Source organism: Diabrotica virgifera, chromosome 3, assembly GCF_917563875.1.
Source record: "Diabrotica virgifera virgifera chromosome 3, PGI_DIABVI_V3a".
Classification (NCBI taxonomy): domain Eukaryota; kingdom Metazoa; phylum Arthropoda; class Insecta; order Coleoptera; family Chrysomelidae; genus Diabrotica; species Diabrotica virgifera.
Window position 1 is genome coordinate 34,367,508 of NC_065445.1, and position 72,089 is coordinate 34,439,596.

A 72,089-nucleotide genomic window follows, 5' to 3' on the forward strand; every position below is an offset into this window, starting at 1 on the left:
GACTGAAGGTGCGCGAGATAGCTGAGACAGTAGGGCTGTTTCACATTATAAGAATTTTGAAGGTGCGAGGGTTTTCTCGTGCGGTAGTTTTGACGCACTGTCCTTTTCACACAATAAGAATTGAGTCGCACGAAGATATTTTACTGTGTTGTTTGGTATATTATTTTTATTTACACTTTGTGGCTGAGGTAGGTACATAATACGATGTCTGATATGTATCATTACGATGTATCATTACAAATGGGTATTTTTTGTCCATACTTTTGTCCTAATGTACTGTAATGCGAATTTAATTCATTTGCAATTTCTATTTTGTCAGTTATTATTTCTTATGTTTTTAATTAAAAGTCGTAATTTGTTTTTATAATCATTGTTGTACTAAGTTATTTGTGGGATCTTAGATTATCTCATCTGAATGGGAAGTTAACCACAATTGAACTAAAAAAGAATGTGTGTGTACTTTGTACGCACGTAAGAAGTTATTCTTCTATTATATAATTTCAACGAAGTAAATATACTTAACAGGTTATTTGTATTTTATTTAAATATTAAAATAACTTTCTTATCTACCACTTTCAAAAAATTTTTATTAAAACAACCAAAAATTAAAAAAAAATTTGAATCGTCCAGGATTGGAACCCGCAACGTTCCAATCATTGGCCCAACTCTCTACCAACAACGCCACCGAGCTTCTTTAAGTGACACGTAAGTTTCGGATATAATTACACAAAACGGTGACAAATAGACATATAAAAATGTTATACGTACATACATAATATTTTATTATCTTAATACAGAGAAAGACAAATCCAAAAATTATAATAAATAATACAGTTACTAAAAACACTAATATATTCTTTAAATGACTTATTTGCGCTGATACAGATACATACATACCTATCTTGAAAGATTAGCAACGAACTATTACTGTCTGTGTGTGCATGCGCGCAGATTTATGAAATTTTACTCTCAATCGCGCCTAAAGAAGAATAACTTCAAAAATGATTTTATTAACGTTTCGACATCCGATGTGGGCGTCGGAATGTTAATAAAATTATTTTTTTAGTTAAACTGTGGCTTATTTTTCATTTTAAATAGTTTATTACAAAAATTCCACAAGGAAACAACTTCAGAACAACATTACAATCTATGTTTTTCATGTATATAATTTAAAAGGCCCTCTGTCATCCACTTATTTTTAAATGTTGTTCCCTTCATTTTAAATGTTGTTTTTAGATAATTTCACACAAGACGTGACCGCCGCTATACTTCAGTCTTCACCGAGTCGTTTACCCTATAAAACTAAATATATAATTTCGTAGATAAAAGGTATAGTTATATTATATGGAGCGAAATCAAATTATATAGTGTTGTGGTTACTTTATCGTCGAAGAAAGAGAAATAATAGAAACCCAATTCATTGGGTCCATCCTATTAATGCAAAAAGATATAATTTATATATCTTTATATTCACACATATTGATGAAACACTCTCTATACTCAACGTTAATTGCAACTATGTAAAATAAAGTTTATTGTAATATACTTAGCAGTTTTAATTATTGTTGTTATCAGTAACATATAAATAATTTTGCTGTACTTACCAAATGTGTTTTTTTTCTTTATCACCTAATTCGTCAAATTCACTGTTAAGTGCATGGCATACACAATTTCAAGCATTTCTCGTCAAGTTTCTATCTTTATATATTTCTATTGTTTTGTCCCAAAGAACAGGTCTCGCTTCAATTAATGTTATTAATATTTCACTGTCAATCTGAGACATCATATGATAAAATATATGCACCTACTTCAAACAGCCACAAAGTGTAAATGATAATAATGTACCAAACAACCAAGAAAACTACCTTCGTGCGACTGAACGACAGTATCATATGAAAGGATGCATTAAGTCCCGGATGCTACTGGGTGCGTAAAGACGGCACGGCTGCCGTCTGTTGTTGTCATCAAGGGGCGGCATAAACACGGCGACTTCACCGAACGTTCCAACCACCGTCTAGTGAGAAAGGCTCCATATTATGATTACAAGAGCCACCATTGGCATGTTGTCGTGCGTTCTAACCCTCGTACGTTTAAATTCTTATAATGTAAAACAGCGCGTAGACATCTTAAAATATCGCACGAGTTATATGCTGCATGAAATTTTAGATACGAAAAAGCTGTGGGCGCGAGGGTGCCACATTTGCTCCCTCAGGACAACAAGGGCAAACATGAGACCACTTCAGAGCAGTGTTTGAGGCTGTGTAAGTTGTGGCTGTATTTGCGTAATCCGAAGGAGTTTCTATATTGTTTCATAACCGTTGACGAAACATGGATCTACTGGTACACACCAGAGACCAAGGAACATGTAACATTTGACGTTACCCCGCACACTTGTTCCGAAGAATGCGAACAGTGTTCTATCGGCCGCAAAAGGTGATGCCCACCATTTTCTGATATTCAGAATGTGTGATTTATATCGACTTTCTGGAAGTGGACAAAATGATTACTATGTCAAATTATTGGCCGATTCGACGCCGAATGGCAGAAAAAACAGCACCAATTGCTCTGCAATCATGACAATACCCTGGCTCACACGGAATTTACGTTAAAAGTTATCGAGACAGTTAGACATCTGTCAGAGTTATCTTAACTTAACGCAACATGTTAAAAATAACTTCGGTGATACATCACAGGGCTTATTATCAGTTGTATAGTTTTCAATCGCTTGAAAACAGTAATGTTTATAGAAAAAAACTTTGCTAAATTGCATTAGACGACAATCACATGTACAGGTATTCGGTTAAATGTAAGACTTTGAGTCACAACAAGATTATCTATTTTTCTTATTTTTCGCTACATTTCATCTAATTCAGTTGGACTACAGAGTAGACAAATCGCCCCACTAGTTGACACTTCGCAGCAACCGGCGTGTATAAATGTAATAACCTAAAACGGTACTTACCGATTTACAGCCCCTTTGGGAAATATTGCTTTTTCAGATTTTAAATTAAAGCTCTGACATTTCTTTAAATATTCTCGATAACATTGTAGTGTAGGAAACAGAAATTTAACCTCGAAAAATAGACACAAGTCCGGTTTTATTTTTTTTTCTGTTATATCAAGGGGTGCTTATTATGAGACTAACTTTTTCTTAAAAAATTTTGCCCCGTAACCCCCCTTTTCATCCCGTTAAGGGAAGTAATTTGTGGTTTTTGCGAAACGTAGCACTTCCTGTACGTTTTGCAAAAAATTTCCTTAATATAAATATGAAGAGGACTATAGTTCCTACTATTTATTTCCCGAAAGCATATGTCTATCACCCACCGTTTAGCGGTGGTGGAGCCCCAAAGTTGACAAGTTTTTAAAAAAGATGTTTTAAAAAAAATTATTTTTCTCTAACTGTAACGGAAATCAAGAAGAAACCCTACAGCAATTTATCGCAAATAAGTGGCTGATTTTCTGATATAGGTTTAATTTAAGGGCAATTACCCATTTTTTAATTACAGGGTGTAACATTTTAAAAAAAACCCTTTTTATACCATCTGAACCGCCTATGCTAAAGTAAAAAACTTTCAGCAATTGCCCATGTACAAGTATTATTTACAAATTAATGCACCCCCATATTTTTCCCGGAATAACCCCAAAAAAAAGAAGAATTGATAAAAAAAGTGATTTTCTTGGAATCCTTCACACACCATGCCATTTATTAAAATTCTTCATATATCATTTTGTGTAAGTTCTTATTACCCATGCATGGACACCAAATGCAATTTCTTGATGTAACCCCTGTAGCCAAGAAAAATAAATAAAATAAGGGGTTAAAAAACATTTTTCTTTTGCTTTTTAACCCGTATGGGCATATGCTCCATCAATAGGGTTTTTCATAAATATATATGGTTATTGCAACATCCCTGCGGAAACTACCCCTATACCTGAAAATAAACTGCGGAAACTACCCCTATCCCTTGGCGAGCATGTTTTTACGATTTTCTCATTACCTATTCATTTTTTTGAAACAAAACTTCTACAGAATTAAAGACCACTATTTTCTCTACAAATAATACAAATCAGGTCCTATGCATTTTTTTCGTGTAAGCAACCGTTACGGCACAGTAGCGCCGTAAACTTTAGAAATGCTTTGGAGGGCTCCAGTTTTCGTTTTTTTTTTTTCGTCACCTATTTTTCGTCAAAATCAATTTTTGAATATTTTCTTTATTAATTCTCCTTTTTTTTTGGTGATTCCGGGGGAAATATGGGGGTGCATTATACAAATTTCTAATAATACTTGTGCATGGGTAATTGTTGAAAGTTTTTTACTCTAGCATAAGCGGTTCAGATGCTATAAAAAGAGGTACACTTCGAGTCATAAAAACTGGTACAACTCTTATAACCCAAATTCGTGTTTTTCAAGTTGTGTAAGTTGGTCTTGTCAAATGTGTCATTCTAATTTCTAAGGCATTGCTGCCAGTTCAACGAAAATATTATTGAACTATTGAGCCAGTTGTCGGACAGACCAACCATCCTCTACTTTAGAAATTATTCTCGTATGACACTTACTTAATTGACGTAGCATCGTTAAAAATTTACTTTGACCAACTTGTCAAATCTGACTGATGTTAAGTAATTAAATAAGTCATCGAGGACTGGACCTATTGCTTTTTATTATGTTTAATCGTTTCATTTTTCAGTTAAAAGTGGATTTCTTAAGATTAACTTAACCCTCTCTGGAGTAAATAAATTTATTGGATAAGGTTATTTGATGATAAAAATAATACCTATCTAAAAACTTTATACATTTTTGAACGTTATATTTTTTATTTAGATTTAGTGCAATTCCGTTATCTGTAATGGCATCGATAGTGGCAACGAAGTGATTCACGAACCATCGTGTCAAGTCTGAACACAGGTTTACATCATGGTTATTAGACTTTATTGCGGTTGTCTTGACCGACGGTGGTGGGGAGACTTATATTTTTGACTTTACATCACAAGAATACACAATCCCATATTTTTAAATGATTTTCGATCATTGAATGTGTGTTAATGTGTATATATGTGTATTATTTGTGTTATTATTAAATAGTAAGACAGATAATACACATTTTATAATACACATTTTATCTTATACCGGGTGGTGAATCGTAAAACGGGCCATAGGAAACTCAATGTAAAATTCTAAATTGTTGAATTCCTGCTTCCCCAATTATTATACATCAAAAGTCATGAAAGAATACTTGTAGAGAATTAAAATCTGTATTAAAATCAAAAGTTAAAATTGTTCTACGATTTAAATGTATTCCAAAATTTTGAAAAATATGATACATTTGCCACAGTAGGTATGCGTATAAAAGTTAGGCCACACGTTACTATTTAACTGACAGTGCTCACACCATTGACTGAATAAAAAATCTTTAGATATTATTAATACTTTCTCCGCAACTGAGGGTATCTTATCAATTATATTGTTTTTAAACAATAAATGATACAATAAAAATATTGACAGTTCAAAAATGTGAAAATAATTAACTTCATTGTGACATTTGCAAGTGATTATTGCACTGTGTGTGGCCTAATTTTGGGCTGAAAAACTTAAATGTATTACAATTTTACAAAATTTTGGAATATGTTTAATTCGTAGACCAATTTTAACAGTTGTTTTCAATACAGATTTCAATCCCCTACAAATATTTTCTAATGTCTGTTGATGTAAAATAATTAGGGAAGCTGAAATTCAACAGTTTAGAATTTTGCATTGAGTTTCCTATGGCCCGTTTTCCAAATCACAACCCGGTATTCCTAGTTTACTTTGTATTTTGTATTTTTAATGTTGGTGTTGTTTCCCGTAAAAACTTATTTTGAATTATTCATGAAAGTTGTAGATCGTACCTATTGTAGGAGTTTAAAAAAGAATATATATTTATAAGGTAGGTTAAAACGTTAAAAGTTCATTAAGTATTAACATAATAATAATGTTGATGTCATTTTAGAATGCCAGGTACAGGCTGTAGTGTGGCCAAATTTATTAGGTACCTATTATTTAAATTCTTACAATAAATGATACAAGTAATTCACATAATCCTAGTTGACCTCTAAGGATAGTATGTATTCAATAGTTAATCCAGTATTAATGGAAAATCATCGACAAATTTTCAGTGTAGAATGGAGATTGATGTCCTAGATTTCCGTAAATATTGCATGGATAAATATCAACAGTTTTCCATAATTAGGTATTATAATCCACTAACATCTTTTTTTTTTCTTTGTGGCCTTTGGGAACTGCGCCCATTTAGCCAACAACCCTTCTTGAAGTCGACGCCTCACCATACACCAAGACCATTACGAATCCATCTCCGAATCCCTTACAAAAACAACCCAGGGTAGGTAAGGGAAAAAAACCTTTCGCGCCCAGATCGTACAGGGTGAGTAACCACATATTAAGTAGGGATACGGGGTATTATTAATTTACACGACTACTTTTATAATCTAAAGTTTCAGTTTACACGACTTAACATAATTTAGAAGAATCCTAAAGATTGACGGTTTGTTCAAAGCTAGTAAGTTCATCAGATTATATGGGGGATAAACATCTTTATTTCTTAAGTATCTTGACTATTTTCCATACATCAAAGACATAAAAATATCGATTAAGAGGACGGAGCAAAATGCAAAATTTTGACGCATGTCAAAATTCTCAATGTGTTTTAATTGTATTCATTTTTTTTCGAATCCTGAGAAAACTAGTAAATATTTTTGACAAATTTAAACTCAGAATGAAAGACTACATTATTACCGAGAGCAGAAAGTCCCTGAAAACTTCTATAATGTTTATTTTAATAAGTTACAGGGCTGAAAATAAAAGAGAAGTGTGATATTTAATTTCAAATATTGCATTCAATAGAAAGTGCTTGTTTATTCCAATGAGCTTTCCGCCCTAGGTAATAATGTAATCTTTCATTCTACGTTTAAATTTTTCTAAAATACTTATTAGTTTTCTCAAGATTCGAAAAAAATCATATTACGATTCAAATGACAGTACACTCGTGACGTAATCGCACCCTTAATGTTCATTGGTTAGTCGATCTGGGCAACCGTAGTAATGTCTAATAACCGTGGGTTTACATTGGGAAAAAAAGTGTACCAGTTTTTTATGACGGAAGTGTACCTATCAGTGCTTTTCTGATGTTTATACCATAAAAAGTCTTTCATTGTAAACGGGTGAGTTCCTGCAGGGCGCAGGTTAAAATGACACAACATATTGTTTTATCATTAAACAAATTGATTACTAAAATTTTGAATTTAAATTGTTTAGGCACTTGTGCAATTTTCATATTATATTTAGTTGTATACAAGTGGAGTTACGCATAGCTAGTTTTTTGTCTATCTTGTAAAATCAGGTATTTTGGACTTATGCATTTTTTACATTAGTCCGACGATATTTCATACTATAAATTATACCAGTGAGCATATTTTTAGTTGGGGTATTGATTTAATGTAATACAGTAGACTCCCGTAAGTTCGGCCACCTCGGGACCGGACCCTAGGCCGAACTTAAAAGTGGCCGAACTAACCGATGCTTATCTAAAAAATGTCCATTTATTGTTTGTATGGATCTAGCAAAAACAAAACACTTGTACATTAAGTAGAAGACAACACAGAGGAATACTCTGACATATATTTAACAAAAAATAAATTTTTTCTATTTATATATTTAACATCTTCTTCTTCTTCGTCTAGACATTCACGTCCACATTTGAACATAAGCCTCTTCAAGTCTTCCTTTCCATTGTTTTTTGTTGTACGCTACTTGTAGCCAATTTTTCCCGGCAGTTCGTTTCAGATCATCTGCCATCTCATAGGAGGTCTGCCTCTGGGTCTTTTGTGTTCGTATGGTCTCCAGGTTAGAATTGTTCTGTGCCATTTGTTAAGATCGCTCCTAGCTACATGTCCAGCGTATTCCCATTTCAATTTTGGTGATTTTTGTACCACATCGGTGACTTTGGTTTTCTGTCTTATCCATGTGTTTGTTTTTCTGTCCTTAAGTGATATGCCAAGCATTGCTCTTTTCATCGCGTGTTGAGTGACCCTGAGTATGTTCATATTCTTTTTTGTGATTGTCCATGTTTGTGCCCCATATGTTAATATCGGAATAATGCATGCATCAAAGACTTTAGATCTAAGATGTAGTTGAATTTGCTGATTTCTGAGTATATAGTTCAGTTTGCCGAATGCTGCCCATGCTAACTTTCTTCTTCTTATTTAACATATATATTAAAAAATAGACCGTTACAAAAATACTATGAAACAAGACTTACAGAACTCTAGGCCTAATAAAATTTAAAAATATTATTGCACATTGGTGGTTTGGCTTCTTAAACACTTAAAAGTCATTTTTTTTGTCTGAATTTTCTTCTCTAATAGTAATTTGTGATGTGCAAAGTGTGTGACTAATGCTTAGAGAGCCGGCCGGACTAAGCGGAGACCGAACTAACCGAGGCCGAACTTACGGGAGTCTACTGTAGGTTTAAGAGTAAAAAATTTGTTAACGGATCTTAAATAGTAAATAAATTATTTATTTATTTTTTGATAATAAAATCATTGAATAAATTCTTAAAATTTTATATTTTACGATTCACGTAGGATTAGGATCAGGATCATTATTTCGAAACGAATCAATAAATAAAATTGTTTTGTCTGACCTTATTCGAATACGGCTTCGAAAATTGACGGCTGAAGCGAAATAATGTTCATAGATACGAGAAAACTTTGAGCTGAGAAGAGAAAATGTCACACGTGAATCATTTACTCAGGATAAATAAATCCAAAACTCGCTTTCGTTTCTTACCTTCCCTGTGTGTATCTCTCGGCTGGCAGACGTCAACTCTGATTGAAATAATAAAGACCTTCTCCCTTATGTTTTCCCCGACCGACTGCTACAAAAGTTTCCTCCAACGTTTTTTTGGAGGAGAAGAGAAAATTACTCGGGAAATATTTTTCCGTGATTGCTTTTGTTACGGAAAGTACTTAGGACGAAATATGCAACTTCGATAAGGATGTTTTCTTAATATTGAACAGCTGGAGTGACAAAACAAAACAAAAGGCAAGGTATTGTTATTAAAAGTATATATGTTTTTTATATGTGTAAAGCTGTTTTTTATATGTGTGATTAATAAGAACACATTAAAATACCATCATCTAGGCAGACGTCAACAAACCAGTACTACCAGGATATATGCAAAGAAATTGAGAGACATGATCAGAATAATCAGCCGAGATATCTATTTAGAAAAATATGCTACTTAACAAGAGACTTTATAGCCAGAACTTGGGCCATTGAAGACAACACGGGAAACTCTGAGAACAAACAGAGAAGATATAGCAGAGACATGGAGATCGTATTGCAGGGACCTATATAAAGATGATCAACGCCAAGAACCTGTTAACCAAATCTCTGACGAGGTGGAAGAAGAAACTGTTATACTTGAAAATGAAGTAACACTTGCGATCAGTAAGCTCAAATATAATAAAGCACCAGGTCCACATATGATAACAGCAGAAATGCTCAAAGCCACAGAAGAAACTGGCGTAAAATTACTTCATCTACTCTGTAAACAAATATGGCATTCAAATCAATGGCCTGAAGACTGGGCAAAATCTACAATAACCACAATTCATAAAAAAGGCAGCTTCCATAAATGCGACAATTATAGAACTATTTCTCTTATATCACATGCCAGTAAAATAATGCTACATATAATCAACGAGAGACTAAAAACATTCCTTCAAAGAGAAATTCCACAAGAGCAAACTGGATTTACCAAAGGTAGAGATACTAGAGAACACCTGTTAAATATAAGACAGATAACCGAAAAATCTAGGGAATTCAATATTCCACTGTACATATGCTTTATAGATTATCGTAAGGCGTTCGACAGGGTCAAGTGGAGACACTTATGGCAAATACTAAAAGAAGTGGGCGTACCTTAACACCTTATTTCGCTTATAACTGAACTATACGAACACACTACTAGATCAGTTAAAGTGCTGGACACAATTTCAAACGAATTTCATCCAGAACGGGGTGTCAAAGATCATGATAGTGGATAACAATCATCCACATATAACCACAATTGATCGGTTTGAGGTTGTGAGCTCATACTTATATCTGGGGTCATTAATCACAAACACAGGGTCACTACAGGAAGAAATAAAACGTAGATGTGATCTAGCAAAAGTCGCCACAGCAAAAATGACCACAATATGGAAGGACTGTCAAATTTGGAATGCTTGGACCGACCATATAACAAATAATTCGATTTTAAAAGAGCTAAAAGTTAGCCAACGGCTCTCAAGTAAAGTCCAACTCCAACAATTAAAATACTTTGGACATGTTATGAGAGCCAACACAGAAAACATGGAAAGACTCATTATGCAAGGAAACGTGGAAGGCCAAAGATCACGAGGAAGATCCCCAACAAGATGGATCGATCAGATTACAGGAATATGCAAAAGACCTATGCATGAATTAAAAGAAATGACCAGAGACAGAGATCTTTTTAGACGGACAATACACGATATTACGTCGACCACTACACTCCCTCCGGGGGGTCAGGATTGAAGATAGAGAGAGAATTAATAAGAACACATTAAAATATCATCATCTAGGCAGACGCCAACTGTGATTGAAATAATAAAGACCTTCTCCCTTATGTTTTCCCCGACCGACTGCTACAAAATTTTCCTCCAACGTTTTTTGGAGGAGAAGAGAAAATTACTCGGGAAATATTTTTCCGTGATTGCTTTTGTTAGGGAAAGTACTCAGGACGAAATATGCAACTTCGATAAGGATGTTTTCTTAATATTGAACAGCTGGAGTGACAAAACAAAACAAAAGGCTGTATATTGTGATTAAAAGTAGGATTAAAATTTTATTAACTCTACGTTCTGTGAAGAACCTGTTTTTTGTATGTGTAATTAATAAGAACACATTAAAATATCATCATCTAGGCCGACGTTAACTCTGATTGAAATAACAAAGACCTTCTCAATTATGTTTTCCCCGACAGACTGCTGCAAAAGTTTCCTCCAACGTTTTTTGGAGGAGAAGACAAAATTACTCGGGAAATATTTTTCCGTGATTACTTTTGTTACGGAAAGTACTCAGGACGAAATATGCAACTTCGATAAGGATGTTTTCCTAATATTGACCAGCTGGAGTGACAAAAGAAAACAGAAGGTTGTATATTGTGATTAAAAGTATGATTAAAATTTTGATTAACTCTACGTTCTCTGAAGAACCTGTTTTTTGTATGTGTAATTAATAAGAATACATTAAAATATCATCATCTAGGCAGACGTCAACTCTGATTGAAATAATAAAGACCTTCTCCCTTACGTTTTCCCCGATCGACTGCTACAAAAGTTTCCTCCAACGTTTTTTGGAGGAGAAGAGAAAATTACTCGGGAAATATTTTTCCGTGATTGCTTTTGTTACGGAAAGTACTCAGGACGAAATATGCAACTTCGATAAGGATGTTTTCTTAATATTGACCAGCTGGAGTGACAAAACAAAACAAAAGGCTGTATATTGTGTAGGATTAAAATTTTTATTAACAACTGTACGTTCTGTGAAGAACCTCTTTTTGAAGTTATACTTCTTTAGGCGCGATTGAGAGTGGATTTTTATTATTCTGCGCGCATGCGCACACAGACAGTATGCTGTTAGTCGCTAAAAGTTATGTAGTGCAAATAAGGTGTACGTGAAAAGAATGGATTAGTGGTTTTAGTAAATATGTTTATTATAATTTTTGTGTCTTTGGATTTGTCTTCCTCGATAAGTATTATTATCACAGCGACTAAGATGGGCAGGCCACGTGCACAGACTTCATAACGAGAGACTTGTAAGACTGGTATGGGAGGAGATTCCTACAGGCAAAAGACCACTCGGACGTCCCAGAATGCGATGGAGAGATAACATTCAAGCAGATCTCCGAAAAATAAACATCCCATTTGACCCTAGGTTGATGGAAGACCGAACAAATTGGATGAAAGTTGTACAGTCAGCCAGGACCCACCCAGGGTTGTAGCGCTACGTGATGATGATAAGTATTATTGAAAATGTTTATTCAATAATAACTTGATCTATTTGTCACCGTGATTGTAATTATGTCCGAGAAATGATCGTATGTAAATAGAACGGTGGTAGCTCATCGGTAGAGCATTCGCCTACCGATCGAGATGTCCCGCGTTGAAATTCGGACAATTCATATTTTTTTTAATTTTTGGTATTCTTTTAGTTCTTTCTAAAATAAGTTTAATATTTAAATACAATACAAAAAAATGTTTAAAGTAGATAATTAATTTCGTTGAAATCATATAATAAAAGTATAACTTCTTACGTGCGTACAAAGTACATACACATTCTTTTTTTGTATGTGTAATTAATAAGAACACATTAAAATATCATCATCTAGGCAGACGTCAACTCTGATTGAAATAATAAAGATCTTTTCCCTTATGTTTTCCCCGACCGACTGCTACAAAAGTTTCCTCCAACGTTTTTTGGAGGAGAAGAGAAAATTACCATTTTTCAGTGATTGCTTTTGTTACGGAAAGTACTCAGGACGAAATATGCAACTTCGATAAGGATGTTTTCTTAATATTGAACAGCTGGAGTAACAAAACAAAACAAAAAGATGTATATTGTAGTCTAAAGAAGGATTGACATTTTTATAAACTCTATATTATGGGATTTACCTGAATTTTGTAAGTGTACTTGATAAGAATAAATGAAATATCAATATCTAGAGTTTTTTAGCGCACAAACACAACATAAAAAAGACGAAATAATGCACCATACAGCAGAACAATACTTCAAAAATCCGAAAATTCTAGAAATACTGTGACGTACAGACACTTGTACGCATCTAAACATTCCGTATATGTATTTGGCACCTAGGAGTTTTCTATTGGTTCTTTGCAGCACGCGGTCATATTTCAACCAATAGGCGGCGAGGTGCCAAATGCATATACGGAATGTTATTCGGTGCGAAATTCATATACGGAATGTTAAATATTCGTAGACGGAAAAAGATAACTTTTTATTTCTTCTTCTTCATGTGCCGTGCTCGATTATCGAACGTTGGCTATCAAATTGGCTATAGTAATTTTGTTAACGGCAGCTCGGAAAAGGGATGCAGAGGATCTGTTATACTATTCTCTCAGGTTTTTAAGCCATGACGTTCTTCTTCGACCTGGCCCTCTTCTTCCGTCTACCTTGCCTTGTATTATTAAACGGAGTATATTATATCTCTCTGGGTGTCGCATAACATGGCCAAAATATTCAAGTTTTCGATTTTTAACTGTTCTGACGACTTCTGTGACTTTTCCCATTCGGTGCAAAATAACTTCGTTACGAACTCTTAAACTTTTTATTAGTCAGTTAAAAAGAGATTGATTTTAAAATACTTGTTAATGTATTATTAAATAAAAATAAATCAATTATAGTATTTGGAATGTTCTTTGGTGCGAAATTCATATGCGGAATGTTAAATATTCGTTGAGTAAAAATGACGACTATTTATTAAGTCGGTTAAAGAAGACTGATTTTAAAATATTTTGTTAATGTGTATTAAAGAAAATAAAACAATTATTACCTATATGGAATGTTATTTGATGCGAAATTTATAAATGGAATGGTATGGTATAGATTTGAGAGACTTTATTATTTCTTTAATTTATTATTTCGCTTTCGCAGAATTTTTAGTGACTTGCACGTGTTGTATAGTATGTTTAGATTTATGTTTCAGCTATTCAATTCTGTTGTTACTGTTGAAGTTTAGGGCTGTGTGCTACTTTTTTATCTACGAACATTTAACATTCCGTATATAGATAGATAGATACACAAAACAAAAACATTGCACTCCACACCTGTACAAATTACATAAGAATTGTCAAGACAAGGAGCGCTGTATAATTATCATAAAGTATTACAAAAATTAAAAACATGAGACTAAACAAATAAAGAAATAAGCATTGTCAAATTAAATTAATCAGAAACATTCAATATATAAATAAAAAAAGAAAAAATAAAATAAAAATAAAAACACTGGAAGAACAACAAACATTGCCAATTGGTTTCTAGGTCTTAGTTTTAATATAATGGATTAATAATCTCTTAAAGATAGTTGCATTATGGCTATTTTTAATGTGATAAGGTATTTTATTGAACTGTACAATTCCTTTATGAAACAAGCTTTTCATTGAACTGGACTTGTTGGTTGTTCTAACATAAAAATTTATTGAATTTGCAGCTCTAGTGCTATGCTCATGAACATTTTCTATCGGGACCAACTGACTGTTCAAATACTCAGGCAATAAATGGTTTACCATCTTAAATAAGAATGTCATAGATTGGACATACATAAAATGTTCAACTTTTAACCAATTTAAAGTTTTCAGCATATCTTGAATTCGAGTATATCGATTGCATCTCAATATTACTCGCATAGCCTTATTTTGGAGAATTTGAAGCCTGTCATAATTAGAACATCCTGTATAAATCAATGAACAACAATATAAAAAGTGAGGTAATATTAACGAATTATAAATTGTTAATTTAGTTTGAAATGTCAAAAATGGTGATACTCTTCGAAAAAAAACCTATTTTCTTCCCTATCTTTCTGCAAATGTAATCAACATGTTTACTAAAAGTTAGTTCCCTATCCAATATGAATCCCAAATACTTTGTTTCCTGAACCATTTCAATTTTTTCATTATTTAATTTAATGTGAACATCCGAACTTAAGAATTTTCCGAAAAGAGTATTATTACCAATAAACATGTATTTGGATTTTAACTCATTGACTTTCAATTTGTTTAACTTAAATCTTTCAGTTAATAAATGCAATTCACGATTCATCGTGTCCACTACATCAACAAAATCTTCCCCATAAAAATATATGAATTTCACACCGAATAACATTCCGTATGTGCATTTGGCACCTCGCCGCCTATTGGTTGAAATATGACCGCGTGCTGCAAAGAACCAATAGAAAACTCCTAGGTGCCAAATACATATACGGAATGTTTAGATGCCACCCGTACAACTCCGAATCAGAGATGGCGGTAACCGTTCACTTCACGGCTACACGGATCCTGTTCAATTACGAGCGGAGCATCTCTTCACTACAGAGTTCCACCACCCACATTGGCTTACCTGTTCACTACACTGGTTAGCCAGGGAGTCTAGAGCTTGATCGCCGCAAGACTGATTGTTCTTCCTCAGTTCTCTTCTTAAATACACTCTCGGTTGCCCTCCTCGGATGCTTCCCTGAAGTATACATATCGTTATAATACCGCAGATGACGAAAGGGAAAAAACCTCTTCGTCGGCTAATGGAATTAGTACATTCTTTCACGGTTTTTGCTGTAAATTTTAAAGAACCACTTGGATTGACATGAAATTTGGCATACGCATAGCTAACATGTCAAAGAAAAAAAGTGATATCGTGCCGATGTGTGTGCTTTTGCCCTGGGGGTGGATTTCACCCCTTCTCGGGGGTGAAAAAACATACGCCCAAAATAAGTCCGAAAATGGATGAACCGACTAATTTTAAGCAACTTTTGTTCTATAAATTTTTTTCGTTAAGTCAATACTTTTCGAGTAATTTGTGAGTGAATATGATCATTTTTTAACAAAATAACCACGTTTTTAGATGATTTTTCACAAATAACTTAAAAAGTAAGTATTTTGTCGAAAATAATATGCTCAACAAAAATATAGCCTGTAAAAAAGTGAAAAAATGGTGTATGCACGAGGTCTCTAGACCTAGTAGAAGCAGAGTTATAGCTAATGAAATTCGCCAAATTTCAGATAGAATATTTCAACGTGAAATATCCAAAGAATGAAGCCCTTTTTAAAAAAAACTCATTACAACTTTTTTAGTGATTAAAGAAATCTTTATTTCTGTTTTTATAAAAAAAAGGTTTCTAGTATCAAATACAAGCACATTAGGCTCAAACTAAAGTTGCTCAAACTTTTGCTTTGGCAAAAAAATCGGGAAAATCATCCCCTAATTAGCAACTAAAATTAAATTAATCGATATCGCTTCACAAGTGGCTTTGGTTATGTTGTGTTTATTTATGATCTGTAAGTTTCATCCATTCAAAGTGCTTATTTAAGAAAAAATTGGTTTTAAAGTAAAATTTTTAAAATTTTTATTTTGAAAAAAATGCTTTTTTCAAAATGACTTAAAAATTATTCAAAATATCAAAAATCTTAAGTAAAAAAAAAGTCGCAGTTTCTTTTCTAAATATTTTGTATTTTTTTTTTGTTTTTCTGTAAGACAAAAATTGGTTAAGATATGGCTGTTCAAAATGTTGAGTACACTTTTGTTTAGTGACTCCTTCATCCCTTTCATCTACAGCACTTTCAAAAATAAGGACTTTAAACAAAAGAAACTTACAGATCATATAAATAATACATACGCGAGTAAATTAACTTCTGAAGTGGTAACGACTAAGTTCATTTGAGATGGTATTAGGGATTTTTCCGATTTTTTACCAAAGAAAAGGGACCAACTTTATTTTGGGCGTAATTTGTTTACTTTTGACGCTAGAAATTTTTTTAATAAAACAAAAATAAAGCTTTTTTTAAACACTTTTAAAAATTTTAAATGAGTTTTTCCCAAAAAGTGCTTTATGTTTTGATTATGTCACGTTAAAATATTCGATTTGGAATTTGACGAATATGAACCTAGTTTTCATTAGCTATATCTCTGCTTTACAGTTATACAGTTATACAGTTATTTTTATTGTTTTTGGTACCACCTATATTTTTAAATTGTATTATCAATACTTACTAAGTACTACTATTTTAATTTTTCTGTGTTTTTTGTACCACCGCCAATAATGATATGTACATACCACCAGTGGTACATGTACCACAGATTGATAACCTCTGGTCTAGAGAACTAATGTATACAACATTTTTATCACCTTCTTACAGGCTATACTTTTGTTAAGAATGTTTTTTTCGGTAAAGTACTTACTTTTTGAGTTGTTATTTGCGAAAAATCGTCTAAAAACGTAGTTCTTTTGTTGAAAAATGAACATATTCACTCGCAAATAACTCAAAAAGTATTGTCTTAATGAAAAAACTCTATAGAGCAAAAGTTGCTTAAAATTAGTCAGTTTACCCATTTCCGGACTTATTTTGGAAGTATATTTTTCACCCCCAAGAAGAGGTGAAATCCACCCCAGGGCAAAAGCACACATCGGCACATATCACTTTTTTTCTTTGACTTATTAGCTATGTGTATGCCAAATTTCATGTCAATGCAAGTAGTTTTTTAAAATTTAGAGGTTTTGCAATATTTTACCGTTAAAGAACGTACTAAATAATGTTTATCTGGTGGCTAAAATAATGGTGGCTTGTGAGATAAAACTTGGAATTGATGAATTTTTTAGAATTAATTTTGAAAGTATTCCTCGAGTAAACTAAGAGCCCATTGAAGCACAGATGCGACAGAAAACAGCTTGTATCCAGAACAGCGGAATGGCAGTAAGCAGCGACTATTAGTATCTCAAAAATAGATACAACTACTCCAGGGTTGACTATAATTTATAACTCCGAATACTCACATACAGATGTCAATCTTGGACCCTAAGAAAAGATAGATGACACTGATATATACTGTAGGAGAAGAATGTTACGAATTTCGTTGACCTACCATATAACAAATAATTTAAATTTTAAATGAGCTAAAGGTCAGCAAACGGCTTTCCCGAAAAACCCATCTACAAAAAGTAAACTGCTTTGTGGGTGGGGCATTAGTGTGACAAAGTTCAATTACTCGTTTGTCGTAAGAGATACGAAAAAAAGTTATTGATGTAAAAGTTGGGGCACATATAGTGTCATAATTTAAAAATATTTTCAAATATACAGGGATGTCCGTATTGACAGGGTGACACAAACTTATGTTTTTTAAATGGAACACCCTGTATATTTTTACATTTTTGGATTCTCCTCAATGCTTTCTTTCTTAAAATATAGGGTTTTGTAATATTATACGAGGTAGTTTAAAAGATAATTACGTTTTTTAGTTAATTTCGTAGCAATATTTACACCCTGTAGGATTGTCCTGATTCGACATCACATTTTTATTTTATGTTCAAACGATTTTTAATTTAGTCTACTATTATTAAACATTAACAGTATAGCGAAATCTTTAATTTTAGTATACAGGGTGGGTCGAAACTCGGAATGAGTATTTTCTGAGTTTTCTTAAATAGAACACCCTGTATTTAAGTATTGTAATGAAATGATATTTTATGGCAGTTTTTTATTTTTTTAAGCATTTCCTATACCTAAGTGCTTTAATTTGTAAGTTATTCGTGATTCTTTAAGCCAAAAATTAATTGCAACAAAAATTACATGAAATTTTATTAGGTGGCCGTGAAAATATGCAATCAAAAATAAGTTTTCAAAAAAATACAGAATAATCTAGCCTGATTCTTAATTTATTAATATTGGATGAGATATCCAAATACATTCGTAGTTAAGGTTGTTGGTGCTTAAAATATTATCAAACATACAAAATTCTCTCCAGTTGGCTATGGCACAAAATTTGCTTAAACATTTGACATTATAGTATTTATATAATTTCAGTTGATTTGTTACCATTACTAATATTAATTTTTCTAATGAGGAACTGATTAAAATGGCTTTGTGTTAGGAGAGTATAACAAAAATGAGCTACTTGCAATAAAAATTTATCATCAGAAATTTCCTGATAGACGACAACCAAGAAGAGAAACTTTGAAAGTATAGTAAAACGTTCTCAACAGACTAGATACTTAGATTGTAAGAACGGTTGTACTAATATGCAGATCCTGAGTGAGACTAAAGATTAAATTGAATTCCTGTTTTCTTCATTTACAATAATAGTTTTTGTTTTATCAGATTTATCATAATCTAAGTGTCCAGTCCATTGAAACCGTTCTAGTATATTTTCAAACGTTTCTATTCTTGGTTGTCGTCTATCAGGGAATTTCTGATGAAAAATTCTTATTGCTAATAGCACATTTTTGTTATACTCCCTTAGCACAAAAATCTTATTAATCAGTTCCTCATTAGAACAATTCGTATTAGGAATGGTAACAAAGCAACTGGAACTATAAAAATAGTATAATGTCAAATTTTTAACGAAATTTGTCATAGCCGACTAGGTAGAATATTGTATGTTTTTGCTAATATTTTGCGCATGAACAATGTTAACTACGAATTTATTTGGATATCTCATCCAATATTAATAAATTAAGGATCAGGCTAGATTATGATGTATTTTTTTTTTCGAAAAATTATTTTTAATTGGTTATTTTCACGGTCATGTAATAAAATTTCACGTAATTTTTGTTGCAATTAATGTTTGGCTTAAAGAATAACGAATAACTTACAAATTAAAGCACTTGGTATAGGGAATGCTTAAGAAATAAAAAAGTACCATAAAATATTATTTTATTACAATACTAAAACACAGGGAGTTCCATTTAAAAAAAAACTCATTCCGAGTTTTGACCAACCCTGTATACTAAAATTAAACATTTCGCTATACTGTTAATATTAAATAATAGTAGACTATATTAAAAATCGTTTAAACATAAAATAAAAATTTGATGTCAAATCACTACAATTCTACAGGGTGTAAATATTGCTACGAAATTAACAAAAAACGTAATTATCTTTTAAACTACCTTGTATAATATTACTCAACCCTATATTTTGAGAAAGGAACCATTGGGAGAATCCAAAAATGTGAAAATATACAGGGTGTTTAATATTTTTAGATTATGGTCCTATCTGTGCCCCAACTTTTACCTAAATAACTTTATTTGGTATCTCTTACGACAAACGAGTAATTGGACTGTCACATTAATGCCCCACCCTGTATATGTTATGAGAGCAAAAACAGGAAACACGTAAATATTTATTATCCAAGGAAAGGCCGAAGATCACGCGGAAATCTCCAACAAGATGGATCGACAAAATTACAGACACACGCAGAAAACCTATCTTCTTCTTCTTCATGTGCCTTGTCCGTTCCGAACGTTGGCAATCAACATAGCTATTCTGACTTTGTTTATGGCAGATCTGAAAAGTTCGGCCAGATGACAATCCGAACTATGCCGCAAGTTTTGGATTCAGGAGTGTCTCCTATGCATGTGTTAAAAGAAATATCCAGAGACAAAGATCTGTGGAGACGGACACTACAAGTCATCAATATGATCACTACGCTCCCTCTGGGGGTCAGGATTAAATTGGATATTAAAATCGGATGAAATTTCAAAGTAAACGTTTTCTTCAAAATTTAACACTTGACTTTTTGACAATTGAGTGGATTGTCTCCAATATAACAAGCACCTTCGCCATTTTCTACTAATTTAAAAATCCAGCAGTTTCGTTTACATGTTGTGTATCACATTAGCCCAGTCGGGATAGCATTTGACCTTGCATTAGGAGCTGCCCCAAATTTTATTTTTCTAATCTTTAGGGAGGGTCAATATTAGTATAAATTTAAAATTTCGACTGAATTCCACCGTTGCGTTAGCCGCCATCTTGATTTTAAACGAGAACCGTTTTTGCTCAATATCTCCGCCATTTTCAATTTTCTGACAAAAAGTGTAGAAACTGAAATTGTTGAAAATGCGATTTTCTATAATTTCATTTATTATAATTTTTTTCGTGCGGTCGATATTTTCCGAGTTATGAGGGGAAAATAGTGACAGTTGTAGCATAATTATTGAATTATTGAATTATCTCGTTTATTATTAGTTTTACAACAAATATTTACCTATACAAAAATGAAAAGAATTAAATTTTGTAACAATTTTGATGCCGTTAATTTTTTTGATAAAATCAATATTTAAAGTAGTACGTATGTGGTAAAAGTGCGAGCGTAAGACCTGATTGATTTTGTAGCAATTGTTTTTGTTCAATATCTCCGCCATTTTCATCTTTTCGACAAAAAGTGTAAGAACTGAAATTGTTGCACTTACAATTTACTACAATTTTTCGAGAGAACCAGTGGCGCGTCTACAAGGGGGGAAATGGAAAAATTCCCCCAACAGGGTCCAAAATTTAAAAAAAAATTGTTGGAACATCACGATATATTAGCTGACATAAAACTTAAAATATCGACAGACAAATTCAACCAATAATACCCGCTAGTTAATAAAATTAAGTGAACTTAATATATATAATGTCTTTTTGTCATTTATATACTTAGTTTGGTTGATGTTTCATTGGAAATTTCAAAAATTGTATAAAATATAATTCTCTTTATTTTTGTTTATGTACAATTATGTCGTAAAGTTAATAATAAATGAGACAATTCAATAATTATGCTTCCCCTCCGCTTCCATTATTTTCCCCCTTAACTCGGAGAATATTGATCGTATAAAAAAATTGTGCCAAAGAAATTGTATAAAATTGCATTTCCAACAATTTTCTTTCCCACCATTTATGTCGAAAAGTTGAAACTGGCGGAGATATTAAGCAACAACAGTTCTCATTAAAAATCAATATGGCAACTAATGCAACCGCGGAATTCAGTCGAAATTTTAAATTTACACTACTATTGATCTCTCCTAAAGGATATAATTATAAAATTTGGGGCAGCTCGGATACAAAATTCAATTCAATAATTATGCTCCCCCACCACTTTTTACTATTTTCCCATGTAACTCGGAAAATATCAACCGCATGAAAAAAATTGTTAAAAAGAAATTGTAGGAAATTATATTTTGAACAATTTTAGTTAAAAATGGCGTAGATATTGAACAAAAACAATTGCTATAAAGTCAATCCGGTCTTACGCTCGCGCCATTACCGCATACGTACTACCTTAAATATAAATTTTAGCAAAAAAATTAAGGAGATCACAATTGTGTAGAATTTAATTCTCTTCATTTTTGTACAGGTACATATTTGTTGTAAATCTAATAATAAACGAGATAATTCAATAATTCAATAATTATGCTCCAACTGTCACTATTTTACCCTCATAACTCGAAAAATATCGACCGCACGAAAAAAATTATAATAAATGAAATTATAGAAAATCGTATTGTCAACAATATCAGTTTCTACACTTTTTGTCAAAAAATTGAAAATGGCGGAGATATTGAGCAAAAACGGTTCTCGTTTAAAATCAAGATGGCGGCTAACGCAACGGTGGAATTCAGTCGAGATTTTAAATTTATACTAATATTGACCCTCCCTAAAGATTAGAAAAATAAAATTTGGGGCAGCTCCTACTGCAAGGTTAGGCCTGTTATTCGTCTAACCCGACTGGGCTATATTGATTATTTATGTAGGTAAGTTGTAAACCTAGAACTAAGATTTTGTTTATCATTAACGTCTACATCCACACCACCATAAATTTTACAGCTTTTCTCATTGACGAAATGCAAATGATGGTTAATACCGAATTATGAGTTTTAGTTAAAATGGTAATTTATTCATACCGTTCATTACCTAATCCATATAGGACACATACACATTTATACAAACATGAAAATATCCAATGAGTATGAATATTCAACAGCTTCAAACCCATTCATCGTTTATTTGTGAGTATGTACGACACCATTAACTTTCCACTATTGTTTATTAATATTTTTGGGATGTCGATTTTAATTCTTTATGGAAAATATGGGATAACGGAAAATACTTTATGGTAAAATATCTGGAGGCAGTGTAGGAGTTCGGCCATGCCATTACGAGAGACGTGAACGTGTATATCATTATTATGATTCTGAAACTATTTCTTTTGACACATTTTACAATTTCAAATCGAAGATCAAAACTATTGTTTGCCTTTGGTGATAATCTACATGCAGTCGCTCATTCTGCAAGAGACATGAGAGAGGTGTTTGAACAACTCGAGGAGAAACAGGTAGTCTTGATCTTCAAATAAATGAAGAGAAGAAGAAATACATGCTAGTGACCAAAAATTCAAGACCAAGAGTTAGGCAGAATATGACTATTAATGACCACAACTTCCGAAGTAGTAAAAGATGGGTGTGGTTAAACACAGATGACAAACACATAGAGAAATAGGTCTCAGCAAGTAAATCTACTGGGAACAGAGCAATATACTCCCTATCAACTAAGTTAAAACGATACATGTCAATGATTCACCCAGTTTATTATATAATATGGAAGTAAAGCATGGACTCCACACATCAGCGAGAAAAAAATAAGCTGCTGGTATTTGAAAAGAAAATTCCCAGAATATTTGGCCCTCAAAGATATGAATTAACAGGAGAATAGACAAGGCGCAGGCGCCGCAATGCTGAATTGGTGATTTTGTATGGCACTGAAAACATCGTCATATACAGCGATGAGCGCGCTAATAATCGGCAAAATAGCTCAAAAGATGGAAAACATAATATATTGCGAAACAAAAAGAGATGTAACTAGTAGAGATGGAAATTATCGTTATAAACGTGTAAATTAACATTACATTACATAGTTTCCCACCTTTAGACGTATCAAAGGAGTATGACAACTCTCACTGTGACAGTAGAATTTTATCAAATACTCCTATTGTAGGATACAAAAAGTTGTAGGAAATTGTATTTCCAACAATTTTAGGTCATACCGTTTTTGTCGAAAAGTTGAAAATGGCGGCGATGTTAAGCAATAACGGTTCTGCTTTAAAATCAATATGGCGGCTAAAGCAAACGCGGAATTCAGTCGAGATTTTAAATTTACACTACTATCGATCTTCCCTAAAGGATAAAATTATAAAATTTGGGGCAGCTCGGAAACAAGATTCAATTCAATCATTATGCTCTCCCCACCACTTTTTACTATTTTCCTACTTAACTCGGAAAATATCAACCGCATGAAAAAAATTATTAAAAAGAAATTGTAGGAAATCATATTTGGAACAATTTTAGTTAAAAATGGCGTAGATATTGAACAAAAACAGTTGCTATAAAATGAATCGGGAAACGCTCGCGCTATTACCACATACGTACTACCTTAAATATTAATTTTAGCAAAAAAAAGAAACAGATCAAAATTATGTAGAATTTAATTCTCTTTATTTTTGTATAGATACATTTTGTCGTAAAACTAATAATAAACGAGATAATTCAATAATTATGTTCTAACTGTCACTATTATCACAATATGTAATAGAAATTATAGAAAATTAAATATTCAACAATTTTGGTTGTTATACTTTTTGTCGAAAAGTTGAAAATAGCGGAGATATTGAGCAAAAACGGTTCTCGTTTAAAATCAAGATACCGTCTAACGCAACAGCGGAATTCAGTCGAGATTTTAAATTTACACTACTATTGACCCCCTTTTAAAAAATAGAAAAATAAAATTTGGGGCAGCTCCTAATGCAAAGTTAGGCCTGTTATTTGTCTAACCCGACTGGACTAAATAGCACATAGCCAAGTGTGGTGCCACCATTAAGATCAACATACGCATAAAATGGGTATACTGTGGTTCGCTCTGTTTCAATAATAGCGAATTTTATGATTAAGGGAAAACCCCTTCAATTTCATCATCAGAAAATCCTCTCACCAACAGCACATTTTTCTATTTTTAATCCTCATCCAACAATAAAATAATAGATCTGGAACATCCGCATAAAATTTCGAGCGCACCAGGTCATATTTAATAAAAATTTATAAGGTATAATCAGCACAAGCTCAGCGTACTGCTCTATGTAAATGACGTCGGCGAAAGAAAATTTATTTAGATTGAATTATTTTTCAATAACGTCCTCTTTGTAGATAGGCAATTATTTTTTAATTTCGCCAAAGGTTGTTTGTACGTGAATGCCGAGAGGGACTAATTAAAATTAATTAAAATTAAAATGCATCACATAAAGTGCGTCCTCGACCTTTGCGGATTTGTGCAAAGGCGGGTATTTAACAGCAATTAACACGTGTGGAAAGCGAGGGCTTCCACAGCCAGAGACATATATTCAGTAAACCGTTTTTTGGATTTGAAACGTTTTATTTTTGAATTATATTTACAGCTTTTGTATTTATTGTAATTATTTACTAAAGCAAACAATAAATTCAATTATCAGTTCCTGTAGCACAAATTATCAACGTATTTTGATGCAAAATTTAAGAGTAATAGTGCGGCAGATTCGTGCAAATATGAATAATTGTGAATTTAATGAGAGAAGCATAAAATTTGGTCCACATATACTACACATATAAAGGTTCAAATTTAGATATGAGGCCATCTCAGGTTTTGCCTTTTACAAAAATGTCGGGCATTCAAAATGGCGACTATACATATGTTACTAATAGCACGATAACTTCTGAACGAGACGTCAGATTTTAACCAAATTTGGTAAATAGGTTCCTTTTTTGATGTATAAGATAGAGGTTTTGAATGAGAAGAATCGGTTTACCAAAAGTTGTGTTTTTCCTGGTTTTTACGTAAAAATGTATTGTTTTTTTAATTCTTTCATCCTGTATGTATTAATTTATATGTGTAGTACATGTGGTCCAAATTATATAATTCTATCATTAAATGCACAATTGTTTCACATATCGACTGCATTATAACGAAGTAGAAATTAAAGAAGGTATTGTTTTCATGAGATAAAACGACATGTTGATAATCTCAGACACAAATCAAGACAAATCAAAAATAATACAAATAATGTTATTTTAATATATATATATATATATATCATACTAGTGACGTCATCCATCTGGGCGTGATGACGTAATCGACTATTTTTGTAAATGAGAATAGGGGTCGTATGCTAGCTTATTTGAAAGGTTATTCAATTCTCTATTCAGTAATATAAACATTAAAATAACTATTTATATAAGGTGCTCAAAAAATTTTTTAATTAAATTAATTGACGCAAAAAGAGGAATGTATGTAATTTATTTAATTCGAAATATCTTCTGCTGCTGTTAGAAAACAGAAATAAGTTTATTGCACAAATAAACATTGTTTTCTGCTTAAATTCAATGTTCAAACTGCCAAGAGGCAGACGGGTGGCAGCTTGAATATTGAATTCAAGTTAAAAGTAATGTTTATTTGTTCAATAAGCGTTTATTTCTGTTTTCTGACAGCAGTAGAATGTATTTTGAATTAAATAAATAATTACATACATTCTTCTTTTTGCGTCAATTAATTTAATTAAAAATATATTTTGGATACCCTGTATAAATCATCATGTTAATGTTTATATTTCTGAATAGGGGATTGAACAACCATTCAAATGAGCTGGCACACGACCCCTATTCTCATTTAAAAAAATAGTCGATTACGTCATCACGCCAAGATGGATGACGTCACGAGTACGATATATATGTCAATAAATCATAATTTAAAAATCGAATAACTTTTGTATTTTACATTCTTTTCTAATTCTGTAAATAAAGCAGTTTGCAGGCGGGTCAAAATATAGTGAATAACCCTGTATAATATAGGCGAAGCAACGAAGTACCAAAAAGCCCAAAATCTAGGAATTTTGTGCAGTTAGATGAACCGTTATGCAACTTTTTGCATTCCATTCGACAGAGTGTCAGGCAATTTTGTGAACTAAATTGATCTCCGTCAAAAATTTTTGTGCATAAGAAAATGCATTTTCAAAGTGCGAAATTAGTTCAATTTTTATACTTGGAGGTTTTGGAGGTCACTGAACACAAATTTCATGACGGTGATGGTCTCTGAGGTACCTGGTGCCCAGGGTGGAACTCATTGCCTGGTACGATAGAATAATTCGCGGGACGATCGAATAATTCGCGAAATGAAGATTGGATCGAAAAACTGAAAAATACGTGTTCAATATTTTCAAAAATCTATCGAGTGACACTATTTAACTTTAAAATATTAAATAGGAGCCCCCATTTTTTATCGCAGATTTGGAATCCTTACGTAAAAATAAGTAACTTTTATTCAAGACTTTTTTCGAATTATGGATAGATGGCGCTATAATCGGGAAAACACTATTTGTTAGCGCCATCTATCAACAATTCTAAAAGATGTTTCAACTAAATATTACTTATTTTATTATGAGGAATCCAAATCAGCAATAAAACATGGGGATTCCTATTTGATTTTAAAGTTACCCCCACCCCACCTCCAAGGGGTGGAGTGGAGGGTCGTGTTTAATATTGTTCGATAGGTTTGTAAAAAATATAAAACACGTATTTTTTGGTTTTTTATTTGGAAGTAAATTTCTCGAGATATTAGACCGTTTCTATAATTTACCTATGGTATCACGATAAATCGTTTTAGTCATGAAGGTCGTGTTTGGTGTCATTCGATAGTGTTTTGAATAATATTTAACACGTATTTTTCAGTTTTTCGATTAAATCTTCATTTCACGAATTATTCGATCGTCCCGCGAATTATTCGATCGTCCCAGGCGACGAGTTCCACCCTGGGCACCAGGTACCTCGGATACCATCGCCGTCATGAAATTCGTGTTCAGTGACCTCCAAAACCCCCAAGTATAAAAATTAAACTCATTTCCGTCAATATTTCCTGAGTTAGAAATTTTTCATTTTCCATCTCTTCGAGTTGCACTTTGAAAATGCATTTTCTCGTGCACAAACATTTTTGCCGGAGATCAATTTAGTTCACAAAATTGCCTGACACTCTCTCGAATCGAATGCAAAATGTTGCATGACGATTTATCTTACTGCAAAAAAATTCCTAGGTTTAATTCTTCGTTGCCTTGCATAATAGAGGCATGTACATACATAATCGGAGTTGTGTGGACTGTATGTTTTTAGATGTTAGGTTAGCTTAGGTTACGTGAAAGTGGAGATTCAGAGAGGGAAATTATGTTTTACAAGCAATATTATAAGTTTATAAAAAGGGTCACTATGAACTCGCATATCTATCAACGCCACATATGCCGGTTTCACATGCGGTTGTTTTTCGTACGAGGTTTAATTCTTTGCGCGGATTAGCGGTATGTCGATATCGGATTTAATGTCTTATACTATTTCACAAAGAGAAAAAGCGTTTGTTCACATGCGGTTGCGATAGTTAAACCAGAAAAAGGTTCGTGTACTGAGACAGATGTGTGCCTTCGAAAGCTTAAACAAAAGAGTAAGTCTTTAGTTATAAGCGGATCTCTTTCCATCTCTAGTATATAATTATGATGTTTGCTAAAAAAGCAACACGAGTTAAATCCTAAGATGCAACTTTCGAGTAAACGGCAAAAAGCTACTATTGCCTCTGTTTAAGCTGTTGTATTTTTAATTTATCAAAAGTATGTTTAAAAAGTAAAGTAAATTATTATATGAAAAGCTAAAGTTTTTAAAGTAAGCACTAAGGGCCTTAATTTTTACATTAAAAATGGATTTCACGTGTTTTACTTTTAAAAGGTGGATATTTAGCGTTTTGCTTAGTATTAGTATGGATTTTTTATTATAGGTATTTTAATTTTGAAGCAAATTAAAATTCTAAACAATGTAAGTATTTTAAGACAAAAGAATATTATGCAATTTATTTTGAAAGTGATTACAGTCATTAAAATCTTGAAATTAAACTAACAAGTGTGAATCATTTTTACAAAATGCAATTAGTTTTCTTGGTCCAATAATAATAACTAAAACCGGAGATATTGCAAAGTTAGGGCAAAAACATTGCAAAATTACCACATTTATGCGATTTTTCGCACTACAGTTATTTTGAATAATGTATTATGCCCATTCGTTTTTAACTTCAAATATCTCAAAAAATAATTATTTAATCGTTACGAATTAAGAGTATATTAGTTACATGGGCAGTATTGGAGAATCTAGCAATTATGCTAAAATAACAGTTCCTTCAGTGGCGTAAAAGTTGGGAAGGGTCAACCATTTACTTTCCCCTGTCGCACGCTTCTGGTAGTAGCCAGAAACAATTATTATTTAACATAATTTAGTAGGATCTGCAGTACCTACACTTCATGCCAAGTATAAGAAAGGTATGTTAATTTTTTCTTCAAACGTCAAATAATGATGACATTACTTATCTAACTTGATCCTGTCAAAGTTTGATGTCTCCGCCGGCAGCAGTTTTTTTCCCATTTCTTTACGGCGGATGGAAAAATGTTGTCATGGCAACAATATGAAACATGTCACAAAGCAACAATACAAATGTCATTAACAACAATTAAACATCATTTTTATTTATAGTAATATTAAAAGTACAATTAGTTAATGAGGCATTTTCAAAATTGAAACCGTGCAAAAATGTTCCCGACTCTTGATACGCATTGGTAATTGTTGATGATACTAATGGTCGAGCACAACTTTCAGCAATCATTCCCGATGTTGGCGAATCATGAGGGTTTATCCCACTGACGACTTGATTATTTTAATTTCTAACATCTAGACGACTTTGATAGTTGTCACAGTTAATTTCGAGTAAAAATAGCGTATGAATTGTACTATTTATGGTTGAAAATTGCTACGTTTGAAGAAAAAATAGTATACTTTATTCGGCAAAGAAGCGACTTTTCTTGACTTGCCCTCTATTACGCGCCTCACTTCGTTCGGCGCGTAATATCGGGCGCGTCAAGAAAAGTCATGCTTTTCGGCCTCATAAAGTAATATACTATTATCGCCAACCGCCACTAAAGTCATTCATTATTGTACTCATTTGCCGCTATTTGCGGCAGTAAAGTAACACTTTATTGTACTGAAAGAAGAATTTTACTTTACCTGCCGCGATTAATCATATTAACTGAGATTGAATGTACCTGGTCGATGGCAGTAATCGATTATTTATTTGAGTAAACTTAAAATTTATTTACTTTAATTATTAAAAATGTTGTACAAAATTTACGTTATTATTAGTTAAATTTATGTCAGAAAATGAAATTCTGTAGTATTTTGCAATTATATTTATAAAACATAAATTAAAACTTTACAGATTTAGTAATTAGGTATTCAATATTGATACCTAACAACTATCGATTAAACATCGAAATCGTCCATCATGCAAGAGCCTTCTGTCATTACTGTGATACGAAATTTTTATTTCGTGTAAAAGTAAAAGAATGAAATGGTGTTTTTGTTAATTCAATTATATACAGAGTGGGCCAAATAAAAGGAGCCACCCCGATATTTGGCAGTATTTATTCGATTTTAAGAAAATAAAAAAACAGGTCAATTTTTGATCTAAGGGGGACACATTTTTACGGTACAAACATCTGTCATTTGTCAACTCCCTCCCTTCCAATTCTCCCACCCCTTATTTTTAAATAGGGAATAGGGGTCGTGTGCTAGTTCATTTGAAAGGTTATTCAATTCTCTATTCAGTAATATCAACATTGACATAAAAATTTATACAGGGTGTCCAAGAAAAATTATTTTAAATTAAATTAATTGACACAAAAAGAAGAATGTATGTAATTTATTTAACTCAGAATACATTCTACTGCTGATAAAAAACAGAAAAAATGTTTATTTGATAAATAAACACTGTTTGTTGCTTAAATTCAATATTCAACCTACCAAGAGGCAGATGGGTGGAAGCTTGAACATTAAAATTAAGCAAAAAGCAGTGTCTATTTATGAAAAAACATTTTTTTCTGTTTTCTGTCAGCAGTATAATGTGTTCTGAGTTAAATAAATTACATACATTCTTATTTTTGTGTCAATTAATTTAATTCAAAATAATTTTTCTTGGACACCCTGTATACATTTTTAAGTCGATGTTGATATTACTAAATAGAGAATTGAATAACCTTTCAAATGAGCTAGCACACGACCCCTATTCCCTATTTAAAAATAAGGGGTGGGGGAAGTGGAAGGGAGGGAGTTGACAAATGACAGATGTTTGTATCGTAAAAATGTGTCCCCCTTAGATCAAAAATTGACCTGTTCTTTTATTTTCTTAAATCTAATAAATACTGCCAAATATCGGGGTGGCTCCTTTTATTTGGCCCACTCTGTATATAGGACGGTGATAGTTATGTAGGTACTGATAATTTGTTAGCAAATAAAATATATTTATTTAGATTTTCTACTATTCATCACGGAAAAAGTAACTTCGCTGCGGGAGGCTACACTTCATAAACAATGACGTAACTATTAACGGTATTTTTAATTTTTGGTATTTCACTTTAAGTATTAAAATTAATATATTATTTAAATAAAAATACGATACAATTATTTAAAATATATTTATTTCGTTGAAATCATATTAACAGAAATATAACTTCTTACGTGCGTACAAAGTACACACACTCTTTTTTCATTAGAAGGATGTAATTAAGTAAGTGTTAAGTAAATGTTAACATTTTTTATGATTGACGATAAAATTTTGTATGCACCACGTTAGTAAAGACTCTATCGAACTCGTCTGTTACTCGCCTCGCTCGCTTCGCTCCGCCTGCACGTAATATCAGATTCCTTCGATAAGGAGTCATTTTACTGACTTAGTACATAAATAACTATTAAAGTACTGGATACAAATCGTTTTTAAATTTTTAGATAAAACACCCTGTAACTCAGAAAAGAGCCACATTTTATTTTATTTAAGTATTTTTGGTTAAATCTTCGTATTTTCCGCTAAGGTTTCTCCAGTTTTATATAGATAATTCTTAATGAGACACCTTGTGTATCATGGCAAGAATAAAATATTGTTAGATTTATAATTTACTGAAATACTATTTCAAAACTTCAGGAGGTATTATTTATCCCCTTTCCACGCATTTTCGCTCACTGTATATATATTTTCCGCAGTAGATTAATTGGAATACCGACTACGTATTCCTATAAACAAAGGTTTAAATTTATAGATATACCCGTAAAAATTTACGACCTACGACTCTGTGCACGTATTCAAGAAAAAATATGGCCACTTCTATGAATGTAGATGAAAAATGATCGAAAGAGGTAAACACGCAAAGAGAAGCTTCGATTCCGGTTTTTGGTGTTTCCACTTAACCTAACAACAATGGAGAATTTGACATATGGGAATATTCCGTAATGGAAGTCGAATGAGGAACCAGAAACTTTCCTCTTACCTTATACTAAACGGTGTTTTGAATGCGTGAGAGCAAAAGGTGTGATATATGAACTACTTATAAAGAAGCGATGTTATATTATTTGTAGGTAATATACGCGTTGTTTGTAAAGGCTTTTTTGTGGAAGAAATACGCTCTTTAATAACCGTGCAATATATTTTATGCTAAGGGCTCAACTGTATTTGTATATACAGGGTGTTAGTAAATAAGTATGAAAAACTTTAAGGAGTAATTCTACATGAAAAAATAATAACAGTTTGCTCTATAAACATATGTCCGCAAATGCTTCGTTTCCAAGATACGAGGTGTTGAAATTTTTATTTCAAACTGACAATTTATTTATTGCTCTAAGACTGGTTGAGTTATAAAAATTAAATTTGGTGGGTTTCAAGAGGTATTTTTTGGGCATTTTTTGACATGTAACTACAAATTTTGTATTCACCATTGGCGCGCATACGGGTAATCGTTTTAATTTTTGTAAAGAAAAAGGTAGTACGCCACTGAGGTATGTCGAATTAAAAAAAAGAATGTGTGTGTACTTTGTACGCACGTAAGAAGTTATACTTCTATTATATGATTTCTTAAAAATAAATATACTTTAAACAGTTTGTTTTAATTTTTTTAAACACCAAACTAATTTTGTGCTTACCGCTTTCAAAAAAATAAAAAAAAAGTATAGGATTGCACTGGATTCGAACTCAAGACCTCTCGATATCTGGCCGAATGATGTACCAAATACGCTACGAGGACTGTGTCTGTATCGGTTCGGACGTACCTAATGACAATTCACGGTAACAAACAGACAAGGTGAAGTAAAATAAATATACAATAGAATGTTTTAATAATACTCATCTTACTCTTGAGGAAAACAAATCCAAAGACACAGAAATTATAATAAATATATTTACTAAAAACACTAATATATTCTTTTCACACCTTTTCTTGCACTAATATATTTATACATAACTAGAAAGATTTAGCAACTAAACGCCATACTGTCTGTGTGCTCATGCGCGCAGTATAATGAAATTTTACTCTCAATCGCGCCTAAACAAATATAACTTCAATAATTTTTAAATTCCACGTCTACGTTATGATAAAACTTTTCTTGTCTTTTTTTTTCATATGGTACACCGTTATTATGCAAAAAAAATAAAACATCTTGGGGCTTATTTTCCATTTCTTAATACATTATAAAGAACTATCCAATACAATAATACTAAACTAGAACAATAACAGAAAATATCACTAATAAGCTTCTAACTAGGTGCAAATCTACAATAAATGTTCAAAATTACCTGCTTTAGAGGTGACAGAAGAATTTTATATTCATCATTGGCGCGCGTACGGGTAATGGTGTGAATTTTTTTTAAGTAAGTTTCTATGCATATGGAAACTACCTCAAATACTTTGTAAGCGTTAAGATGTTTTATTTTTTTGCATAAAAACGGTGCCTCATATGAAAAAAAGGCAAGAAAGATTTTTTTTCCTAAATTTAACGAGGAATTTAAAAATGATTTTTTATTTGAAATTTACCAGTGGCGTACAATTTTTTTATATTTAAAAAAAATTCAGGCCATTACCCGTACGCGCGCCAATAATGAATATAAAATTCCTCTGTCACCTCTAAAGGAAGTAATTTTGAACATTTCTTGTAGATTTGCATGTAGTTAAAATCTTATTAGTGATATTTTCTGTTATTGTTCTAGTTTAGTACTATTATTTTGGATAGTTCTTGATAATATATTAAGAAATGAAAAATACGTGCCAAGATGTTTTATTTTTTTGCATAAAAACGGGTTTGCACCAATAACGAGTTTTTGTAGTTTGGTAACAAATGCCATTTTCTTGAGAATAGAAAGATTGGTATCAGAGATACGAAAAAATGTTTAAATATGAAATTGTAGGATATTTTTTGATTCCCAAAAGCTTGGTTTGAAAAAAATTTTTCTACAGCAAAAATTGAATGAATCCTAAATGAGTATACAGTGCGTCCATAAAGTAACGCATAAATTCATTATTTCGTAAACCGGCGACTTTAAAGAGAAATCCCAGAACAGGTCGATTTTTATTTTTAATTTCCGATTTTTTGGCATATATATCATATTAGTGACGTCATCCATCTGGGCGTGATGACGCAATCGATGATTTTTTTAAATGAGAATAGGGGTCATGTGATAGCTCATTTGAAAGGGTACTCAATTCTCTATTCCCTAATATAAACATTAACATAATTATTTATACAAGGTGTTCAAAAAACATTTTTTTAATTAAAATAATTGAGACAAAAAGAAAAATGTGTGTAATTTATCTAATTCACAATATGTTTTAATGTTGTCAGAAAAGAGGAAAAAAATTTTTATTTGACAAATAAATATTGTTTTTCGCTTAAATTCAATGTTAAACCTGCCACCCTACTGCCTCTTGCCAGTTTGAACATTTCGTTTAAGCGAAAATCAATGTTTATTTGTCAAATAAAATTTTTTTCTGTTTTCTGACAGTAGTAAAACGCATTTTGAAATAAATAAAATACATACATTCTTCTTTCTGTCTCAATTATTTTAATTAAAAAAATGTTTTTTTGCACACCCTGTATAAATAATTATGTTAATCTTTACATTAGTGAATAGAGAATTGAATACCCTTTCAAATGAGCTATCACATGACCCATATTCTCATTTAAAAAAATCAGCGATTACGTCATCACACCCAGATGGATGACGTCACTAGTATGATATATATGCCAAAGAATCGGAAATTAAAAATGAAAATCACCTGTTTCGGGATTTTTCCTTAAAGTCGCCGGTTTACGAAATAATGAATTTATGCGTTACTTTATGGACGCACTGTATATATCCAAAAACATTGATTTTTCGGTATAAAACTAACACGATAGCGAATAAATTGAAAATTATTCATTTTATCAGAAAAATGTATAGAACATTTTTTGCTTAGAATTAACGTTTTTATTAACTTTTGCGGTCAAAATATTAAAATTTCCACCCCCGAAATGGGGTGGCAACCACCCCCATGGTAAAATCGCCTTTCGGCATCATATATATGTTGATCCTTGGACTATCCACTACTTATTCTCTAATTTTCAAGAAAATCGATCCATTCTGTAAAAATTGCGAGGTGAAAAGCTTCGGTTCCTGGACTATAAGTAATTTTCGACTTGGTTTCCTGGAGTAAAGATTGAATGTTATCTGAATGTTGTGGGTTCTTTTAGAAAAAAATAAAATTAATGTTGTCATTTATCGTGAGTTTTTAATCAATTTAATGAAAATCTACAAAACAATTTCCTAATTTATGCTAAATCTGGATTAAAACATTGATTCGTATCTATATTCCCCTTAACTCCATCCCCTTCTATTACGTTAATCAATCATGGCGGGCTAGTGTACTCGTAAAAACTTTTAATGGCAAAATAGGCCGCTGGCTACAAACGTGTATCCGGTCTCGATAATCTACTAGTGGATAGAGAACTACATTCAACATTTACGATAGATAATACATGGGCTGTATTATGCTTCTGAGTTAATTGTATAATGCTCCTTTAGGTAATATCCCTTAAGCGGGGGAGGAAGTTTCGGACAGTTCAGAATTAATTCGAACAAAGTATTGTCTGAATTATGAAATAGGATGGATTAAACTATTATTCATTGAGATTTTACGTTATATTATGGCATTATACAGGGTGTAACGAAAATACAGGTTATAAATTTAATCACATATTCTGGGACCAAAAATAGTTTTATTAAACCTAACTTACCTTAGTACAAATGGGCATATAAAAAAAGTTACAACCCTTTGAAGTTACAAAATGAAAATCGATTTTTTCCAATATATCGAAAACTAATAAAGATTTTTTATTGAAAATGGACATATGGCATTCTTATGACAGTAGCATCTTAAGAAAAAATTATAGTGAAATTTGGACACCCCCTATAAAAATTTTATGGGGGTTTAGTTCCTTTAAACCCCCCAAACTTTTGTGTACGTTCCAATTAAATTATTATTGTAGTACCATTACTTAAACACGATATTTTTAAAACTTTTTTGGCTCTTTATACTTTTTTGAAAAGTCAATTTTTATCGAGATATTTTGAATATTTGTCAAATCCACAACATATTTGTATATGGTTAAGTACGATTATGGACACTTAACTTGGTAATAATATGAAAATTTATGTATGATTTAAATTTTTAGGTATATTTTGAACCGTATTTGAAAAAGAAGCCATATCTCGATAAAAGGTGCCTTCTCGAAAAAATACAAAGAGGCAAAAAAGTTTTAAAGACACTGTGTTTAACTAATGGTACCGCAGCAATATTTTAATTGGAACGTACACAAACATTTGGGGGGTTTAAAAGAACAAAATCAAAAAATAAAATTTTTATGTAAACATATTAAAAATAAGCCTTAACTCGATAAAAACTAACTTAACTCGAAAAAAATACTAAGAGGCAAAAAAGTTTTAAGAATATTAAATTTAACTAATGGTACCACAATAATAATTAAATTGAGACGTACACAAAAGTTTGGGGGGTTTAAGGGAACAAAACCCCCATAAAATTTTTATGGGGTGCACAAATTTCACTATAATTTTTCTTTAAGATGCTCCTGCCATAAGAATGCCACATATCCATTTTCAATAAAAAATATCTAATAGTTTTCGATATATTCGAAAAAATAGATTTTCATTTTGTAACTTCAAAGGGCTATAACTTTTTTATGTGGATATTTGTATTAAGGTAAGTTAGGTTCATTCGAACTATTTTTGGTCCCAGAATATGTGATTTAATTTATGACCTGTATTTTTGTTACACCCTGTATAACTGAAATAGTCCGATATCGTTCTTGTTAAATACAGTCCGTCTAATTAATTTACTTACCGTTGCACGTCATTATCTACGTCAGAGATCTAAGTTGACGTAGTTGCCAAAGTATAAAACGATCCTGAACCCATTTTAAATTAAATAGATCACATACTTATTTCGAAGTGGATTATACAACAAAACAAATTAATATTCAATGTAGATAAATAAAAACATTAGAGATAGAAAACAAGAATTAAGTTATAATCTTACGTTAAAGTAAATAATAAAAACAATAAAAATAATAAAACAAATACTTTTAGTAAAGAATAAAAACAAATCTAAAGTGTTGGCGAATGGATGTAGTGTCCGCAGTCATACAAACCCAAATAAACAACAACAAATCTAAAGTGTCAATATCGTAACTGTCAACTAAATGTTACGAATTTATGCCAAAATGTCACCTTCGTTCGATTACAGTTACAGTGTGTTCCGAACATGTGCTTCATAAAAACGCTTTATAATCCATTTATACAAATTAAATGAAACATATTATTGTGTAATTTCTGTAACATTAATAGAAATCTACAAATATTATTTCTACGCGTATATAATAAAATATATCTAGTGGCTGTAATTCCAGTGTACTCAGCAAAATGATTCTAAAAAAAACCGCCTAAATATTTCGTATTGGGATCACGTCTTCGGCTATGATGCGGATGACGTGCAACGGTAAGTATATTAGACGGAGTATATGTCGTTATACCTATTTATAAAGCTCAACAGTCCTGGGAGGTCTAGTGCTGAAAAGTTTACATTTTTCATTACTATTTACATTTTATATTAATAATGTAAGATACATTTAAAGAGCATATTACAACATAATGGTAAGCAACAACTTTACAGAATTCTATCTTATTGCATTATTTATACAGTGAGCACGTAATGGTTGGAATAAATTCATTTTTTCATGAACGGGCGATTTTGAAAATAAATCCCGAAACATATTGAAATAATATTTTTAAGTTATAATTTTTTGACGTATATAACATACTAGTGACGTCATCCATCTGGGCGTGATGACGTAGTCGATGATTTCTATGAGGATAGGTTGTGTGCTAGGTCATTTGAGGAATTATTCCATTCTCTATTCAGTAATATAAACATTAAAATCTAGTAGTAAATTAGAAGCTAGGGAGAAATAGTCAAGCTAGCTGAAGGGCCCATGTTACAAGGAAAAGAGAAGAGCTCAACATCAGTTATAAAAAAATGTATTGGCTATATTGGGAAGACAATCCACCCTATCAACCTTCATAGGGATCTAGAAATGGAAACTGTTAACAAGAAGATTGAACAGTTTGCCAAGAGTCACAAACAAGAACTTATTCAACAAGGCAATGCTGGGGCAATCCAGCTCCTTGTAAACACGGGGATCTGGCTAGAAGACTTTTGGTGGTGCAGATTATTGTTTGTGAAATAAATTAACGAAACATAATGCTAGGGCCACAGTAACGTCTAATGCTGTTAATTTAACGCATTATTTGACATTAAAGAGAGGTGTAGCTAAGATTTAGCGCGCTAATTTGTTATTGCCATTATTAATCCCGTTAAACTTTAGGCGATAGATCGGGTGGCGGTCTCTTTCGACACACCAAAGGAGTTACTCCGTTACTTATCGAGTTGTTTTGGTTACACTAGCCCTGTTTCAGTTATACGCAACAAGGTCTAGCTTGCAGTGCAGCAGTTTAATTTGTTTTGTGAGATACATAGGTACTTTTCTACGAAAATAGAGAGGTGTAATGAAAATGGACTGGTGTAAAATAATAAATTCATAAAATAACAATTAGCACTCATAAAATATAACAGCATAGCAGCTTCGATTTCCATTTTGAAATTATTTGATTAAAAACCTCGTTTTCTACTGACTACGCGCTAAAATAGGTGTGGCCAGTCACTTTATAATAGTGACGATAATGAACAAATTAATACGATAATGAACGTTAAACGTTAAAATTAGTGTGGCCCAAGCATAAGGGATACTAGTGAGTTTGCAAGTATTTATTTTTCACATACAATACAATATTTATTTTTCATGACATTAGTAAAGTATTTACATATTTGATAATTTATGATTTATTCTCAATATTATTTTTGATAATAGCTAAATAAATAAACTCAAGGAAACAGGAAACAAGGGAACGATTTTAGAGCAGTATGATTTTTTTTTCTATAATCACTTAAGGAAAGCTTTTTGCTGGTTATTGGCAATGAAACGTTGAAGTTTATTGAGGACCGTCACTTTATGGCTTTTCGCAATAATATTTGAGAAACTCGCGTCGTCAATAGCAAGCAATAAACACAGAATATGAATTGTCAGAGATATTGTCTAAAGATTTTCGAGATTCTGGCTTTTATGTCAGGTATACTTAAAAGAAAAGCATAGGAAATAATTAGAGAGACACCCTCAATTAAGTAGACTTAAGATCAAAATTGTTTTAAATGCTGTAACTTTTAAGTTGTTATCAAATAAATCGAAAACATTGTGAGTAAAGTAACGGTAATTATTAATCGCAAGAGATAACGCCAAGAAAATTTGAAAATATTCAGAACACACTTTTCTGAAAATCCATTCGTGTTTTATTTCACTTTTCCTTTACTTTTTCAGATGTCGGGTTTTGGTTAACTATATTACTTTTCAATCACCTATTTCTTCGATGATTTAATAATAAATATAAATATAAATAACCGCCAAACAACTATTGCTTATAAACCTTCTTATGGCAGGGGAGCAGAGTATGCTAAATGTGCAGTCACTCGAGTGTTATGGGGACCTATTGGGTTGTGAAGAGTAAGTCCTAAAACCAAAAAAAGTTAAGTAAAGTTTTCCATTTTAGTGGGGATTTTTCACTTTTAATTTAATTTTCCATTTCCACCAATCGTTTTTTTAGATTATAGCGCCATCTATCGAGAATTCGAAAAAATTTCTCTAATAAAAGTTACTTGTTTTTACGTAGGCAATCCAAATCTGCAATAAAAAATGGGGGCTCCCATTTAAGATTTTAAAGTAACCTCCCACCACACCTCCGGGGGGGGGGTCGTGTTTGGTGCCATTCGATAGATTTTTCAAAAATATTGGATAAGTGTATTTTTCGGTTTTTCGATCTGATGTTCATTTCGCGAAATATTGCGGGATTTATACTTAAAATATTAAATTTACCACCCAGCCTCTCCGTGAGAATTCGTGTTTGGTATCATTCGATAGATTTTTAAAAAATATAGAGCACTTAATTTTTAGTTTTTCGATCTGTCATTAAATTCGCGAAATAATCCCATTTTTCTTGTGAAACTTTGGGACTCACCCATTTCCTTACGCCCCTCTCAAATCGTCAGATTTTTTAAATATAGGTACACTGTTTTGCATGTACTTAACTTACCTTATCCTAATCTGACGATTTCGAGTTTTTCTAAGGATAGATTTTATTTTCGGCGTCCCCCCCCTTAACGCAGTCCCCTTCATTAAGAGCCCATAATTATGGTAGTGGTACATTTTTAGGGTACAAGGTTTCTCCCCATGTAATAATCTGACGCGCTCGATAACTGCAAAAATCCCCCCTTGGGCTCCCCTACCATTAATACCGAGTAAATAATTCCATTTTTGAATAATTCGTTGGTATTTACTACTTTTTTTTATTTACTGTATTTCTCTCTTTAATTGTTGACTGGTATGATTGTATAAAAGTGTTTAATGATTTTCTACATAATTTCATACATTATTGCTCGATTTTGTTGTCTAGAAGTGCCCTTGGCATATTTACAAAAATAGAGATCAACTTTTCCAATAAAACCGTAGCCAACATTTCCAATCACTGTGATTTTCAAAGGATTATAAATACATAATTTAAATATTAATAAATTCAAAGTAAATTAATATTTTATGGTATAAATTAATAAGTACCTGATTTATATTTAAACATTATTTGAATTCCGCTAAATTTACTGAACAAAACTTCAAAATGAGAATATAAATTTAGCTAACAATGCTTTTAAATTATAAAACACAAAAATAGTCATGTCGCCAGAGGGGGTACAACGACCTCCTTTATTCAGATGAACTTACCCAAATTTTTTTATGTATTTTGACCCGTAGAACACGAATTTTTTGGTAACAGTTGAGCCGGATGTCGATAAGATTGATATAAAAAAAAGAACTTGAGGAATTACATAACAGCGATTTTTCGCAAAACCAAACTTTTTTTGTATTTTTTGGGCCATTCTAAACAGAAAATAATCTTATACCTAAGTTTTTTCGTAGGATGCCTAGTTCTCGAGATAAAAGCGGTTGAACTTAAAAAAAAAATCGAAAAATTGCAATTTTGGAACCCGAATAACTTTTGATTAAAAAATAAAATAGCAATTTTGCTTACCGCATTTGAAAGTCCAAGTCAAATTATACCGGTTTTGATTATTTGCATTGCTAAAAATTATTTTTTTTTATTGCCAAACAAAGCTATAAACAAATATTGTTTCCCGTACCCAATACATGCGTTTTAATGCACTACGTAGAAATTGCCTGTTTTTATTCTCGCCTACTGTTCGATTTTAAATGAGAAATGCATTGAAAACATCACTCAAGCACTATGTGCTTATAGCTTTCTTTAACAATAAAAAACAATTTTAGCGATGCAAAAAACCAAAACCGCTAGAATTGGACTTAAACTTTCAAATGCGGTAAGCCAAATTGCTATTTTATTTTTTAATCAAAAGTTATTCGGGTTCAAAAATTGCAATTTTTCGATTTTTTGAAACTTGAACCGCGTTTATCTCGAAAACTATGCATCCTACGAAAAAACTTGTAGAACAATTTTTTGCTTAGAATGACTCAAAAGATACAAAAAAATGTTTTGTTTTGCGAAAAATCGCTGTTATGTTATTCCTCAAGTTCTTTGTTTATAACAATATTATCGACATCTGGATCAACTTTTACCCAAAAAATTCGTGTTCTACGGGTCAAAATACATAAAAAAACTTGGATGAGTCCATCTGAATAAAGGAGGCCGTTGTACCCCCCTGGCGACAGGACTAAAACGTGAAACGTACAATATTAAATTTGTTGTTTATATCTAATTACAAAATATCAGAACACAAAGCATATTTTTAGTATAGGATGGATCTGTCCAATCGAAAAGCAGACCATAACGGGCATTTGCCATGCCAGACAATTGACAGGAGTCAATTTTTAGGCTGAAATCACTTCAGAATGTATATCTACCTTGTATCAATAATCACGATATGTGTCAGTCACAAATTTTTAAGTTTTTAACGCTTAACCACAGACATGCGGTATGCCATACCGCACCGAAAATATATTTTGTTGTAAAACGTGTTTTATAAAAGATTCCTAGAGCACTATCTGTGTACTTTCAAGTGGTATATAATTGTACCTGCTCCTAACTGCTGCAGTGGTAGTATGATTTATACTCTGGGCTAATTAGCAAAATACAAGGAAAAGTTATTTACCAGCAATTTTATTGCTGGAATGGAATCTTATTATTGTATGTATTAATAATATAGGTATGCAAAGTCCGCAGATAGTGTGCTACTTTTTTTATAAACAAAATGGCTCCCGAAAATCGTGTTTTTCTCAATTTTTGCTCTATAACTCCAAAGATTTTAACTTTACACCAAAAACATTCAAATAAAAATTGACCGCAATTAAATTTCGCACAGAGACGTGTTTTTCCTGATTCATTTCGATGAAAACTTTCCCCGGAAAAAGCGGGTTTTTCCAACAAAATCTTTAATTTTCAACTAAAATTTTAGATAAGTAATTGTTAATCAATATTTAAATAACTTGGTAATGTAAAAGCCCATTTTGTATAGATTATAATTCCAGAAGCCCATGGAAATTGAGTAAACAGCTTAGCAACAATTGAATTGTTAATTAAAAATTTACGGTCGCTATAATAACGACAATAATTATGATGCATAAGAATAACTATGATTTTTTCATAAAAAGACAATATACCCATCTAATGTAGTTTACAGAATTGAAATTGGACTATTTAAGCGGCCTCAGGAATATTTTAAAATTATAAACAATTTTTTGGCTTATAAACATATAGAATATCTCGGTAAATATTGAACTAAATAAAATAGTGAAAACGGTATTCGAAATACAGCGGCAGAACGCTTCTTTTAAAAGAAAAAACGTTTAATTATGACGAGCGGTTCCTGAGATACAATCGGTCAAAGTTGACCGAAATTTACGGCAAAGATATAAACAATAGGATCATAATTTTCAAACCATCACCTTTTTATTTTTGTCCTTTTTCTCCACACCAATTTTCATGTCTTTAAAATACTCATAACATATATTATTATAATAAAGACTATCGATAATACGTGTGAAAATTGCCAAAAATAGCAAAATTCCAATCAAAAATTAGGTTGGAGAAAATGTAACCCTCAAAGTTCAAAATCAGTATACGTTAAAAAAATGCATTTTCTCGGCTTCCCATGGAGCAATTTCCTTCATTCTTTTTTTGTTCCCTAATAACTCGAGTAGAGCCATCCAACAAACGCATTATTAAATGTCAAACTTGCTTTTGTTTTGTTATAATAGATTAATTTTTTTATAAGAACAGAAAACTACATATTTTTTCCAGTTGTAGGCTTTTTTTTAGATAAACTTACTACAAGTGTACCTTTTAAAGTTAAAAACATAAATATTCTCATTTGAAAGCTGTATAATTATTTAAACAATTTTTATTTAAACAAATTAAAATTTTGTGTTATAATAAATAAATTATTTTATTATAACAAAACAAAAGCAAGTTTGACATTTAATAATGCGTTAGTTCGATGGCTCTACTCGAATTACTTGGGAACAAAAAAAGAATGAAGGAAATTGCTCAATGAGAAGCCAAAAAAATGCATTTTTTTAACGTATACCGATTTTGAACTTTGAGGGTTACATTTTCTCAACCTAATTTTTGATTGGAATTTTGCTATTTTTTGGCAATTTTCACACGTATTATCGATAGTTTTTTTTATAATAATATATGTTATGAGTATTTTAAGAATATGAAAATTGGTGTGGAGAAAGACGATAAAAATAAAAAGGTGACAGTTTGAAAATTATGATCCTATTGTTTATATCTTTGCCGTAAATTCCGGTTAACTTTGACCTGTTGTATCTCAGGAACTACTCATCATAATTAAACGTTTTTTCTTTTAAAAGAAGAGGTTTACCGCTGTTTTTCGAATACCGTTTTTATAATTTAATTTAGTTTATTATTTCCCGAGATATTCTATTTGTTTATAAGCCAAAAAATTCTTTATAATTTAAAAATATTCCTGAGACCGCTTAAATAGTTCAATTTCAATTCCGTAAAGTACATTAGATAGGTATAGTGTCTTTTTATGAAAAAATTATAATTATTCTTATGCATCATAATTATTGTCGTAATTATAGCGACCATAAATTTTTAATTAACAAATCAATTGTTGCTAAACTGTTCGTTCAATTTCCATCGGCTTCTGGAATTATAATTCATACAAAAAGGGCTTTTACATTACCAAGTTATTTAATTATTGATTAACAATTACTTATCTTAAAGTTTAGTTGAAAATTAAAGATTTTGTTGGAAAAACCCGCTTTTTCCAGGGAAAGTTTTCATGAAAGTAAATCGGAAAAAACACGTCTCTATGCAGAATTTAATTGCGGTGAATTTTGATTTGAGTGTTTTTGGTTTAAAGTTAAAATCTTTGGAGTTATAGAGCAAAAATTGAAAATAACACGATTTTCGGGCGCCATTTTGTTTATAAAAAAAGTAGCACACTATCTGTGGACTTTGTATACCTATATTATTAATATATACAACCATCAGATTCGATTCCAGCAATAAAATTGCTGGTAAATAACTTTTCCCAAAAATGGCCTATTCTCCGATAATCAGCCCAGACTATTAGTCTTTGAGCTACGTTGACGTAAAGTTTTCTTGCGATATCACGTACCGCATGTCAATGTTTACGTTTATATAGTTAAAAGCAGTTCAGTATTCCTTCGCTATCAGTATGGCAGCAAGTTTATCCAGTTGTTCTACTTTCAACTGCTTTTAACATTATTTTACTATTTTTTAGTTACCAATACTAGTTTTTTTGTAATTCAGTTTATAAGGATTCTGTAAGAACCCCCACGAGTTTTTTAATATTAGGGAGTTTTTGTGCACACAAATACGTAAACGTAACGCATCTTTTTGACATATACGCTTGCGCATTAATGGTTGAACTCCCGTATCGCGATACGTATTACCTAAGGTTACGGGCTGGTACGTTAGGTTCATACGCATCCCTATCGAGCCGAAAGTCACCGAACGCACACGAGGATCTTGCCCGATTACCTACCAAATGAACATTTCATCAGCGTACTACTCGTTTCTAAACATTTTAAGGTTATATTGGTTATTGGTTTAGTCTATTTGAGTAAAATTATTCTGTGTTTGTAATTGGAAATTGAAATTTCATAATAGATTTAAAATTTTATTGTTTTTAAGTTGTCTATTAATAAAGCAAAACAAACAAATCTTGTATTAATTTAAGAAATACAGTGATCACCACAATTAATAACTAGATAAACAAATGACCTAGTTTCAGTAAAATTTTCAAATAAATATTACCACACTATTTACATTATACCTACTGGAATTCTGATGTAGGTATACAATAATTTACAACTAAAAAGTAGGTATAAACAAAAATAAAAAAATTTTAACCTAAGGAAAAATAATATTTTTATATTTAAATAGAAGCAATTAAAACCATACAATTTCATCATTCATTTATCTTTTTTTACATTTGTATATTAATTGTATATTGTGTGAACATTGTTTTATTTTTTTTAATGTCAACGGAATTTAAAAATGACTTTACGATTTGCTTTACGTTACGTTAAGGCAGTTACAAAAACTACCTATTTTAACATTCATCCTCTACGACACGTTAGTTGCTTTACGTATACGGAGATGCGTACGTTACGTAGCAACAAAAACTCCCTAATCTCTCCCGGTTACGGGCTGGTACGTTAGGTTCATACGCATCCATATCGAGCCGAAAGTCACCGAATGCACACGAGGATCTTGCCCGATTACCTACCAAATGAACATTTCATCAGCGTACTACCCGTTTATAAACATTTTAAGGTTATATTGGTTATTGGTTTAGTCTATTTGAGTAAAATTATTCTGTGTTTGTAATTGGAAATTGGAACTTCATAATAGATTTAAAATTTTATTGTTTTTAAGTTGTCTATTAATAAAGCAAAACAAACAAATCTTGTATTAATTTAAGAAATACAGTGATCGCCACAATTAATAACTAGATAAACAAATGACCTAGTTTCAGTAAAATTTTCAAATAAATACTACCACACTATTTACATTATACCTACTGGAATTCTGATGTAGGTATACAATAATTTACAACTAAAAAGTAGGTATAAACAAAAATAAGAAAATTTTAACCTAAGGAAAAATAATAATTTTATATTTAAATAGAAGCAATTAAAACCATACAATTTCATCATTCATTTATCTTTTTTTACATTTGTATATTAATTGTATATTGTGTGAACATTGTTTTATTTTTTTAAATGTCAACGGAATTTAAAAATGACTTTACGATTTGCTTTACGTTACGTTAAGGCAGTTACAAAAACTACCTATTTTAACATTCATCCTCTACGACACGTTAGTTGCTTTACGTATACGGAGATGCGTACGTTACGTAGCAACAAAAACTCCCTATTATGCATGCATTCATAATTTTCTTGAAAAACTAAAGATTATTTTATGTGAAGCAGTATTTTCGTCAGATCGACAGATGTTTGAAATATACACTACTCTGCATTTACTTAACTTACGTCATCTTAATCTGAGAATTTCGAGTTTTTTAAGGATATATTTTTTTCGGACCCCTCTTAACGAACCCCCTGTGTTAAGAGTCCATATAGGGTTGGGGTACATTTACAGGGTACAAGGTTTCTCCCCATGTGATTTTCTGACGCATTCAAATGACGCATCAATGTTAAGAGAAGAAGAGAATAGGGCATGGAGAATAGGGAAAGAAGCAGTTGAAGCAACACAAAGAATTAAAAACAAAAAAACTGGAGGAGAAGATGGAATAGAAATAATAAAATGGATGGGCAAGGAAGCCATAGACTTGTTCTAGATCATATATGTAATGAGGCACTTAAGCAAAAAAAAATAAAAAAAAAATTGAAAAACGAAGCATAATCAACTAGGAGAAATATAGAGTATTTCCGGCAAAAGTGGTATTTAAAGTATAGGTATATTAGAAATAAGTTAAAGATGACAGTAAATGTCAAGAAAGGCGAGATAATGAGTTTTAGTGGCAAAAATGTAAAGTCAAGAATATACAAAAGACAAAAACTAGAGGGGGTTTCAATATGTGAATATCTAGGAAAGATGTTTTCAGATGATGAAAAGTTCGATTTGAAGATATCTGATAAATAAAGTAAAGCCAAAAAATGTGCGATACACTAAATAACCATAATAGGCCAGGACTAATCTGTAAAAAACGTGTATTTTTGGATGTGAGAGGTGGCATTCGGCTTTTTGCAGATAAAGTTAGGTGACACCTTCAGCAATAATAATTGACTTATGCTCTTTCTCAAATATGCCCGGAACATTAATAAAAAAATTAAAATATTAAAAAATTTCGAAAAACATCGATTTTTTTCTGCTTTCTTTGCTTATAACTTTAAAACAGTTCGTTTTGGAACAAAGTCGTAAAGAAATAAAATAAAGATATAATTGAATTTTGTATGATATACGACTGGTCAAAAATGTCTTAAGGTATTATCTTTTCTGCAATATAGCAATAAATACAAAATAAGGGGGCAAAATACGCCTGATGTTATTCAATGTTTCTTAACCACTTTGGTGGCACTTAGAACCTTAGTAATTCGCTTAGAAAATGCTTATAACTTACCTTAATGGTCTACCAAATTTCATTAAAATCGACTTAATAGATTTTGCATAATAAATTTGCAATATAAATGTTTTTAAAAAAGTTCAAATTTTTTAAAATCTTTCTGAACAAAAAGTAGACCATTAAGAAGTTGGCTAATTTTTTTACATATAAAGAGGTGCTCTACCTATCTAATATACTTTACAGAATTAAAATCGGATTATTTAAGGGGCCTCAGCAATGTTTTAAAATTATAAACAATTTTTTGGCTTATAAACAAATAGCTTTGTTTAATAATAAAAAAATTAATTTTTAGCAACGCAAATAATTAAAACCGGTATAATTTGACTTAAACTTTCAAATACTGTCAGCAGAATTGCTACTTTATTTTTTAATCAAAAGTTATTCTCGTTCAAAAATTGCAATTTTTCGATTTTTTGAATGTTCCACCGCGTTTATCTCGAAAACTATGAATCCTACGAAAACACTTGTAAGAACATTTTTTGCTTAGAATTACCCAAGAAATACAAAAAAATATTTTATTTTGCGAAAAATCGATGTTATCTAATTCCTCAAGTTCTTTGTTTATAACAATCTTATCGACATCCGGATCAACTGTTACCCAAAAAATTCGTGTTCTACGGGTCAAAATACATAAAAAAAAACTTGGGTAGGTCTACAGCACTAATTTGTTTATAAGCCAAAAAATTGTTTATAACTTTAAAGCATTGCTGAGGCTGCTTAATTTATCCGATTTCAATTCTGTAAAGTGCATTAGATAGGTAGAGTGCTTCTTTATATGTAAAAAAATTGACAAATCTTTGTATGTTCTAGTTTTTTTTTGTGCACAATTTTAAAAAATTTTAATTTTTTAAAAAAGTTTAGATTGCAAAAGTATGATGCAAAATCTAGTAAGTCAATTTTAATGAAATTTGGTGGACGGTTTTAGCACATTACAAAAATTTTCTAAGCGAATTAGGAAGGTTCCAAGTGTAACCTAAGTAATGGAAAAACATTGAATAAGGACAGGCTTGTTTTGTCCCCTTATTTTATATTTATTGCTATTTTGCAGCAAGGGTATTAAATTAAGACATTTTTAACCAATCGTATCTGATAGAAAATTTAATTATCTTTGTTTTAATCCTATTCGACTTTGTCCCAAAATGAATCTATGAAACATGAAAACTAAATGTTATCGGAATGAAAGTATTGAGGAAAACAACACAACACCACAAAAGACAGAATAAAAAAATGATCAAATAAGAAAACAACTAGACCAAGAATCCATAATATGAAAAATAGTCAGAAATCAATTGGAATTGTTTGATCATGTACAGAGAATGGGAGACGAAAGATGGCCAAAGAGAAACTTAGAAATTAAGGAGTAAAGTAACGAGAAACGAAAAATAGGACGGCCAATAAAAAGCTAGATAAACGAAATTATGAAAGCAGGGAATCAGGAGGGATAATACCCATAGACACCAACAGAACAAAACATCTGTAATCCAAGTAATGAAGCTTAAAATAGGGCAAAACCTCGCAATTTTTACAGAATAGATCGATTTGCTTGAAAATTTGAGGACAAGTAGTGGATAGTTTGATCAAAATCTATATGATGCCAAAAGGCGCTTTTAACATGGGGGTGGTTGCCACCCCATCTCGGGGTGGAAATTTTTTTAATAAATTTTGACCGCAAAAGTTGGATAAACCATTCTAAGCAAAAAATGTACTATACATTTTTCTGATAAAATTAATAGTTTTCGATTTATTCGCTATCGAAAGTGTTGGTTTTATATCGAAAAAATCAATGTTTTTAATCAGCAGTGTCAGGCAAATATGCAAGTGTGTATATGCATATGCATTTGCATATTTTTGTATTTTCTTTTGAATTTTGCATATACTGGTATATTTAAAAATAAAGTGCATATACTAGGTGTTCAAAATGAATTTGTGTACCTGACATTTTCAAAATAATATTATTATTATCTTAATCCCTTAACAATTTCTAAATAGGTACCTACCTGAAAATAGAAAGTAAAAATTGTCGAAAAATAAAATAGTTCAATTTTCATACACAAAATCAAACTCTGGTTTCTTTCTCTGATCCTCTGACATTTGAAAGACTTTTAAAAAAATGTAATTTAGTCAATTATCAAAATACTGGTTTCATATTTCTGTTGCAAATGTTTTAAGTGGGGTGTTTGATGAAACACTAAATGTGGAGGCTGAAGTTTTAAATAATTTTAAAAATACGCTCATATAACTTCGGTGGATGTAGAACGAAGCTTTTCTATATACAAACATACACTGGGGTGCAAAATTAACCGGCCACCTTAAAAATGGGTCATTTTTGATGTCTCGAATTTCCTAAACCTGTTGTCCGATTTAAGTGATTTTTTTAATATGTAATAAATAGCCTTATTCGTTGATAATATCGCTGTTATTACATTGTTACTAAACGGGTAAATTTTCATTGTATACCGGGTGTACCAATGACACTATATTTTTTTCTCAAACTTCGCATCACCCTGTGGAATATTCTAGCATTTATAAAATACTGAAATTAAAACTCAACCATAGATTCATATTTTATCAACATTCTGTTTTTTGATTCATTCGCTTATGTTGGACCATAAAAAAGTTAAGTACTTTAAGAATTAGCATGTTTTTCATGAATATAGGGTGTTTTTAAACAAGTGTGGCAAACTTTAAGAGGTAATTCTATACGAAAAAATAATGACAGTTTGGTAAAAATTGCCATTTTCTTCAGAATAGAAAGATTAGTACCTATCATAGATACGAAAAAATGTTTAAATATGAAATTGTAGTTTACTTAATTCCCAAGAAAAAAATTTTCTACGGCAAGAATTGAGTGAATCTTAAATGAGTACCTTTATCGAAAAACATTGATTTTTTCGATATAAAACTAACACTTTCGATAGCAAATAAATCGAAAACTATAAATTTTATCAAAAAAAGTATGGAACATTTTTGCTTAGAATGAACATTTTTGTTAACTTTTGCGGTCAAAATATAATAAAAATTCCACCCCCGAATTGGGGTGACAACCATCCCCATAGTAAAAGCGCCTTTTGGCATCATATAGATTTTGATCCTTGGACTATCCACTACTTATTCTCAAATTTTCAAACAAATCGATCCATTCTGTAAAAATTGCGAGGTGAAAAGCTTCGGTTCCTGGACTACTGAGCGAGTTAAATAATTTTAGAGAAGAAAAATAGTAATAAGTTATTAACATTTACTTTCCAAAATATCTGCAAAACAAAATAAAATTCTTAATAAACATGTTAATAAACTATAAATTATTTTCATTATTCGTTTCTGTATTTCATTATATGCTTTCAATGTTGCATATCAGGTAAATAATGGCATACCGAACATTTTAAAATACTAAAATTCCAATACCAACCTCAGTATCGGTATTATACAACCAGCAAATACACACACAGTCCTTCTAATCTGCTCCAAGTTATTTATTTTGCTATTCGAAAACTTTTAGAACTTTCCTAATATAAGGCTTACAATGTAGTTTTATCCCAGGAAGTCGGCGAGTAAACAACAATATTATTTCAGAAATTCACTGCTACAATTACTTTTATTAGACTAGACGAGAAACCAATATAATGGTGAGGGAACGCCATTTTTATTGTATAAAAAATAGCTGGCATATATTACAACTACGGGACAAATCCAAATTTTGTATTTATACTCATCCATTAATCCTTAAAAAGCATTACGAGATTAATGTAAAGGTTGTTTAGCAGTAAATGGTTGACTTCAATTAGTGCGGTCGTAAATATTATTAAATTTATCTGACTTGGGCCATTGTTAAGACCGGTCCGGAGCGATAAGCAAACCAGGTAGATAGAGTTGGTCTTTTTACAATTAACACTGACTAGACGGTACTCCTATAATAAAACAAAGGATCCACAACATTTAAAATAATTACGACGACAAAAACAAAAAAACGGATGTAAAATATATTGCTTTGCCTTATATACCCGAAATTAATGTTTTCAAATGAGTTTTAAAATAAATTTAATCTATTTTAATTGCTAGGATTATAGAAAAACAAACATTCAAACATATTTAAATTTGACCTAAAGCCTGGCCTTTTATACTATTGAAGTACCAGTACAAGTATTGGAGTCAACCATTTACTGCTAAACAAACTTTATCACATTGTGGTGTTATACTTTTTGTTTGATATGGTCGCATCCAGAGGACCATCGTCATCATCCAGCATCAAAAGTCCACGGCTGAACAAAGACCTCTCCACCGTGTTTCTAACCCGTCTATCTTGAGCAGATCTCATTGAGGTTATATTTAGCCTTCTTAAATCGTCAGTACATCGTCCAGGTGGTCGACTTAGGCTGCTTTTGTCTTTCCTTGGTTTCCATTGCTGCAATAAACTCTTTGTCTATCGGTCATCTGCCATTATAGCTATGTATCCTGCCCATCTTCATTTTAGTTTGGCTATCCTTTCTAATTCAAATTAATAATCATACCTTTGAGCAAGTCAAGGAATTCGCATATCTTGGATCGCTAGTAAACTCAATAAACACGACAAGTGACGAATTAAAAAGACGCATAGCAATAGCAAACAGAACTGTTGACGGTCTCCACAAACATTTAAAAAATAAAACATGCAGTAAAGCTCAATATACTCGGTTGGGATAAAGTATGTAACCAAGCAAATATCTTTGAAATGAAAAGAACAATATTTATGAAACTTTGGATGCAAGTACACTGATGCAAAAGGCATCTGAAGCCATATTTTTTGTTACTGTTCCACTTCCAGTTTCACCGGAAATACCCTTAACTTATTTACTTTAAAAAAGACACCCTGTATATTTTTGCAGATTTTAAAATAACTTGTTATTTTTAATTCATACATACCAAATTTGGAGGAAAAAATTTGTTAAAAAGTGTCTGTAGATAATTTTTTCTATTACAGTAGCGATCAACAGGTAGCAAAAATGCGTTCCAAGATTGCGGCTGTAATTTTGAATATTTTTTCGAGATATTTGGCACACGTATTCGTAATATAATAAAGAATGGCGGTACAGAGCCCAATTTGAAAAATATATTAATATGTGAAAATTACTCTGTAATTAAATACAATATTAAAAAAACGAGCCTGTACCGCCATTAAGAAGAACAAAAAATACACTTTCTTCAAATAAACTTTTTTATCCGATACCTAGACTTTGTGTCATGTTGGAACTACTAAAATTTTTTATTTCATTAGTAGTTCCAAAATGACACAAAATCTAGGCAGCGGATAAAAAAGTTTATTTGAAGAAAGTGTATTTTTTTGTTCTTCTTAATGGCGGTACAGGCTCGTTTTTTTAATATTGTATTTAATTACAGAGTAATTTCCACATATTAATATATTTTTCAAATTGGGCTCTGTACCGCCATTCTTTATTATATTACGAATACGTGTGCCAAATATCTCGAAAAAATATTCAAAATTACAGCCGCAATCTTGGAACGCGTTTTCGCTACCTGTTGATCGCTACTGTTTGCTCTTAATACAACGTAATAGGAAATAAGCGAGAAGCGAGTACCATTTCTACTGTAGACTAAAATTGTTGTTTACATGCACTGCATAACTTATTTGAATTTAGTGAATTGACAGAAATAAGTTGTATTAAAAATAGTTCATTTAAGTGAAAAAGATCGTATGGAAATATTAATGATAATCGGTTATTGTACATATATTTTCATTTTTTGGAGGTGCATTTTCCAGAATGATGGATTGGATGTAGCATAGAGTAGCCCGCTCGTTCTCCGGACCTCAACCCGTTTCTTTGGGATATCAAACATCACATATTTACGTTAGGCGACCATTATGCTTGCAGGATTTAAGACAAAGAATAATTGATTAATGTGAACTAATACGTGGAGAAATCTTGCAAAGAGTGACTCTGAAATTTTTTTATATGCTTGCACGTTGTCAGGAGGTTAACGGCGGGCATTTTCAACATTTGATATAATTTTTTTTTTATTTTTATTATCATTGGTAAAACGTAAATAAATTAACCTATTTTTTAACTGTAAAGAGGTTTATTTCTTGTTTTAATAGTTTTTTCGTCCAAACTTGGTACGTATGAATTAAAAATTAACCAGTTCTTTTAAAATCTGCAAAAATATACTTCCCGGTATAGGTATTTCCAGTGAAATCGGAAGTGGAGTAGTAACAAAAAATATGGCATCAGATGCCTTTTGCATCACTGTACTTGCGTGCAAAGTTTCATAAATATTGTTCTTTTCGTTTCAAAGATATTTGCTTGGTTCCATACTTTATCCTAACTGTATACAAGAGCTTAATAAGACAGGTTTTGATAAATGGGACTGAAACGTGGACGTTATCTCAAAGTGATGAAAGACTTCTTGGTATTTTTGAGAGAAAAATTCTTAGAAATATTTTTGGGGCACTAAATGAAAATGGACTCTGGCGTCGAAGATACAACTTTGAACTGTATCAGTTATACACCGATCCAGATATTGTGAAATTCGTTAAAGTGCAGAGACTTAAATGGGCTGGACACATTGCTAGGATGTCAGATTACGAATACACTAAGAAATTAACATTTTCAAAACCAGAGGGCACAAGAAGTAGAGCACGATCGCGAAGAAGTAAAAGTCAGAAAATGTAGGGAAGTTGCCAGGAATCGACAGGAGTGGCGACTTCTTTGTGATCAGACCAAGATCCGCAACGGATTGTCGAGCCATTTATGATGATGATGATGATGCTTTCTATTACGTCGTTTACCTTGGTTCTCCTGATCCTTTTGTTTTTTTGTCTCGCAGAGTTCTTCCTAACATGGATCGCGTCATTTTTTTGTGTGGCTCTCAATTTGGTAGCCAAGGCTTTTGTTAAGGTCAGTTTTCTGCTCCGTATGTAAACATTGGGAGGATCAAACGAATATTGATCAAATACTGTTCCCTTCACGCATGTGAGCAGTTTACTTTTAAAAGTTTCTCTCAGTTCTCCATTTGCTACCCATCCAAGGCCGAGTCTTCTCTTTAGTTAATGGTCTGATTATCTGTCAAATTTTGTTTCCGCGAATTTCGTAATGGCCGTATATCTACATTGGATGAACAATGGACAGTCCACCGATGCAGTTACACCGTAAAATGTAAAGAAAGTTCATAAAACGTTTCTAGTTGATCGTCAGGGTGCATGAATTGGCAGACGTCACAAGAATTAATAATAAAGAAGGCACTAGTCATCTTTGAACGAAGTTTTGAATATGATACACTTATCCTGTCGATGGGTGTCACGTTTGCTGACCAATGACCGACACCTGATCGTGTGACTACTTCTCAGTAATGTTTGGAGTTTTCTTCTTCTTCTTTTTTTTATATAGACATGACTTTGTCCGTTTTTCAATGTGCCTCCAGTAAATTGCCATTCCATCGTTTTCGTAGTCTTCCCACTGATCGTCTTCCTATTGGGGAACCGCCTCTTAACGTCCTAACTACTCTATTGATTGTCATTTGACTTATGTGGTCGTTCCGTTCTATTTTTCTGTTTCTTACCCAATTATTATTGTCGTCCATCTTGAATCTTCGTCGTATATCTGTACTTGTAGCTCTGTCTCATATTGTCTTACCATCAATTTTTAGAAGAGTTTTCATCTCTGATGCTTCTAGCATACTTTTTACCCTCTTTGTGTCAGGTCTTGTTTCTGAAGCCTATGTCATTATTGGTCTGATGACTTTTATAAATTTTGCCTTTCATTTCTTTTCCAATATTCTTATTTCTCCATATTGCTTCATTCAGGCAACCTGCGGCTCTATTTGTTTTATTCATTTAATCTTCCACTTTAGTTTTGAGCTTTCCATAGCTAGATAGTGTGATGCCTAGATATTTAAACTCCATGACTCTGTTATATGACCCTCCAGCTCTAATTTACATTTACGGCCGGTTTCACAAAGTAAAGTTAACTTGTGGTTAAGAGATAACCAGAAGTTACGTCAAAATATGCGTTTTAGTTCCAGGTCAACGGCGAAGTATGGTTAACTCACAGAATTTTTAACCAGAGGTTGGAGTGGGTTACCCTTATGGGTATACCCAGAAGGGTAACAATTATGAAACTGAAACGCATATTTTGGGGTAATTTTGAGGTTATCTCTTAACCACAAGTTAACTTTACTTTGTGAAACCGGCCGTTAGTCTGGGCAGATTATCGGTGATTAGGCCATTTTTGTGAAAAGTTATTTACCAGCAATTTTATTGCTGTAATCGAATCTTATAATTATTTATATTAATAATATAGGTATGCAAAGTCCTTGCTGTAATTGAATCTTATAATTATTTATATTAATAATATAGGTATGCAAAGTCCGCAGATAGTGTGCTACTTTTTTTATAAACAAAATGGCGCCCGAAAATCGTATTTTTCTCATTTTTTGCTCTATAATTCCAAAGATTTTAAATTTACACCATAAACACCCGAATAAAAATTCACCGTAATTAATTTTGCATAGAAACGTGTTTTTCCCGATTTAATTCGATGAAAATCTTCCCCGGAAAATGCGGGTTTTTCCAACAAAATGTTTAATTTTTAACTAAATTTTTAGATAAGTAATTGTTTATCAATAATTAAATAACTTGGTAATATAAAAGCCCTCGCATAGATTACAATTCCAGAAGCCGATGGAAATTGAATGAACAATTTAGCAACAATTGAATGATTAATTAAAAATTTACGGTCACTATAATAACCACAATAATTACGATACATAAGAATAACTATGACTTTTGTATAAAAGACACTGTACCTATCTAATATAGTTTACAGAATTGAAATTGGACTATCTAACCGGCTCAGGAATATTTTAAAATAATAAACAATTTTTTGGCTTATAAACAAATAGTTAAGTATTTTCTATGGGAAATAAGCCACACAAACAAAAATTCTCGGGAAATATTAAATTAAATTAAATCATGAAAACGGTATTGGAAAAAAAGCGGCAGGACGCTTCTTTAAGAAAAAACGTTTAATTGTGATAAGTGGTTCCTGAGATACAACCGGTAAAAGTTGACCGGCATTTACAGCAAAGATATAAACAATAAGATCATAATTTTCAAACCATCACCTTTTTATTTTTGTCCTCTTCCTCTACACCAATTTTCATATCTTTAGAATACTCATAACATATATTATTATAATAAATACTATCGACATTACGAGTGAACATTGACAAATACAGCAAAATTCCAATCAAAAATTAGGTTGGAGAAAATGTAATCTCAAAGTTCAAAATCGGTATACATTAAAAAATGCATTTTCTCGGCTTCCCATGGAGCAATTTTCTTCATTCTTTTTTTGTTCCCAAGTAACTCGAGTAGAGCTCAATGGGAAGCCGAGAAATGCATTTTTTTTAACGTATACCGATTTTGAACTAAAAGATTACATTTTCTCCAACCTAATTTTTGATTGGAATTTTGCTATTTTTGGCAATTTTCACTCGTAATATCGATAGTTTATATTATAATAATATATGTTATAAGTGTTTTATAGATATGAAAATTTGTGTCGGGAAAGAGGACAAAAATAGAAAGTTGATAGTTCAAAAATTATGATTCTATTGTTTACATCTTTGCCGTAAATACCGGTCAACTTTGGTTGTATCTCAGGGGCCACTCATTAAAATTAATTTTTTTTTTCTTTTAAAAGAAGCGTCCTGCAGCTTTTTTTTCAATACCGTTTTCATGATTTAATTTAATTTATTATTTCCCGAGATATTCTATTTGTTTATAAGCCAAAAAATTGTTTATAATTTTAAAATATTCCTGAGGCCGCTTAAATAGTCCGATTTTAATTCCGTAAAGTACACTAGATAGGTACAGTGTCTTTTTATAAAAAAAAATAAGTTTACTCTTATGTATCATAATTATTGTGGTTATTATAGCGACCGTAAATTTTTAATTAACAATTCAATTGTTGTTAAACTGTTCATTTAATTTCGATCGGCTACTGGACTTATAATCTATACGAAAGGATCTTTTATATTACTTAGTTATTTAATTATTGATGAACAATTACTTATCTAAAATTTTAGTAGAAAAATAAAAATTTTGTTGGAAAAACCCACATTTTTCGGGGAAAATTTTCGTCGAGGAAAATCGGGAGAACACGTCTTTATGTAGAATTCAATTAGGGTGAATTTTTGTTTGGGTGTTTTTGGTGTAAAGTTAAAATCTTTGTAGAGCAAAAATTGAAAAAAAAACACGATTTTCGGGCGCCATTTTGTTTATAAAAAGTAGCACACTATCTGCGGACTTTGCGTACCTACATTATTAATATATACAGTCATAAGATAAATCTCCATTAAATTTTAAAAATCATTTTTAATAACTAAATGTAACTTTCGGTCAAAATAATTTTTATTTTAAGATAATATCAGTCTTTCATTAGTCAATGACTGTGAAATAATTTCTTAATTGTTATAAATAAAGTCACTACGATTTAGGAAAACAAAAACAATTATCTCGGCTTCAGTTGGTCGTAGAATATTTTTATTTGGTTTTGAATCTTTATTTTGGCTTCAGAAACAATAATCTGCAAGTTAGAAACTCATAGGATGTACAGGGGCGGCTTCAGTTCTAAATGTTTATAACGAAATTTGCCCCCTTATTTTTAAACCCGAAATAAGAGGTTGAAAAATGTTATACGCACTTATTTACATCAGAATATGAAAATATAAGTCTTTAGAAGGAGAGTGGATCTTAGATTAACTCTGTACGATTTTTTTCAAAAAGTTATAGCCTTGGACATTTGACCTCTTGGGATAAACAAATTATAATATCTAAGCAACAAGTTCACAAATCGGGCACTACAAATTTTTTTATGTTTAGTATTAAAAGATCATTCATTTTAAAGCTTTAAGAAATACATAAAAGTTATTTTTACAATAAATAACGCAATTGCAAAAAACGGCCATTTTGGACCTTTCGCAGGCTGTTTTGCAATAACGTATTAACTAAATTAAACTTGCAATAGCTCAAATTGTAGGTTTTTTAATTTACTACAATTTTCTATTTAAAACTTTTTCTCTAAAATGAATATCCTAAGCTGCAAAATTAAAAATCTATAAAAATTGCAAATTTAACAAATGAAAATCGTCATAAATAAAAAACCGGACAAAATTTTTGGTTACATTTTAGTATAAGTTATTCCTGGCATCGTCCTTTACAACACCTGATAAGTTTCAAAAATTCCTGAATTATATCCTGAAATCGACCTATTTTTCACCCAGAGTTTGGACTAATACTATTGATATTAGGATTTAGAAAACACAATTTGTTATTAATTAGACTTTTTCGTGTTTTGTTTCAAATCGTATTTAAAAAATGTAATAAAACCGTATGTTTTATCACCCTGTAAACGAGTTTTTCAGTTTGTAGTGGTATGTGGGTGAGTTCGTGCAACTACTGTTTGCAGACACCGGAAACCTTAAACACAGATCAATTTATCACGGATGCTTGCACATTGAATATTCCGTTTGTCTTCTCTGTTGGCATTGCATTACTGGCAAATATGATAAATATTCAAACATTTTAAACATTCATCATTGCTGCTTGTCCAATAGCACCACGGGAGATACGAAAAAATATGTCACAGGGAGGATACCTATCTAAATTAAAATGGAAAATTTATATTTTGTTTTTAACCTTTTTAAAAAAATGTAAAAACCTTTCATTATCCATTAGGCCAGGGTAATAAGACAAAAATATACCCTATTCGTGACACTTCAGCAGCCAGGGTACTGAAGCGTTTTTTCGACAGGTAATACCTATAGGAACAAATTATAACTATTTCCTGCGTAGGATCTGGCGGCCATTTTTATTTATAAACAATTAACTGTCAAAAAATGGCATTTTCCCCTTTTTTTCAAATCAACGGAAAACAGTGAAACATGATTTTTTTAGTACAAATGTCTTCGAAATTATGGAAAAAGCTTTAAAATGACGTATTACAAAGTTTGATATACTTATTTATTGTTAATATAATTGCGAAAAAAGGTCGGAATTGCAAAAAAACATATTTTCTCAATAACTATTGTAAAAATTAGTGCACAGCTTTGAAATTTTTGTCAAATGAGGGTTCTTTGGTGCTTAATATGTGATAAAAATTTCAAAGCGATTCATTCAATTGTTTAAATTTTATTCAAATTGTTTATCCCAGAGAGCATTTTTTTGCAATAACATAAGTCAGAAAAAAATGACCTTAGAACCATTCCACAGGTGTCAAATGAAAGAACATGAGCGACGTTTTCAACATGGTTTAAAAAAGTGAATAAAAAATGCATTTGTTAGTAATAAATAAATAATTATGCAAAGTATCGTCAATTTTTCTTTATAAACTTTTTGAAAAACTTTTTCCAAAAAATTAACTTTTTAACCCTGTTTTAAGTGCACAACTACCAAGTAATGTTATCTATATCATAATTGATAAAAGATTGTAATAAATATGTATAATTTCTTATATAACAAAATAAAAAGTTTATAAGGAAACATTTTCGATACTTTTGCATAATTATTTATTACTAATAAATGCAGTTTTTATTCACTTTTTTTTAAACCACGTTGAAAATATAGCTCATGCTCTTTCATTTAACACCTGTGGAATGGTCCTAACGTTATTTTCTTCTGACTTATGTTATTGCAAATAAATGATCTCCGGGATAAACAATTTGAATAAAATTTAAACAATTGAATGAATCGCTTTGAAATTTTTATCACATATGAAGCACCAAAGAACCCTTATTTGACAAAAATTTCAAAGCTGTAGACTAATTTTTACAATAGTTATTGCAAAAATAATTTTTTTTGCAATTCCGACCTTTTTTCGCAATTATATTAACAATAAATGAGTATATCAAACTTTGTAATACGTCATTTTAAACCTTTTTCCGTAATCTCGAAGATATTTTTACTAAAAAACCATAAGTTTCCCTGGTTTCCATTGATTTGAAAAAAAAGTGAAAAATGCCATTTGTTGAAACTTAATTGTTTATAAATAAAAATGGCCGCCAGATCCTACGCAGGAAATAGTTACAATTTGCTCTTATAGGTATTATTTTACCTGTCGAAAAAACGCTTCAGTACCCTGGCTGTTCAAGTGTCATGGAAAAACCTTATTACCCTGGACTACATGTCTGTCTGTTCCAGAGGCATTGTAAACACAAATCCTCCCTCATTAGACCAGATAGAATGACAAAATAAGGTGTCGAATGAAAGCTTATAAACCCAAGGATGGTACTAAAGGTGATAAAGTTGATCTAGGACTTCCGGTTTTAGAGTTGCAACCGGAAGTACTGTTTTAAAGTCGCCAAAATAGAACAATCAATATACAGTTGAGTCCAGGGTTCTTTACCTGTGCCTTATTAATACCTAGCGAGATAAAACGAGATAATTTTTATCTAGCATCATGGTCTTCCACGGATGAAACTAAAGACAAACCAGCTACCGCCTATTATTAAGTAAAAGCACATGTTATTTTTATGAACGAACTAGAGTCAGTACATCGAAAAGAGATAGGTTCAAAAAAGACGTTTGGGGACGTAGGGAACTTGCAAAAATTTTTAAATATTAAAATGATATTAAAAAACATAAGGTAACATGATCTTAAAACGCTTGCATGCGAAAAAAAACAAATATTTTTAACCCGTACGCTAATTACGACGTTTTGAAAATGCTATAAAATTCAAATATCTTAGGAGGCTCTTGAACGTCCTTCTATTGGTTCGACGTCACCGGCCACGGTGAACCGGCGGAAACAACGCGATTAAGGTATGTATCACGGGTATATTACATTTTAATCGTCTTTAATGAAAAATTCCTAGGTATTATTTATGTTCATCTTATATATTGTAATAAGTAGTTCCCCAATCAGCTTAGTTTTAAACTGAAATTGATAAAGTTGAGTGCTCCTTTGTAAAGAGTTTAAAACGCATAATATGACGGACGTGGGTTTTTCAAAAGGTCAATCTGACTAACTTACCTACCGTTGATGTCTTCATCGTGGCAACTTTTATAAAAAGTAGTAAAAGCTATTCTATTGGAGAAATGCGAGGTGTCAAGGCAAATAAGTAAGAGTTATTAATAAGCATGTTTAAACCGTTTATAACAATAGTTTGGTACCATTATATTATAGTACTTACACGGTTTACCCCGTGGGTTTGATCTACCTACCTCTAATCGAAGGATTTCGTATATCCTGGAAAAGATTACGGTGTAATTTGCATTATAATAAAGATTATATTTTATTGTAATGTTTATTAGTACCTACTGGAGCCTTTTATTGTTGTGTTCAAAGCCTTCTGAGAAAAGATTATGGTGATTAGCAGCAACAAAATCCTTCTTTACAAAGTTAATAGTACGCATAAATAAGAAGAGTCTTTATTGTAATTTTACAAGTTAATATCTTTATCATCTCAGCTTATACTTACACCGCATCCCTCGGTAGACCGCAAGCTATAGTAGAAACCCGACTGTAGACCGCATACTATAGTAGCACCAATACTTTTTAGTTACTCTTACTTTTATTACTAAAAGTTTTGTTTATTTTTAAGTTACTTGTTTCTTCTTTGTTCTTCAACACAAGAAACGAACAAAGTAATTTCATAAAAAAGAACTTTTTGATACATGTCAATAGAGATAAAATGTTAATATTTTGCCTGTCACAGAAAAAATAATTTTTGCGACAGAGTAAAACAAGATATTTCAACTATATTATTTATCTATGGGCAAACTGCATTAAATGCAATGGCCCACCCCGAACGGACAAACGATACGAGTGGCCTGTGACGTCAGACCTCAGGTCTCGCTTTTGAAGTTGTTTAAAACGGAAATTTTAGGCGCGGAACTTTGATTAGATGTTGTACGTACACTGTTCATTGTTAAGACGTAATATTTCGAATATAACATTGTAAAACATAAATTAACAATTTTATGCAAAAAAAATTTTTAGTGCAAGTTTCCTATTTGTGACGTTTTTGGTTTCGTTTACTTGTGACTGTCAGTTTGTAGGATGTTTTGCTGTTTTTTTTTTGTCCTGTTTTTGCATTTAAGTTATTTATATTATCGAAATAGTTGTTTTCATAGCTAAGTTTATACTGAAGTTTGAAATTTTATGGTTTACGATATATTATTGCAAGCGCCTTAGCAACACGAAAACAAATATAGACTTAGGGTTTCATGCCTGTCTGTCCGTCCGTCTGCCTTCCCGCGAATATAACTCCTCGGATATTATAAAAGATAGAATGACATATTAGGTGTTGAATGAGAGCATATAACCCAAAGATGATATTAGAGGTAAGAAATTAAACCTTGGACTTCTGATTTTAGAGCTGCAACCGAAATTTTAGAGTTTTAACGTCACCAAAATAGTACAAGCAATATACACTCAGGTGCAAGAAAATTGATCCACTTAAAATTTTGGTCATTTTTGATGCCTCGAATTTCCTAAACCTGTTGTCAGATTTAAGTGAATTTTTTGCCGTGTTATAGCCTTATTCATTAACAATATCGCTGTAATAATATTGTTGCTAGACAGGTAAACTGTCACTGTATACCGGATGTACCAATCAAACTGTGTTTTTTATCAAAGTTCGCATCACACTGTGGACTATTCTAGCATTTATAAAATACTGAAATTAAAACCCAACTATAGCCTCAGGTTTTCTTAATATTCTGTTTGTAGATTCATTCGCTTATGTTGGAGAATAAAAAAAGTTAGGTACTTTAACAACTGGCCATGTTCGTCATCAGTACAGGGTGTTTCTAAATAATTGCGACAAACTTTAAGGGGTAATTTTACATTAGAATATAATAACAGTTTGCTTTATGATCATATGTCCGCCAACGCTTCGTTTTTGAGATACGGGATGTTCAATTTTTTTACAAACTGACGATTTATTTATTGCTTTACAACCAGTGGAGATATGCAAATCAAATTTGGTGGATTTGAGACGTAGTTATTGCACATTTTTTGACATACAATTAAGAATTTGATATTAACCATTGGCGCGCAAACGGGTATTATGACCGATCATATTACTTGTATGCACGCCAATGGTGAATACAAAATATATAGTGGAGGCTATAGTTGTGTTTTAATTTCAGTATTTTATAAATGCTAGAATAGTCCACAGTGTGATGCGAACTTTGATAAAAAACACAGTTTGATTGGTACATCCGGTATACAATGACAGTTTACCTGTCTAGCAACAATATTATTTTACCGATATTAGCTCCGTGCGTCTCCCCTCTACGTACAGTCACGTGATAAGCTGTCAGATTTTGTAAGGACGTTTTAACATTGAGTCTTATGGGATTATTTTGTTAAACTTGAATATTTTATTTTGTAGTGATAATAACCGAATACAATTGTTAGAATTCATTAGTTATTAATTTATACTGTAATTTATAGTGCAACAAAATATTTTCTTTTTCGTTAATAAATATTTATTGACATAAACTGCGATAGTGAGGTTATGCATACAAAATCAAACTGATAATCAATATTGGAAAGTGAAGAATTTATAGTGCGTTTTTATTTTCTGTTTATATTAATACATAATATCACTAGCGTGACACGGCATTTTTTTAACTGTCTCATTTAAACATACACAAAGCGTCCTTATAAAATTTCAAAAAACCGCCACCATGAGCAGGTCGGTCGATTTTGCTTTGACACTTTGTTAACGCTCGGAGCGAATTGCTAATGAATAAGGCTATATACAGAGTGTTTCATTAGGAAACGGAAATACTTTAATTGTGAATAGAGGTCACCGAGGCGGTTCTAGGTATACTACATTTTTTGCCCTATCGACTTTTATAACCGAGTTACAGGGTGTTTTATCGATTTTGCCAATTTCTTTCCCAAGCCATAACTTTGGAACCACCCTGTATATTTTTTGATATTTGGTACACATGTGTCTCATCCAAAACCCAAACGACCGACATACTAATCACAAGAAAAATCCAGGTCCAGATTAACAAAGACTTATAAAGTAATTGTGACCTTAAAACAACACCCTGTATATTCAAATTCTAAAAATCTGTTTGCATATTTGAAAACAGCACAAAAAACTAAGTCTAATCGTTTGCTTCAATTTTTCGGCCAGACAATTTTAAGACTTTAATTTTGAAATTATATTGAACTTTTAGGAACTCTGACATTAAAAAGCAGGTATTATTAACTTTTAATTATAAATTATTAAAGATATTGAACAAATACTCATTTTAAAATTAATCAATACTTATTTACCAAATTGGAACGACCCAATGATTAATCACAAGAAAAATCCAGGTCCGGATTAACAAAAAAACATAAAGCAATTGTGATCTTAAAACAACACCCTGTATATTAAAATTTTTAAAATTTGTTCGCACATTTGAAAAGACCACAAAAATCTGAGTTTATCGGTTTGCTTTAATTTTTTGTGAATGAAATTTAATGACTTTAATTTTGAAATTAAATATATTGATAATTTTAAGAACACTGAAATTAAAGATCAGATTTTTAAAGCACTTTTAACCATAAATTATTAAAGTTATTAAATAAATACTCATTTTAAAAATAGTCATTACTTATTGACGACATTCGAACGACCTACTTACAATTCAGAACAAAAATCCAGGTCCGGATTAACAACACAATATAAAGTAATTGTAACCTTGGAACAACACCCTGTATATTGAAACTTTCAAAATCCGTTTGCACATAGGTTTGAAAAGAGCACAAAAAACTAAGTTTCATCGTTCGCTTTAATTTTTTGGACAGACAATTTAATGAATTTAATTTTGAAATGATGTCGAAATTCTAAGAACTCTGGGAACTCATAATAAAAATTTCGATATAATTTCAAAAGTAATGTCATTAAATTGTCTGCACATTAAAAAATTAAAGCAGGACATTGAACTTAGTGTTTAGTTCTCCCTTCAGGTGTGCAAAGTTATTTTAAAAATTTCAATATACAGGGTGTTTTTGCAAGGTCACAATTACTTTGTATTTTGTTGTTAATACGGACCTGGATTTTTCTTGTGCTTGGTAAGTGAGTTCTGCTAACGTAGTAAATAATAACTGATTATTTTTAAAATTAGTATTTATTCATTAACTTGAGTGATTTATTTTAAAAGTGCTTTAAAAACGTGCTTATTAATTTCAGGGTTCTTAAAAATTTGAATATATTTAATTTCAAAATTAAAGTTAATAAATTTTTGCACAAAAAATCAAAGTGAACCGATAAACTCGAAGTTTTGTGGTCTTTTCAAATGTGCAAATAATTTTTGAAAATGCCAATATACAGGGTGTTGTTTCAAGGTCACAATTATTTTATGTTTTTTTGTTAATCCGGACCTGGATTTTTCTTGTGATTAATAATTGGGTCTTTCCAATGTGGTAAATAAATATTGATTCATTTTAAAATGAGGATTTATTTAATAATTTTAATAATTTATAATAAAAAGTTAATAATACCTGCTTTTTAATGTCGAGTTCTTAAAAAATTCAATATAAATTCAAAATTAAAGTCAAAAAATTGTCTGGCCGAAGAATAGAAGCGAACCATTAGACTTAGTTTTTGTGCTCTTTTCAAATATGCAAACAGATTTTTAAAATTTTCATATATAGGGTGTTTTTTTAAGGTTACAATTACTTTATAATTTTTTGTTAATCCGGCCCTGGATTTTTCTTGTGATTAGTATGCCGGTCGTTTGGGTTTTGAATGAGAGATATGTGTACCAAATATTAAAAAAATATACAGGGTGGTTCTAAAGTTATGGCTTAGGAAAGAAATGAGCAAAATCGATAAAACACCCTGTAACTCGGATATAAAAGTCGGTAGGGCAAAAAATTTAGTATACCTAGAACGGTCTCGGTGACCTCTATTCACCATTAAAGTATTTCCGTTTCCCAATGAAACACCCTGTATAACATGGTAAAAAATCACTTAAATCGGCCAACAGGTTTAGGAAATTCGACACATCAAAAATGATCAAATTTTTTAGTGAATAGATTTTTATGCACCTGAGTGTATTATTCGACGCGCCTTAGCAAGAGGAGAACAAATATATATACTTCCGGTTTCATGTCTATCTATCCGTTCGTTTGTCCGATGGCAAATATAACTCATCCGATATTAAAACAGACAGAATGGCAAATTGGGTGTCGAATGAAAGCTTATATTTCAAGGATGGTATTTAAGGTGAACAATTTTACCTTGGACTTCCGGTTAAAAAGGTGTAACTGAAAGTACCACATTATATTCGCCGAAATAGTACATCTGATATTATATGTATTATGTCAATCATCGCGTACTGAAAAGTCGAGTTTAATATTTACATAGTTCCTGTTTTGATGATTTGCAGTTATGACCGGAAGTTTGGCAAAGATGACTCAAAAGTATTACAATCGTATGTCAATCGCAAAGTTACACAAAGAGTTCAAATAAACTTCCGATTCTACTTTTACATTTTTTCTTCACTTCAGTACAAATCCATGGAGTTCTTCGCCTTGAGAAAGATTTATTTGGAGAAGATAAAATTATTGTACTAAAGGCACGGAAAAGTGCATGCAGTATGGTGCAAACGTAATAGACAAGGCGAAAACGGCGGGTTCGAAGGGAAAAATATTCCCATGAGATTTTTTTGCATAATCACATTCGTGAGACATCCCAGAATAAGGTTCAAGAAGTCGCCCAAGTGAAAAGTGGGCCAATTTTTTTTTAACAATTTTTTTTTAATCAAATTGCAAGAATCAATATTTTTGGCCCGAGCAATTTTTTCTTTCATTTTTTGGACCATTCTGGACAAAAAAGGTCTCTTATAATTTTTCTCTAAAGTTGATCGTTTTCGACTTATAAGCAATTTAAAATTGAAAAAAACGAAAAATGGCGATTTTCATGGCTTAATAACTCGGTTAAAAGTTATTATTATGAAAGTCAATATATGACTAAATCAAAGTTTGAAGCCCCCCTACAAGATCCTGAAGAAATTTTTGTCATTATTTTATTACTAAGCTGTTATTTTTAAGTAATAATAATAAGCGCCATTCACGTGTGCGGGGCTGTAAATGCTGAGTGCGAGAGAGAAGCTATTCCAGCAGTCCAATTGTGCATCTTACTCGCACTCACATTTACAGCAGCGTCAATACGATACAACCACTCATTGTTAATAATTAAAAATAACAGCTTAGTAGTAAATTAATGAAACAGATTTCTTCAGGATCGTGTAACGGCGACTTTAAACTTTGATTTAGTCACTTTCTGACTTTCAAAATAATAATTTTTGACCGAGTTATTAAGCCTTGAAAATGGCCATTTTCGCGTTTTTCAAATTTTAACTTGCTTCTAACTCGAAAAAGATCAACTTTAGAGAAAAATTATAAGAGACATTTTTTGTCCAGAATGGTCCAAAAAATCTAAAAAAAAATAGTCCAGGCCAAAATATTGATTTTTGCAATTTGATTAAAAAAAATTGTTAAAAAAAATTGGCCCACTTTTCTCGTGGGCGACTTCTTGAACCTTATTCTGGGATGTCTCACGAATGTGATTATGCAAAAATATATCATGGGAATATTTTTCCCAACGAACCCGCCGTTTCCGCCTTGTCTATAAGGAATAAATTCGTTATTTCGTAAGCCGGCCACTTTGAGCAGAAAAATCCCAAATCAGGTGAATTTTTATTTTTAAAATATGGTACCCTGCAGATATACCTCTACCATATATTCAATATATTGGCTCTTAACACAGTGAAGATCTTTAAGGGGGGCCCGAAAAAAAATATATCCTTAAAATACTCGAAATTGTCAGATAGATAAGGTAAGTTAAGTTCATGCAAAAGAGTGTATATTTAAAAAATCTGACGGTTTGAGCGGAGAAGGAAATGGGCGAGTCGAAAAGTTTCACAAAAAAAAGCGAATATTTCGCGAAATGAATGTCAGATCGAAAAACTAAAAAATACGTATTCAATATTTTTTAAAAATCTATCGAATGGTACTAAACATGACTCTCCACGGAGAGGGGTGGGGATAAATTTAAAATTTTAAATAAAAACCACGCGATATTTCGCAAAATGAACATCAGATCGAAAAACTGCAAAATAAACTTTCAAAATGTTTTTCAAAAATCTATCGAATGGTACCAAACACGACCCTCCATGGAGGTGGGGTGGGGGGTTACTTTAAAATCTTAAATGGGACCCTCAAATTTTTATTGCAGATTTGGATTCTTTACGTAAAAATAAGCAACTTTTATTTGAGATATTTCTTCGAAATATGGATAGATGGCGCTGTTCTTCTTATTTAATACCTATTCGTTTCGAATATTGGCGATCATTCTGGCTATAATTATTTTATTAACTGATGCGCTATAATCGGAAAAAACGATTGTTGGAAATGGAAAATTAAATTAAAAAATGGAAAGTCCCCACTAAAATGGAAAATTTTACTTAACTTATTTTGGTTTTAGGACCTAATAATCACAACACAATAGGTCCTCATAACGCTCGAGTGACTACAAAGGGCCTAGCCGGGTAAGATGGTGAAAAGTGCCCCCAACTCGATTTAAATTCTATATAGGCCACTTTTTAGCACATATAGAGGAACTCACTTTCTGAAACTTTTAGCCCCCTAGGTGGTCACGTGACCCCCCAGAGCCTAATTAGGCTTTTTATGTTTTTATTTTTTATCTCAGCCGCGTCAAGAGCTAGCCAAAAACTTTATTTAAAAAAGTTGTAAGTTTTAAAAAGATCTATATGAAAAAAAAAATTTAAATTTTTTGGCGGGAAATTCGAATTTTTAGAACAATTTTAAACTTTTAAATACCTCTGAAAAAAAACTAAGACACTCGTTTTTACGAAAATCAATTATAACGTGTATTTTTGCACAATCTTTCACCCTGAATTTTTTCAGATTTTTAAAATTGGTGAAACGTACCTTTAAAAATAAAAAACCGCATTTTTTCGGTTTTTTTTTCGTTTTTTGATACAATTTTATACGTATTTTCAAAAAAGGTAACGCCATCACTAGAATAGGTAAAAAACTAAAAAATAATTGGGGTTTGCTTTAAAAATTTTTTTTGTAACGCCATCCATTTTCAAGATACAGGGCGTTGAAGAAAACAAAATTTTACACATTTTTTACGATTTTGCCGAAACTACTGGCAACATTGCAATAAAATTTGGCAGATTTTAAGAGGTAGCTATTGTGCATTTTTTGACATACAATTAAGAATTTTATATTAATCATTGGCGCGCATACGGGTAATGGCCTGAACTTTTTAAAGAAAAAAAAATGGTACGCCACTGACATATTTCAAATTAACAATTATTTTTGAATTCCTCGTTCCATTTGTGACAAAATATCTATCTTCCCATTTTTTATATGACGCGCCGTTTTGTTGCAAAAAATAAAATATCTTAACGCTTCCAAAGTATTCGAATTAATTTTTATAATGGATGTACGAGTTTATGTATGTAGATTGTAGATGTAGAAACTACTAGAAGTTCGAATACTTTGTAAGGGTTAAGATCTTTTATTTTTTTAAATAAAAATGGCGCGTCGTATGAAAAAATAAAAAGATAGATTTTTTGTCACAAATTGAACGAGGAATTCAAAAACGATTGTTAATTTGAAATATATGTCAGTGGCGTACTATCTTTATTCTTTAAAAAGTTCAGACCATTACCCGTATGCGCGCCAATGATCAATATAAAATTCTTAATTGTATGTCAAAAAATGCACAATAACTACCTCTTAAAATCTGCCAAATTTTATTGCAATGTTGCTAGTAGTTTCAGCAAAATCGTAAAAAATGTGTAAAATTTTGTTTTCTTCAACGCCCTGTATCTTGAAAATGGATGGCGTTACAAAAATTTTTTATAAAGCAAACCCCAATTATTTTTTAGTTTTTTACCTATTCTAGTGACGGTATTACCTTTTTTGAAAAATATGTATAAAATTGTATCAAAAAACGAAAAAAAAAACCGAAAAAATGCGGTTTTTTATTTTTAAAGGTACGTTTCACCAATTTTAAAAATCTGAAAAAATTCAGGGTGAAAATTGTGCAAAAATACACGTTATAATTGATTTTCGTAAAAACGAGTGTCTTAGTTTTTTTCAGATTTATTTAAAAGTTTAAAATTGTTCTAAAAATTCGAATTTCCCGCCAAAAAATTTAAAAAAAATGTTTCATATAGATCTTTGTGAAACTTACAACTTTTTTAAATAAAGTTTTTGGCTAGCTCTTGATGCGGCTGAGATAAAAAATAAAAACATAAAAAGCCTAATTAGGCTCTAGGGGGGTCACGTGACCACCTAGGGGGCTAAAAATTTCAGAAAGTGAGTTCCTCTATATGTGCTAAAAAGTGGCCTATATGGAATTTAAATCGAGTTGGGGGCACTTTTCACCATCTTACCCGGCTAGGCCCTTTAGCATACTTTGCTTCCCTACCATAAACTTTACGGGGGAATTCTGCATGAAAAAATAATGACATTTTGTTCTAAATATAAACGTATGTCCGCAAATGCTTCGTTTCCGAGATACGGGATGTGGAAATTTCTCTTAAAAACCCAAAATTTATTTAGGTTGCTCTAAAACCGGTTGAGATATGCAAATGTTTGAAGGGTTTGTTTTAAAACGTGGTTATTGTGCATTTTTGACAATTTATGGAAGTTCTGGGGACAAGAACAATACAGGTATCTGAGATATGTCTATGGCCTTGAATAGGCTGAAGTAGAATATTTTTAGAAGAAAAATAGTAAAACAAAACAGAAAGTTAATAAATGAACAAAATCAAGACAAATTGGTATAAAATAATTTATTATATTACATTATTTCAACTAAGTGCACCTGGTCTAATGAAAAATGTACAAATAAATATGAACGCGTAGAATTTCATAACCCAAAAATAATTGCATTTTCGATTGAAAGTCTGTAAGCCAATTCCCCATTTCGGATTCCTCCGGTTCGCCGATACGGCGGGATGCAATTCCCTCTATTCCGTGAAAATTTATAGGGGCAAAGATGAGCTTGCATACGTTCACAGCTCATTTCGAACGGTAGCGAATCTGCTACTCAGCAGCTGATAAATGTCTGGTACATTTCGAGTACTTTTTCACAGAGTTTCACATAGTAGTGGCGGGTTTGATAGTTTTCTCAGTAATATAAAAGTAAATGAAAATATGATTCAGAAATAATA